Raw genomic sequence first — 72089 nt, forward strand, 5'->3', positions numbered from 1 at the left:
TGACATTTTCAATTGACACCCAGCCTCAACAGCTTTTTGAGAAGAGTTCCATATTTTCACTACCCTTTATGTGAAGAAGTGCTTTCTCATATCACCCCTGAACTGCCTTGCTCTAATGCCCCTTTGTTCTAGACTCACCCACCAGAGGAAATAGATTCTCTATATCTACCCTACTAAATCCTTTAATATCTTGATGAGATAAATACTGATGAGGCAAGCCATTTAACTCATCCATTGAGAAGGACCTTACTGTACGCCTTTCCCCATCACAGCATCCTACATGATCAGAAATCTTCCCAGAGTTTTTAATTTCATTATTCTGAAGCTCAATCCCTGTGCTCATCATCAGTATTGTGGAGAAGAACTTCCTCACATTGGTCCTAATAAAAGGCCATCAACCTGAAACGTTAACTCTGATTCTCTCTCCATAGATGCTGCCTGGCTAGCTGAGGATTTCCAGCACCCACAGTTTTTTGCTTTTGTCCTAAATTTGCCTTTTCCTAGCTTCTACCTGTATTCCTTCTCCTATTGTTAGTTTCAAGTAATGTTCTAGATTTACCTTTCCTATTCCCATTCAGTCAACTCTAGAGAGGCTGAGGAGCACAGTTTTCTCAAGTCTTTCCATGTTCCTCTGTCCTCGTAAAGTAGGGATCAGCCTTGTGGCTCTTTTCTGCTTCACCCCACCTACCCCGCTCCCCCCCCCCGAGAACTTCAGTGACCAGAAGTGGACACCATCTTTGAGGTTCGTTCTGTCCACAGCACTGTACAGTCTGGTCATGACTTCCTCCTACTTGTATTTTACTGTTTTGGCTGTGTGCTTCTGTATTCTTATTGCTGCTCCATGGTGATGGGATTCCAGAACACTTATTCAAAGAATTAGAGTCAAAACTATTTGCCTCTGAATGTCAAAACAAAATCAAAGAAGTTTATTTCAGTCTACCAGTCAGGGTTTTTAAATAATCTACTAAATGTTGACATTTCCACTTTTCCCTGTACAATTTCCCACGGGATTGGTTACTGTGATCATAATAAACTGTTACTTTGATCACTGCACCCTTCCCTCTTTGTAATATTATGTTGTAGGAATGTCTAGTTCCTATCCAAAAGACTGAGGACCACTCAGGCGATCAAATAAACGAGGTTTAATGAAAAGTAACAGAGTTTAACAGATAACTACAGGAGAACATCGAATATAGGTCTAGTCAGTTCGGAGACTCCACGAGGACTGCTCGGGCGGTCCCGTGGCTGACGTCATCACGTCATCACGTTTTTCCCGCCGGTGGGGGATCACGTGATGAACGGCGTGATGTCATTGCGTTTACCGGCGCTATTAAAGTGACCGCGCTCTGTACATGTAAACAGTGAAAACGAAGATACAGACTCAGGCTGTAGCCAACATATTATTTAAGGGAATTATATACAATTGACTGGAGTCCCTTAGTGGCTCCGCCACAACGTCAGGTTTCCAGAATGAACCATCTGCTGCACCATCCTTGGTTCAGCAGATGCCTCTCATCTATAATCAGAACCCTTGTCAAACAGTCTCTGAAGGATTTTCTTAGGAGGATTTATTCAATGATCTTTTACAAGTAGCCGCCGACTGAAGATGTGTGATACTGGGGGTAGTTTTCACCAAGCCTGCCCACCGGGAAGCTGATGGGATCGGGTGCAATGCTGGTTATACACTTGCCCATTGAAGTCAATGGGGAGGAATATTGAGCCGGGTGTAAATTCGGCATTCTAACCAATCCCATAGGTTTACTGCCCGGCGGGTTAGGTTAAAATTAACCTCATTGCTTCTACGGCTAAGTTTCCAGTGTGTAGTCTACCATGGGTGGCTGTCGTACGAGTGGAGCAAATGTTCGTCTGAGGCGCAATGCATTCAGAAACTGAGGCTGCTTCAAACTGGCGTTAAAATCTGACCAATTATTTGAAATTGTACACGCCAGAAAGTAGGATTAACCATAGCTTCGATAAAGACGTTTTAGGGAAAAGGGTTAAAAAGTGGCAAATGAAGTTTAATGTCAGTAAATGTTAGGTGGGAATGATATTTTGGTAAAATAAAATAACAGCTATAAGTATACTCTGAACTGAAGTAGGATCGATGCAGAGGAATTTGGGGGTACAGGTGCACAAGACATCTTAGGTTGATAAAACAAATGGAATTTAAAGTTTTATCTTAAGAGGCATGAAGCAATGATGAGGCTATATAAAACCGTAATAAGACTTCAATTGCAGTACTGTTGTCTCCAAACTATAGGAAGGATATTGAGGCCTCAGAGAGGGTACAACACAGAATTACAAGGATGCTGCCTAATGTGAGGCAATAAAGATACAAAGAAAGATTTGGAAAATTGGGGATGTTCTTGTTAAAACAATGCAGATTACGAGGTGCTATGATAGAAGTGGACTTGGGTATTCAGGGCATAATTTCAAAGTTTGCAAATGACATAAAACTTGGAAATGTAGTAAACAACGAGGAGGATAGCAACAGACTTCAGGAGGACATAGACTGGCTGGTGAAATGGGCAGTCACATGGCAGATGAAGCTTAACGCAGAGAAGTGTGAAGTGATTCATTTTGGTAGGAAGAATGATGAGAGGCAATGTAAACGAAATAGTACAATTTTAAAGGGGTTGTAGGAACAGAGAGACCTGGGGGTGTATGGCCACAAATCTTTGAAGGTGGCAGGATAAGTTAATAAAGCTGTTAAAAAATCATACGGGATCCTAGGCTTTATAAATAGAGGCATAGGGCTGGGTTTTATCAGCAGTGTCGGGATGGTGGCTGGAGAGCTGGTTGCCGGGTTCCGGTCCTGCTCCCAGCTACAGCTGCTCTGTCAAAGGGATTTTCCCTTGATTGGCCTTGTTAAACTTGCCCTGCGGGCTTCCTGGCCTATTAACAGGAAGCGGGTCTGATGACATCATTTGATGACACGTCATCAGCCGGTTTCCTTAAAGGGATCACTGATTTTGACAGTTGTTCTGTCAGTGTTTGACAACATTGAGGGGCTGCTAACACTGGCAAGCACTGCACAAAGGTGGACGGTTGCACCCAGGATCTCCATGATTCCCTCCATACGCTTATGGAGGGAGTCACAGCATGCAGGGAGGTTCTCTTCCCTTCCAAGGGCGGAAGAGACCTCCCCAGGACACCAACGCAGCCTGGTTGTACATTGTACAGGAGGGAAAAAGCAGGGATGTTGTCAGGGGTCCCTGGCTGCAGTGGCGCCAACCTTTCAATGATCTCAGTGGATCACGAAATGTTACTGCAAAACCACACTCAAACTCAACCTGCTGTGCCACTCATCGTATCCCCATCACTCTGCCCCATGTCCAATGTTTTTATAACTAATAAACAAAAGTGTTCAAAGAAAGTTGAAAAAAAACACCTTTTTTTTCATGCCCTATGATTCTTCTCCTGGATTGCTCAAAGCTATGTCCTGAAGATTAATCTTTAATCCCTGGAGACACCAGGGCAATCCTAGCAAGCTGGCAACCCCAGCCTCAGAGAGGGTACAACACAGAATTACGAGGATGCTGCCTAATGTAATGCCTGGCTGCTCATTATCACATGCAGCGAGGGAGTTTAGGCGGGTTCTATATTTTAGCCTGCAGTTAGAAAAGCTAGCACTGAAAATGGCACTTCACTAGTTAGAGAACTGTTGAGAAGATTTTTTTCAAGCACTAACCCAAATGATCTGGAGAATATGGTTTTACAGATATTAGCAATGAAAATGTAATATCATTTGATATATAAGGTGTCACTAGTATGGTCTTAGTACAAAGAAGTTTCTGCTCTGGGCAATGTTTGACCTAACAAAAACAGGGTCCATTTAACTGGAAGGATTTCAGTGATGAGAGAGGTAATTTTCTTCGAGAATCATCACTGAACTTAGTGAACAACAACAACAAAAACAACAACTTGTATTTAAGTAGCACCTTTAACATAGTAAAACGTCCCAAGGCGCTTCACAGGAGCGTTATAAGACAAAAATTTGACAGCTGTATAAAACTTTACAAGGCAACTCTAGAGGAGAACATAACATTCTGAGATACTGAGAGGTTGTTTCCCCTGGCTGGAGAGTCTAGAACTAGAGTTATAGTCAGAGGATAAGGGGTCGTCCATTTAGGACAGAGATGAGGAGGAATTTCTTCACTCAGAGGGTTGTGAATCTTTGGAATTCTCTATCCCAGAGGGCTATGGATGATCAGTCATCTCAAGACAGGGATCGATAGATTTTTGGGCGCTAAGGGAATCAAGGGATATGGGGAAAGGGCGTGAAAGTGGATTTGAGGTCAAAGATCAGCCATGATCTTATTGAATGGCGGAGCAGGCTCGAGGGGCCAAATGGCCGACTCCTGTTCCTATTTCTTATGCTCTTATTCAGTAAATAAACCACAGGTTAACTGTATTTAGTCTTCACCAACCAGTATATTCATACTTTAAAAAAAAATCTAAAGATGCTCCTGCCCTCAATAATCAGAACTGGAACATGTTAGAGATTTAACAGTTTTTAAGCAAGCAGTGAGCCAGAGAAAAAGCGGGGTGGCGGGAAAAAACAAAAGGCAAGGTCCGTGATAGGGTGGAAGGCAGCAGTGATTAAATGACAAAAGGGATGATCATAGAGTCATAGAGTCATAGAGTTTTACAGCACAGAAAGAGGCCCTTCGGCCCATCGTGTCCGCGCCGCCCATCCACCCCTGTCCTGTCTAATCCTATTTTCCAGCATTTGGTCCATAGCCTTGTATGCAATGGCATTTCAAGTGCTCATCCAAATGCTTCTTGAATGTTGTGAGGGTTCCTGCCTCTACCACCCTTTCAGGCAGTGAGTTCCAGATTCCAACCACCCTCTGGGTGAAAAAGTTCCTCCTCAAATCCCCTCTAAATCTCCTGCCCCTTACCCTGAATCTATGCCCCCTTGTTATTGACCCCCCTACTAAGGGGAAAAGTTCCTCTTTATCTACCCTATCTATGCCCCTCATCATTTTGTACACCTCAATCAGGTCCCCCCTCAGCCTTCTTTGCTCTAAGGAAAACAACCCCAGCCTGTTTAGTCTTTCTTCATAGCTGAGGCGCTCCATCCCAGGTAACATCCTGGTGAATCTTCTCTGCACCCTCTCCAAAGCAATCACATCCTTCCTATAGTGAGGCGACCAGAACTGCACACAGTACTCCAGCTGTGGCCTCACCAGCGTTTTGTACAGCTCCATCATAACCTCCCTGCTCTTATATTCTATGCCTCGGCTAATGAAGGCAAGTATCCCATATGCCTTTTTAACCACCTTATCTACCTGTTCCGCTGCCTTCAGAGATCTATGTACATGTACACCAAGGTCCCTCTGACCCTCTGTACTTCCTAGGGTCCTACCACTCATTGTGTATTCCCTTGCCTTATTTGTCCGTCCAAAATGCATCACCTCGCACTTTTCAGGGTTAAATTCCATTTGCCACTTTTCCGCCCATCTGACCAACCCGTTTATATCGTCCTGTAGCCTGAGGCTTTCCTCCTCGCAATTTACCACCCCACCAATTTTCGTGTCATCTGCGAACTTACTGTTCATACCTTTTACATTCTCATCCATGATGGTGCAAAGTAAAAGAGGGTGGTAATAGGACAAGTAAAGAAACAGAAAATGGGTCCAAAGGAGGTGTAAATGGAAACAGCAGAATCATTACCATCACCTGCTGTCCAAGAAAATGGGAGCAGTGGTTAAGATCTAAAGGTGTTAAACTCAAAGGTAATGCCGGAAGGGTGTAAAATGCTTAATAAAAAGATGATGTGCTGTTACTCAAGATTGCATTGAGCTTTATTAGAACAGTGTAGGAGGCCGAGGACAAGAGGTCAGAGTGGGAGTGGGTTAGAGTTCCAGTTCTGATAAAAGGCCATCGACCTGAGACATTGGCCGTGATTTACCCTACCTCAGAGGGTCCATGGTGGGCGATATCGGTGGGGGGTCCATGGTGGGTGATATCGGTGGCGGGTCCATGGTGGGTGATATCAGTGGCGGGTCCATGGTGGGCGATATCGGTGGCGGGTCCATGGTGGGTGATATCGGTGGCGGGTCCAAGGTGGGCGATATCGGTGGGGGGTCCATGGCGGGCGATATCGATGGCGGGTCCATGGTGGGCGATATCGGTGGAGGGTCCATGGTGGGCAATATCGGTGCGCGGTTCATGGTGGGCGATATCGGTGGCGGGTCCATGGTGGGCGATATCGGTGGAGGGTCCATGGTGGGCAATATCGGTGCGCGGTTCATGGTGGGCGATATCGGTGGCGGGTCCATGGTGGGCGATATCGGTGGCGGGCCCATGGTGGGCGATATCGGTGGGGGGTCGATGGTGGGCGATATCGGTGGGGGGTCCATGGTGGGCGATATCGGTGGCGGGTCCATGGTGGGCGATATTGGTGGGGGGTCAAAGGTGGGTGATATCGGTGGGGGGTCCATGGTGGGCGATATCGGTGGAGGGTCCATGGTGGGCGATATCGGTGAGGGGTCCATGGTGGGCAATATCGGTGAGGGGTCCATGGTGGGCGATACTGGTGGGGGGTCCATGGTGGGCGATATCGGTGGGGGGTCCATGGTGGGCGATATCGGTGGAGGGTCCATGGTGGGCGATATCGGTGGCGGGTCCCTGGTGGGCGATATCGGTGGAGGGTCCATGGTGGGCGATATCGGTGAGGGGTCCATGGTGGGCGATACTGGTGGGGGGTCCATGGTGGGCGATATCGGTGGGGGGTCCATGGTGGGCGATATCGATGGCGGGTCCATGGTGGGCGATATCGGTGGAGGGTCCATGGTGGGTGATATCGGTGGCGGGTCCATGGTGGGCGATATCGGTGGAGGGTCCATGGTGGGCGATATAGGTGGCGGGTCCATGGTGGGCGATATTGGTGGAGGGTCCATGGTGGGCCATATAGGTGGCGGGTCCATGGTGGGCGATATTGGTGGAGGGTCCATGGTGGGGGATATCGGTAGCAGGTCCATGGTGGGTGATATCGGTGGAGGGTCCATGGTGGGCGATATCGGTGGCGGGTCCATGGTGGGCGATATCGATGGGGGGTCCATGGTGGGCGATATCGGTGGCGGGTCCATGGTGGGCGATATCGGTGGGGGGTCCATGGTGGGCGATATCAGAGGCGGGTCCATGGTGGGCGATATCGGTGGAGGGTCCATGGTGGGCGATATCAGAGGCGGGTCCATGGTGGGCAATATTGGTGGAGGGTCCATGGTGGACGATATCGGTGGCGGGTCCATGGTGGGCGATATCGATGGGGGGTCCATGGTGGGCGATATCGGTGGGGGGTCCATGGTGGGCGATATCGGTGGTGGGTCCATGGTGGGCGATATCGGTGGCGGGTCCATGGTGGGCGATATCGGTGGGGGGTCCATGGTGGGCGATATCGGTGGAGGGTCCATGGTGGGCGATATCGGTGGGGGGGTCCATGGTGGGCGATATCGGTGGGGGGTCCATTGTGGGCGATATCGGTGGGGGGTCCATGGTGGGCGATATCGGTGGAGGGTCCATGGTGGGCGATATCGGTGGGGGGTCCATGGTGGGCGATATCGGTGGGGGGTCCATGGTGGGCGATATCGGTGGAGGGTCCATGGTGGGCGATATCGGTGGCGGGTCCATGGTGGGCGATATCGGTGGAGGGTCCATGGTGGGCGATAGCGGTGGATGGTCCATAGTGGGCGATGTCGGTGGCGGGTCCTGGCCCTGCTGCTGGCTCCTTCCCGGCCTCCAAAATGACTTTCTGATGATTGGGCTTGTTAAGCCCACCCAGCGGCCAATTGAAGGAAGTGGGTCCGATGACATAGAAACATAGAAGGTAGGAGCAGGAGTAGACCATTCGGCCCCTCGAGCCCGCTCCGCCATTTAATGAGATCATGGCTGATCATTCAGATTCAGAACTATGTCACTGCTTTTTCCCCATATCCCTTGATCCCTTTAGCCTCAAGAAATATATCCCACTCCTTCTTGAATATATTTAATGAATTGGCCTCAACTGCCTTCTGTGGTAGATAATTCCACAGGTTCAACACACTCTGGGTGAAGAAATTCCTCCTCATCTCAGTCCTAAATGGTTTACCCCTTATCCTTAGACTGTGACCCCTGGTTCTGGACACTCCCGCCATCGGGAACATCCTTTCTGCATCTAGTCTGTCTAGTCCTGTTAGAATTATATAAGGTTCAATGCGATCCCCTCTCATTCTTCTAAACTCTAGCGAATATAAGCCTAATCGACCCAATCTCTCCTCATACGTCATTCCTGCCATCCCAGGTATCAGTCTGGTGAATCTTCGCTGCAATCTCTCCATGGCAAGAACATCCTTCCTCAGATAAAACTGACCAAAACTGCACACAATACTCAAGGTGTGGTCTCACCAAGGCCCTGTACAACTGCAGCAAGACATCCTTGCTCCTGTACTCGAATCCTCTCGCTATGAAGGCCAGCATACCATTTGCCTTCTTAACCGTCTGCTGCACCTGCATGCTTACCTTCAGCGACTGGTGCACAAGGACACCCAGGTCACGTTGCACTTCCCCTTTTCCCCAATCTATTGCCGTTCAGATAATAATCTGTCTTCCTGTTTTTGCCACCGAAGTGGATAACCTTGCATTTATCCACATTATACTGCATTTGCCATACATCTGCCCAATCACCCAACCTGTCCAAATCATACTGGATTTTCTCTGCATCCTCCTCACAGCACACACACCCACCCAGCTTTGTATCATCTGCAAACTTGGCGATATTACATCTAGTTCCCTTTTGTAGATCATTTATATATTATTGTGAACAGCTGGGGCCCCAGCACCGATCCCTGCGGTACCCCACTAGTCACTGCCTGCCACTCGGAAAAAGACCCGTTTATTCCAACTCTTTGCTTCCTGTCTGCCAACCAGTTCTCTATCCAAGACAGTACCTTACCCCCAATCCCATGTGCTTTAACTTTGCACGCTAATCTCTTATGTGGGACCTTATCGAAAGTCTTCTGAAAGTCCAAATACACCACATCCACTGGTTCTCCCTTATCTATTCTACCAGTTACATCCTCAAAAAATTCCAGTAGAGTAGTCAAGCATGATTTACCTTTTGTAAATCCATGGTGACTTTGTCCGATCCTGTCACTGTTTTCCAAGTGCTCTGCTATTACATCTTTTTTAATGGACTCTAGCATTTTCCCCACTACCGATGTCAGGCTTACCGGTCTATAATTCTGCATTTTTGCTCTACCACCCTTTTTAAATAGTGGGGTTACATTAGCTATCCTCCAATCCATGGGAACTGTTCCAGAGACATCATTTATGACACGCCACCAGCTGGTTTCCTCAAAGGGACCACGGCCAACTTTAGTTTGACATTTGTGCTGTCAGTGTTGTACAGCATTGAGGTGCTGAAAACACTGACAATGATGCACAGAGGTGCAGGTTTGCACCCAGTTTCTCCTATGACTCCCGCCATATGTTTATGGAGGGAGTCACAGCATGCAGGGAGGTTCTCTTCTCTTCCCATGGGTGGAAGAGACCTCCCCAGAACACTAACGCAGCCTGGTTGCACATTGCACAGGTGGGCACAGTAGTGGTGTCGTCAGGAGGACCAGGCTGCAGTGGCGCAAACCTTTCAATGATCTCAGTAGATCACGAAACATTACTGCAAAGCCACACTCAACCTCATCCTGCTGTGCCATTTAACACATCCCCATCACTCTGCCTTCCCTACCCTACTCCTGCACATCTTTACTCACACCAACTAACCTTGCACCGCCACCCACCTCTCTCTATCTACATTATCACTTCCCCATCTCACGAGCCACCCCTGACACTCAACCTCATCCTCACCCTATTGCAATCATACCAACTAAGAACACACAAGGGTAGGCACTTGGGTGTTTTAGCCAATGTTCATGTGAAGTTTCTGTTAATGTGCTGTCAAACATTGAAATCTTTATTTTCAACACTTTACGTTCTTGGACAGATTTGTATGCATCTTTGGAAGTGTCTTAGTGAGTTGCAGTGAATGGTGAGACATAACGGTACCCCCCGTAATGGTCATGAGTGTGAAAGGAATGGCTTGGGCATTGCAGGGATGCTTTATGTTGTTGGTGTGAGGTGGTGTCAAGCTGATGCATCATGTGGCAGCCAGGGTGTACAGCATCAAGTGAAGTAAATGTGGCCATGATGAGGACATCCCTGGCCTCCCGGGCAGCAATGTTGTTGGGTGCCCTGTGCCCTGTGCAGCATCAGGTGATTGCAGAGAAGTTTGGTGTTGTTGTTGGTGCTGCTGGAGTGCCTTTTTTAAAATTTGTTTATGGGATGTGAACGTCGCTGGCAAGGCTGGTATTGGGGCTGATCATGGTGGGAATCTGAGGACCAAAGTGAGAGAGCTTCAAGGGCGCCCATGCTGATGGAATAGATGGCAGGTGAAGTAGAGATGACAGAAGTGATCTGTCAATAGTGGGAGAGGTCAGACTGGATGGAGACTTGTGTAAAAACTTGCAGCGTCCTGAATCTGTCATGGAAATGCAGTTTAGGAAAGCTGGTGGTTCAGGGAACATGTCTTAATCAGCTGGGAGCTTTGACTTGACATTTGAAGCTGTCAACTCATCAGCTGATTCAATGGCCACTGACCTCCCGCCTCAGCTTCACAGACGAGGTCTGGGCACAGCAGGAAACCGGTGGACGACGTGTCAAATCCAAAAACCTGGGGAAAACCATTGATAAGTGGCTGTAAACAAGCCACTAATGATTTTAATTGCCTCCCCGCCACTGTCTGTTGGGTCTGCTCAACGTTGGCAGACCCGACATCGGTAAAGTCCAGTGTGCACGTTTTGAAAGAGGGTTCCAGGCCCACTGTCAATCATTTAAAATTTAACAGCTGACCCGCCACCAATCCCGTCCACTGAGTGCCGGCAAAATTCTGGCCGTTAACTCCTTTGCTTTAGTTCCTATGATCCTAGACGCATGCTTCCAACAGGTGTGCTTCACGTGCAGCTCGAGCCCGTCGCTCTACCTCTGCTTGCTCTTCTTTGTACAACGCCGTCTGTAGCCAATCCGCGTGTCCCAAGGAGAGGAGGAGCTCTCCCCGAAATAATGGGACACGCACGCCATAACTGGGTGTTTAGAACAGGCTCGTGGGGCTCCGCAGGTGGAAGGCGAGAACAATCAAAAAAATTCTGTTACGTGTTCGCAGGGTCAAAAAATAATAATGTTTTCACATTAAAACCTAACCAATTTTAGGTTTCATGAGCTGCCTTCTCTCTTCGGTCGAATGGTATTGATTGTATGTGTAAAGAGGTCGGAACTGAGCAAGGGATTTTCCCTGTGAGTTTAGAGCACATTCAAATGAGACCCTGCGATGCATCTGAAATCTACGCAACTCATGCAATATCCGTGAGAGTTGACATGTCTTCTAATTGGGTTAAAGCACAGGACCTCCAACTAGGCAAGTCTCAATTAAGTTAATATTCAAATGCCCAGTCTGGGTCACAATGGGCTTTTTATCCACCTTAGCTCCTCAGAGTAAGTATAATATCTTAATGGGTGGATGGCTAACTAACTTATTACCAGGTGCAGCTATCACACGCTGACAGTGTCTGATTGGGCCTCGTCTGAGCCAGGATGGTTATCACTATTTTCTCTCTCCATGTTTTATTTTATCAAAGTGTTCGAACCTCCATCACCAGCAGGGAGACTTTTTTAAAAATTTGTTTTCATGGGATGTGGGCGTCGCTGGCAAGGCCAGCATTTATTGCCCATCCCTAATTACCCTTGAGAAGGTAGTGGTGAGCTGTCTTCTTGAACCGTGTGGTGAAGGTACTCCCGCAGTGCTGTTAGGTAGGGAGTTCCAGGATTTTGACCCAGCGACGATGAAGGATCGGCGATATACTTCTAAATCCGGATGGTGTGTGACTTGGAGGGGAACTTGGAGGTGATGGTGTTCCCATGCGCCTGCTGCCCTTGTCCTTCTAGGTGAAAGAGGTCATGGATTTGGGAGGTGCTGCTGAAGAAGCCTTGGTGAGTTGCTGCAGTGCATCTTATGGATGGTACACACTGCAGCCACGGTACGCCGGTGGTGGAGGGAGTGAATGTTTAATGTGGTGGATGGGGTGCCAATCAAGCGGGCTGCTTTGTCCTGGATGGTGTCGAGCTTCTTGAGTGTTGTTGGAGCTGCACTCATCCAGGCAAGTGGAGAGTATTCCATTACATTCCTGACGTGTGCCTTGTAGATGGTGGAAAAGCTTTGGGGAGTGAGGAGGTGAGACACTCGTCACAGAATACCTAGCCTCTGACCTGTTCTTGTTGGCACAGTATTTATGTGGCTGGTCTATTTAAGTTTCTGGTCAATGTTGACACCCAGGATGTTGATAGTGGGGGATTTGTTGATGGTAATGCCTTTGAATGTCAAGGGGAGGTGGTTAGACTCTCGCTTGTTGGAGATAGTCATTGCCTGGCACTTCTGTGGCGCGGATGTTACCTGCCATTTATCAGCCCAAGCCTGAACGTCGTCCAGGTCTTGGTGCACGTGGGCATGGACTGCTTCATTATCTGAGGAGTTGTGAATGGCGCTGAGCACTGTGCAGTCATCAGCGAACATCCCCATTTCTGACCTTATGTTGGAGGGAAGATTATTGATGAAGCAGCTGAAGATGGTTGGGCCTAGGACACTGCCCTGAGGTACTCCTGCAGTGATGTCCTGGGGCTGTGATGATTGACCTTCAACCACCACAACCATCTTCCTTTGTGCGAGGTATGGCTCGAGCCAGTGAAGTGTTTTCCCCCCCGATTCCCATTGACTTCAGTTTTACTAGGGCTCCTTGATGCCACACTCGGTCAAATGCTGCTTTGATGTCAAGGGCAGTCACTCTCACCTCACCTCTGGAATTCAGCTTGTTTGTCCTTGTTTGGACCAAGGCTGTAAGGAGGTCGGGCGCCGAGTGGTCTCGGCAGAACCCAAACTGGGCATCAGTGAGCAGGTTATTGGTGATTAGTTGCACTAATCCATACAAGTCAACATCATGATCTAGAACTCACACCAAAAGAGGATCATGGAGTTAGGGGTTAGTGGGGCCAACCATTTCGCCATCAGGGGTCAAGCAGAGATTTGACTAACTATGGCCAAGAAACCATTAAAAGGGACATAGTCCATTTATTGCGAGTTTGCTAAGTACCTGTAGATCTCTTTTAACTTTGCCCTTAGCAGCTTCAACATCATTCATGGATTACTAATGCCCCCATTTTTTAATCCTATGTGCAGTACAGGCGGTGGTGTGGTCTGGCTCTGTGATGTGAGTTATGTGATTACTGAAGTTTCAGGTGAACAATATCACAGTGCTAGCACCGTGTGGCTCCAAAAGCTCTTGCTGGCTGAATTCTGAAAAGTGACTGATTGTAATGAACAGAAAACCACAGTTTCCTTTTCTCTGCTTCACACTGACTCATTTCTAAAGCTTTGAGAGTGGCATCAGAAATGGGTTAGAAACCATTGGTTGTGGAATATTTAAAAAGGATATAAAAAAAAGAGAAAAAGGATAAAAACAGTTCGTCACTCTTGCAAACAGTGGCAAAAACTATTGAGGTAAGCTCTTAAATAACATTGAAGGTTGTGCTACTGAACTAATAATATTTGGAATAGATTTCAAATTAACAAATTCCTAAAGCCATCTCCTAGACAACTCAAATTACAGGAAGTCTGATGCCCCTAATAAGAAGTCTAGCTTTGGATAGTGTTGCCAACCCTGCCTGGAGTCTCCAGGAATTAAAGATGAATGTCCTGGACACTGCTGCAAGCAAACTGGGAGAAGAATAGGGGCATTATAAAAAATAGTTTTTTTTTCTCATTTTCTTTGAATGCTTTTGTTTATAAGTTACTAGCTGGGGGGGCCGGCGTTGCCAAGGCTTTTTTGTAAAATGGCAGTTTTCAGGGCCGCGCGGTTGACGGCCGGCCGCTGCCGCTCCCCCGCTCTGTGTCTCGGGCCGAGCGGTTGTCAGGCCCGGCCCGAGTGACCCCAACTCACCTCCCGCTCCGGCGGGCCGCCGCAGCTGCCCTGCTCGCTGTTGAGTAAAAGCAGTGAAAAAAATGGCGGCCACGTTTCGGGAGGCTGCAACATTAGGCCCCGCCCACACACGGAATGAAACGCCCCCCGTGATGCACCGATTGGTCAACCATCAGGTCACTGAACTGTAGGATTGGTCAACCATCACGTCACTCAAAGCTAATGAGCGGTAGGGTTGGTCAACCGCTAATGAGCGGATTTTTGAAAGTTTTTTGTATACTGTCCGAACAATTTTTGTCTGACCAAAAAGTAAATATGCCTATGAGACTCCGCTAATCATAAGCTTTCTTTTGATATAACATATGTGTAGGTAGGCTCTATAGCTTTTGAGTGTATAGCGGACAGACAGACATACAGACAGACATACAGACATACAGACAGACAGACATACAGATGGATGGATCCTTTTATATATATCGATAAAAATATAGTCAATGGGTAAAAGGCAGTTTTGCATGGCCGTGCAGTTGTAGGCAGGAAGTATTCATAGAATCATAGAATGGTTACAGCACAGAAGGAGGCCATAGAAACATAGAAACATAGAAGATAGGAGCAGGAGTTTGCCATTTGGCCCTTCAAGCCTGCTCCGCCATTCAATGAGATCATGGCTGATCATCCAAATTCAGTACCCTGTCCCTGCTTTCTCCTCATATCCCTTGATCCCTTTAGCCATAAGAACTATATTTAACTCCTTCTTGAATATATTTAATGATTTGGCCTCAACTGCCTTGTGTGGTAGAGAATTCCACAGGTTCACCACTCTCTGGGTGAAGAAATTCCTCCTCATCTCTGTCCTAAATGGCTTACCCCTTATCCTTAGACTGTGACCCCTGGTTCTGGACTCCCCCGTCATTGGGAACATTCTTCCTGCATCTAGTCTGTCTAGTCCTGTTAGAATTTTATAAGTTTCAATGAGGTCCCCTCTCATTCTTCTAAACTCTAGCGTATATAAGCCTAATTGACCCGATCTCTCTTCATACATCATCCCTGCCATCCCAGGTATCAGCCTGGTGAATCTTCGCTGCACTCCCTCCATGGCAAGAACATCCTTCCTCAGATAAGGCGACCAAAACTGCACACAATACTCAAGGTGTGGTCTCACCAAGGCCCTGTACAACTGCAGCAAGACATCCCTGCTCCTATGCGCGAATCTACTCACTATGAAGGTCAACATACCATTTGTCTTCTTAACCGCCTGCTGCACCTGCATGCTTACCTTAGCGACTGGTACACAAGGACACCCAGGTCTTGTTGCACCTCCCCTTTTCCCAATCTATTGCCATTCAGATAATAATCTGCCTTCCTTTTTTTGCCACCAAAGTGGATAACCTCATATTTATCCACATTATACTGCATCTACCATGCATTTGCCCACTCACCCAACCTGTCCAGATCATACTGGAGTTTCTCTGCATCTTCCTCATAGCACACGCGCCCACCCAGCTTTGTGTCATCTGCAAACTTGGAGATATTACATCTAGCTACCTCGTCTAAATCATGAATATATATTGTGAATAGCTGTGGTCCTAGCACCGATCCCTGCGGTACCCCACTAGTCACTGCCTGCCACTCGGAAAAAGACCCGTTTATTCCAACTCTTTACATCCTGTCTGCCAACCAGTTCTCTATCAAATCAGTACCTTACCCCCAATCCCATGTGCTTTAACTTTGCATGCTAATCTCTTATGCGGGACCTAGTTGAAAGCCTTCTGAAAGTCCAAATACACCACATCCACTGGTTCTCCCTTATCAATTCTACCAGTTACATCCTCAAAAAATTCCAGCAGATTAGTCAAGCATGATTTACCTTTTGTAAATCCATGTTGACTTTGTCTGATCCTGTCACTGTTTTCCAAGTGCTCTGCTATTACATCTTTTATAATAGACTAGCATTTCCCCCACTACCGATGTCAGGCTAACTGGCCTATAATTCCCCGTTTTCTCTCTACCACCATTTTTAAATAGTGGGGTTACATTAGCTACCCTCCAACCCATGGGAACTGTTCCAGAGTCTATAAAATTTTGGAAGATGACCAGCAATGCATCTACTATTTCAAGGGCCACTTCCTAAAGTACACTGGGATTTAGATTATCAGGCCCTGGGGATTTATCGGCCTTGAATCCCGTCAATTTCCCTAACACCATTTCCCTACAAATACTGATTTCATTCAGTTCTTCCCTCTCATTAGACCCTATGTTCCCCGACCTCTCTGGTAGGCTATTTGTGTGCTCCTTTGTGAAGACAGAACCAAAGTATGTATTTAATTGGTCTGCCATTTCTTTGTTCCCCATTATAAATTCCGCTGATTCGGCCCGTCGAGCCCGTGCCGGCTCTCTGCAAGAACACTTCAGCTAGTCTCACTCTCCCGCCCTTTTCCTGTAGCCCTGCAATTTTTTTTTCCTTTCAGGTACTTATCCAACTCCTTTTTGAAAGCCACGATTGAGTCTCCCTCCACCACCGTCTCAGGCAGTGCATTCCAGATCCTAACCACTCGCTGCGTAAAAAGGTATTTCCTCCTGTTGCCTTTGGTTCTTCTGCCAATCACCTTAAATCCGTGTCCTCTGGTTCTCGACCCTTCTGCCAATGGGAACAGTTTCTCCCTATCTACTCTGTCCAGACCCCTCATGATTTTGAACACTTCTATCAAATCTTCTCTGCTCTAAGGAGAACAACCCCAGCTTCTCCAGTCTATCCATGTAACTGAAGTCACTCATCCCTGGAACCATTCTTGTAAATCTTTTCTGTACCCTCTCTATGGCCTTCACATCCTTTCTAAAGTGCGGTGTCTAGAATTGGACAAAATACTCCAGTTGAGGCCGAAGCAGTGTTTTATAAAGGTTCATCATAACTTCCTTGCTTTTGTACCCTATGTCTCTATTTATGAAGCCCAGGATCCGGTATGCTTTTTTAACTAGTTTCTCAACCTGCCCTGCCACCTTCAACGATTTATACACATATACCCCCAGGTCTCTCTGTTCCTGCACACTCTTTAGGATTGTACCCTTTAGTTTATATTGCCTCTCCTCATTCTTCCTACCAAAATGAATCACTTCGTACTTTTCTGCGTTAAATTTCATCTGCCACGTGTCCATCGATTCCAACATTCTGTCTATGTCATCTTGAAGTCTATCACTATCCTCCTCACTGTTCACCATACTTCCAAGTTTTGTGTCATCTGCAAATTTTGAAAGTGTGCCCTGTACACCCACATCCAAGTCATTAATATATATACAGAAAAGCAGTGTTCCTAGTACTGACCTCTGGGGAACACCATTGTATACCTTCCTCCTGTGCGAAAAACAACCATTCACCACTACCAATGTGGTGAAACCTCCAGGTATATGTTCAACAGAGTTGGAAACCCTACCTTTGGAATTCATCTTTGGAGTTTATCTCCAGAAATTAGACATGACTTTCCTCAACTGTGTGAAGAGGAAGATTCACTCCCAGTTGTAAGCCTAGAGTCTATTCCATTCCTTGGCAAGGTCTGATGATGGTCTAATGCCTGTAAAGTCACATCCTGCCCTTTCTTGTTGCAGGAGCTGACTGGCCTACTGGGCATTTGCACCACTTCTCCATATTTATTTTAGAATTTTTGCATTTTTTGCTTTTATATTCTACTTTAGCTCCATCATTGGCGGCCGTGTCTTCAGCTGCCTAAGCCCTAAGCTCTGAAATTCTCTCCCAGAATGGTGACATAATGGTTATGTTACTGGACTAGTAATCCAGAGGCCTGGACTAATGATCCAGAGATATGAGTTCAAAATCCCACCATGACAGCTGCGGAATTTAAATTCAGCTAATTAAATAAATAAAAAATCTGGAATAAAAAGCTAGTTACCATGAAACTACAGGATTGTCATAAAAACCCATCTAGTTCACTAATGTCCTTTAGGGAAGGAAATCTGCCGTCCTTACCTGGTCTGGCCTATATGTGACTCCAGACCCACAGCAATGTGGTTGACTCTTAACTGCCCTCTGAGCTGTACCAAACCGCTACAGAGAAGTATCACCACACGGACTGCAACAGTTCAAGAAGATGGCTCACCTCCACCTTTTCAAGGGCAATTAGGGACGGGCAATAAATGCTGGCCTTGCCAGCGACGCCCACATCCTGTGCATGAATAATAAAAATAAAAGATAGTCACCAATAAATCCCTAAACCTCTGCACCTCTCTACCATTCTCTCCTCCTTTAAGACACTCCTACCTCTGTGACCAATATCCTGATATCTCCTTCTGTGGCTCGGTATCAAATTTTGTCTGATAACGCTCCTGTGAAACGCCTTGGGACATTTTACTATGGTAAAGGCGCTAGGTAAAGGCGCTAGGTAAATGCAAGTTGTTGTTTAGTGCGTCTGGTGGTCCTCTCCAGACATGGCTTGCTGAGCATAGATGCGATTCAAGAAATAAGGTTGTCAACTAATCAGGTCTTGCAGTTGTGCAACTGAAAGGTCATCAGCTGCAGTACAAGCTCAGCCACGCTGGATGTGAGTTGCAGTGGATGCCGAGGAGATCTGGTCCAGCCACAAGCCAGTTAATCATTCAAAAGGCAGGCTTATCATTAGCAACATCTGGACTCACATGGGCAATGGCTGAAGAGATGTGTTAATTTGAAATCTATCACACTTTTAGCAGACTTGCTTTTTGCTGTTATTTATAAGCTTGACTCAGTAGTTATTATTACTTCTGTAGGTTCCCTGTGTAAAGATCTATGAGCCATCAAGTTTTACCTTTGTATCTTGAGTTTATTTTATCTTGTTTTGCCCTTATTGTGTATTCTCTTATCGTGTAAGTGGTTTAACCCATTTTTAAGGTCTCTCTTTCACAGTAATCCTTGCCGAGCAACTTATAATGCGTGCACTTGTATGATGCTTTTTCATGCTGAAATGGTAATCTACTCCACACAATAAATTATGTTTGAAATGCAAAGCTTGTTCTTATGAAGGGAAATGACATTATGAAATCACCTTTGCAGAGCTATTTTATGACTTGCACAATGCCAGAGTTAATTACAGTACTAACATGTTATTTTTCCCCACTGCAATCCCACCCCCTCCCACGGCTCCCATACAGTCATGGTAAATACTTACAATACAACCATGAGACTGAACAGCAAAGGCCAGAAGTTAGGAATACTCTATTCCTTCCTGGACTGAGTGAGAATAAGGAACCAGATTCTGATAGGGAAGGGCGATGATGTGAGTGAAGTAGAGGGAAGCAGAGAGGGTTATGTAGGCTCTGTTAAGGTAAGGAGACTGGGTGAGTAACTGAGCATCACAAATGTAACCATTATTGGCATCCAAGATTCGATAAATGACCTCTCTGTTCTAGCTGCTCACAATAATTTTATGCTCCCCTCAGCCAGGTCTAATAATTTCTAGAAGTCGACTTCTCAAAGCATTCACCAGGAATTTGGGGAATTGGAGAACAGGCATAACCCTCATATGGAGTTCATTAAAAAACACCTATCTCAGATTGGTGAGCATTCTCTGGTGGAGGTCATAAGTCAAACTGGCAATGCTATTAAATGAGTTGATAAACATCCATACCCCATTAGTACCCACATCTTCTGCACCTTCTCAATTTTTTACCAATATGTGCTACGTTCCCTGCAGAAAGTGACACCTGAAGACCTCAACGCTCCAGCCACTGTATCGCTGCAGGCAGCTGATCAGACAAGGCGATTACTGTACATCTGCGGGCAATTGTGGGAACTCCTGTCTCTGCTGTATATCCACGCAGCCTGGACATCACTTCTTTATGAAAGAACCCCTATTTAAGCTGTCCAAGAAGGGTTTAATAAAAGATTCAATGATGCATTGGACCGGACTGTGACAGAAATTATGACAGAGAATTGCAGTATCAACTTATTGGATGGTAAGGTTCCTCCAGGGCTCATGACTGAGACCATATGGAAATATTATTGAGGTTGTGTAAGTTAACTGAACACAAGAAGATTACTGAGTGTATAAGGTAGAAACAGGAGAATTGTACCACCAACTGTGGTCAAATGTCATTGCCCGAGAGGATTCTGCATCACATTGATGACAGTAGTTTTATAATAACCCAAACTGAGGGACTAGGGGAAAGACATGTGAGGGCAGCCGCGAGAAACATAAATCACCTGTGCACGGCCCACCAAAAGATATCAATCTAGAACCAATACACAATCTAGAAAAGGTCAGGAAAGTGTCGTTAAGAATAGTTAATTGCTGAAGGAAAGAACAAAAGGGAAGGTCGCAATAGAGTGGAAGGCAGGAGAGATTAAATGCAATCTCTCCTGAACGGTGAAACTGCTTCCATACAGGCTTCGGGCTGCACCCTCACCTCCACGGATGGAGCAGCTGATCCAAATGAGCCAGCAATGTCGTTACAAAAGCAAAATACTGCAGATGCCGGAAATCTGAAACACAGTTCTGACGAAGTGTCATCGACCTGAAACGTTGGCCTCAATTTTAACTGAGCCGTGGAGGCGGGCTTGGAGGCGTGCGGGGGGGGGGTTAAAATTGCAAAAACTGGCGGGTGGGACCCCGGGACCCCCCCCCGCCTGGTTCCTGACTCCGAGCCATTTTTACTCAGGCGTGTCCGATGGTCCCGAATCCGTCCCGCGTCCAACAGGTGGGGCTGGTCTTTAAGGCCCTTAATCACCACTAAATGGCCTCTATAATGCCATTTTAACAGTCCCTTGCACTTTTAACCCTTTTCCCACGTAAAACACAACTGGTGGGAATCACGACTGTGAAACCTGGCGGGGGCACTATTGGCTTGCTGACTATCAGCTGCAGATCAACCATTAAAGAGGAGATTTGATCAGCCATCATTTGCAGGTGGCAGGATTTTTTGTCTCAGGCCTGGGGCAACTTTTACCAGGCCTAACCACACCTGTGGAAGGTTGGAGCCTCACACACATCTCCAGTGTGAACTCCTGGGAAACCCCTCTCGCCACCTTCACTCAGCGCTTCCTCAACGGAGGCATATGCCAGAAGCATGGGAGCCATTTATTTCCTTCCCTTCTAGGCATTAGAGGAGCTCGAGCACCAGGCGCGGCAGCAGCAGAACCAGGAACAACAGCAGCACCAGCAACAGCAGCAGCAACAGGAGCGACAGGCTGCTGCTCACCCACCTGAAGCAGCACAGGCCAGAAGGGGCCAGCGCCTGGAAGCCCATCGGCACAGGAGATATCCCCCAAACAGGGTCTACAGATGCAGGGTCAGATACCTCAACATGTCTGAGCAGCAGTGCCAAAGGCAGCTCCGACTTTCGAGAGAGGTAGTGACTGACATCTGCGCAATGCTACAGCAAGACCTGCTGCCCAGAGGACCAGGTGGACACTCCTTACCAGTGGCCATCAAAGTCACCACCGCACTCAATTTTTTTGCCTCAGGCTCATTCCAGGGATCATCAGCAGACATCAGCGGCATCTCCCAGGCAGGTAACCGATGCCCTCTTTACCCTCACGCACAATCACATCCATTTCACCAAGGATCGCACAAGTGTGATGGCGTGAGTGGTTGGATTAGCTCATCTGGCAGACTTTCCAAGGGTGCAGGGCGTCGTTGACTGCACACATGTGGCTTTAGGGCACCCCATCACAATCCAGGTATTTTTGTCAACCACAAGGGCTTCCACTCCCTTAACGTTCAGCTGCTGTGTGACCACAAGAAGGAGATTTTGCATGTTTGTGCCATGTACCCTGGCAGTTGTCATGACTCCTTCATACTGTGCCAGTCTAGTGTGCCTCCGCTATTCAGGCCGCCAGACCAACTTCACGGACGGCTACTTGGAGACAAGGGATATCCCCTGAGGACTTGGCTAATGACGCCGTTGAGGAGGCCAGCCAACGAAGCTGAGGAGCGCTACAACTCCAGCCACATTTACACCAGATCCATTATCGAGCAAACCATCGGTTTGCTGAAGATGCGCTTCAGATGCCTGGATAGATCAGGAGCCCTACAGTACTGAGCAGCCAGGGTCTCCAGAATTGTCGTGGTTTGCTGTGCACTTCACAACATGGCACAGCGTCGTGGCTTTCAGATTCATGAGGACCAAGTGGCTCCTCACATACCCTCCTCAGATGATGATGATGATGAAGAGGAGGAGGAGGAGGAGGAGGGTGAAAACGACCATCCTGCAGAGGACCAACAACCAGCGGCAGCATTACGCCAGAACATTGCTGCCCGGGATGCAAGGAACGCACTCATCCTGGCCAGATTTGCTTAGCCTAGTCAATCAAGCACTTTTGCCTCGCAGCTTCTTACCTGAGCATCGACAATGGCCTAGCTATTTGTCCAGCATACTGACAATTGCAAGTAATCCTAAGTCCTCAATGTGAAAGTCCCATTCGTGAAATGACACACACCACAAATACAGCAGTAGCCATCAGACTTTTTATTGACAGAATTCATCTGATGGCTTTTTTTAACAATACATAACATTTCACCCAAGTGACTACCCTTGGCGGAAGTCACACCCCCATCCACATCCATGGGGCTGTGGTGGAAAGGGTCGACAGCTTTAAGTTCCTCGGAGTCCACATCACGGAAGACCTCTCCTGGTCCCTCAATACCTCCTCTTTGGTGGAGAAGGCCCAGTAGCGCCTATATTTCCTAAGGAGGCTGAAGGGATGTAACTTGTCACCCCTGATCCTCTCTAACTTTTACCGCTGCACAATAGAGAGCATCCTGATGAACTGTATCACAGTATGGTATGGCAGCTGTAGCTCCTATGACCGGAAAGCCCTGCAGCGGGTAGTTAAAACTGCCCAACGCATTACCGGCACCCGGCTACCGACCATAGAGAACATCTACAAGAAACGCTGTTTACGGAGGTCACTGACCATCATTAAAGACCCTACCCACCCCAGCCACAGTCTGTTTGCCCCCCTGCCATCTGGGAGACGCTACAGATGCATTCGCACCCGTATGACCAGATTTAGGAACAGCTTCTTTCCCAGGGCTGTCCTACTGAACTCCACAAATAAACTCTAAAGCCTGCACATCTGCCAATGCACTTTATTATGTTTATGTTAATGTATTACAAGCCAAATGAATGTTGAATGTTTAAATGTCTTAATCTAAATGTACACTCTCGGGAGCCGCAAGCCTACATTTCATTGTACTGCACTTGTGCACTAACAATGACAATAAAAGTTGATTATTATTATTATTATTACTTGTGCTTTATTTTCTTCTTACGCGTGTTCCTACGTCGTGGTTCCCCTGTGGCTTCAGCAGATGTGGAGGCCCCTTGCTCACTTTCCTGCTGCTCCTGTCTCGACACCTTTGGCGGGCGTCCTCTGGGGTGGTGAGCCTGTGAGGGCTCGTCAACAGTCTGCTGCTCCTGCGGCTGTGCAGGCGTTGAGACGTCTATCTCACTTGGGTGTGGACTCCGGTGGGGCTCTGACCGAGGGCTCTGCAGTGGCATGGAATTGTGAGCACCTGGAAAGGAGCCCCCACTTCCTTGAGGCCTGCCACCAACCTCCCTGTCATGGGTCAGCTCCCCCTCCGCACCTGTAAGTGGCTGGAGAGCACCTTGCTGCACATCAGGGGGGCCATGGGGACCCGTATCTGCAATGGCAGTCCTACTCAGAAGGACTTCCATGAAGGTCTGGTTTCTATGTTCAATAGATGCCCATTGCTCCTCAAGAGATGTCATTCTATTCTGAACACTCACCATGTTTTCCATACCCTGGCGACTAACACCCTCCACGGCCGTAGCCCTCCTCTCCTCTACTGTAGCCAGCCTTAACACGGAGGCAGCAATCATTTCCACGTAGGTAGCCATCCTTTCCGTGTTGATGCGTTCATGCGCCAATGACTCCACAAAGGCTCTGCTCATGTTCGCTATGGACTCCTCCATTCGCTCCACACTCGCAGCGACCCTAGAGACAAAACCTGCCAGAGACTCCTACATCTGTGCATGGAGTTCCATCACCTCTGATCTTATGGATGGACCCAGAGGCAGAGGGTTGACATGCAGCTGAACCGAGCTGGCAGAGTCCTGCGCCCTCTGACGAGGACTCTCCACTGCTGTCCCTGTCTCCACAATCTGCTGATGCTCACTTGTGAGCTGTGATACACCAGGTGACAACATTACTCTATGTCCCGAAAATCCCACCGAGGTGTGAGTGTCTGCGCTGGTGCTGGGTGTGCTTATTTCTGCTGACCCTGCGCCCTCAGAAGTTGCAGCTTCCTCTGAGGAGTCTGGAAGCTCAGGCTCTTCCTCCTGGACAGTGGGGACGATGCCTCTCGATGGTCCTGTGGGGGAGTAAAGGAAAGAGTTAGAGATGTGAGGTCAAGGTTACATGCACATTGCATATTGCAGATGATCATAGGTCCATCTGTTATAGCTTCAGAATCATTATCAGCGACTCATGTAATGTCAATGAGAGAGATGGAAACTATTCTGTCACCAGCTTGCTGTGATGCACCCGTCTGTCCATCCCCAACGTGCGCATCTTTTTCAACCCTGACCATTTCCAGGACGGCTTCCTCCCAGAGGGTGAGCTGGGCTACTGAGGGTGGCCCTCCTCCTGTCCTCGCTCTTTCCCTTTTATTGTGAGCTCTCTTTTCCTGCAATGAGGGAGACAAGTGGAGGTTGAGTGAGAATTAAGGAGTGAGTGTAGAGATTGCATAGCATAGATACTTTGAAGGAGACAAAGATGGAGTGAGGTTGCAAGACCAAGGACCCTCCCTGTGTGTTGTCAGTTGTGATCAAAGCATCAGAGTGATAGGGAGCGTGAGGGCTGCATGGTGGAATAGTTATGTGATTGTGAGCATAGAGAGGGAATGGGTAAGGGTGCATGGATGTGAGTATCAAGTGGGATGTGGAGGAAGAGATTGCTAAAGCTGAGTGCTGATGAGGAAAGGCAATGGGGATCAGTTTGAGGGTGATGGGAACTTCATACTTACTTTTCCAGTGCGTTGAAGGTCATGGAATCTTTTCCTGCACTGCATCCAGGTGTGCCGTGTGACCCCCAAGGACTTAACCTCCCCAGCCACCTGTATCCACACAGCCTTGGTCTGACTGAGAGGCCTCTTCCCCCCTGATGAAGGGAACAGGACCTCCCTGTGGGCCCTAGCCCCATCCACCAATACCTGTAGTGCTGCCTCATCAAACTTAGGAGTTGCTCTTGGCCTCCCGCTGGCCATTGTTCCTGCAGGTTCCTGTGCCATCAAATGGAGAAAGCTTGGCAGTCTGCAGAAGAAGCAAGGCTTGCTGTGGACCTTAAATGCAGCAGCAATGATGACTTAATCGGAGGGGACTTTCAGTCATGAATAACCGATTTGCAAAGGCTTCCCACACGTTGGAAATCAATTGGCCAATTGAGTTAAAATTGCATCAATCTCCCACATCCATTTAGATTCATGTGGGAAACACGAAATTTGGGGAACATGCCAAAAGCCCACAGCTGAGTTAAAATCGAAGCCGTTAACTCTGTTTCCCTCTCCACAGACGCTGCCTGACCTGCTGAGTGTTTGCAGCATTTTCTGTTTTTATTTCAGTACTGTTGTTGCTGTGAGGTCTGTCGGCCCACAGATCAGCAGGTCATGGTGTCACAGGGTACGGGAGCAGGGGCAGATTGAACATTGCCATGGAGTATGATGTCATTTCTCACCATGACATCACAGCAACACCAGTGTGCCACTGTTTTCTGATGACTTCATGGGTGCTAGAAGGTAGACAAGGCCAGGTTAGTCCGCATGCCCGATACGAGATTTCCAAAACAAGCGCTCTACTCGGAGCTCCGACGCAGCAAAGAGCCCAGGTGGGCAGAGGAAACACTTCAAGGACACCCTCAAAGCATCCTTGATAAAGTGCAACATCCCCACCGACACCTGGGAATCCCTGGCCCAAGACCGTACAAAGTGGAGGAGAAGCATCCGGGAAGGCACCGAACAACTCGAGTCTCTTCGCCGGGAGCAAGCGGAAGCCAAGCGCAAACAGCGGAAGGAGCGCACGTCAACCCAAGGACCCCACCCACCCGCCCCTTCAACCACTGTCTGCCCCACCTGTGACAGAGACTGTAGGTCCCGCATTGGTCTCATCAATCACCTGAGAACTCATTTTTAATGTGGAAGCAAGTCATCCTCGGTTCCAAGGAACTGCCTAAGAGAAGGAAGGAGGATGATGTAATTTCTCACCATGGCAACACAGCAACACCAGTGTGCCACTGTCCCCTGATGACTTCATGGGTGCTAGAATGTAGACAAGGCCAGGTTAGTGCATCCCCCCGGGCCCCCTCAGTGGAAGAGCAGCAGCCTGAAGCAGGCCCACCTCAGGGCCAGGCTTACACAAGCTGTGAGCTATCTCGACCCCAGGAGCCTCTCCCAGATGAACAGCTGACAGGTTTCTCACAGGCTGCAGCCATGTCGATTGCACTAAAAAGAAGCACCTAGTTAAGCTGTCAGGCAAAACACACACCCACTGATAGGAAGAAGAATCTCCATGGTAGGTAACCCATGCTGTACTGAGCCGAGCTATGCGGACGCACCTTTTCCTTAAATCTAACCTGTGTTGTACCTAAAATAAAAACAGAAAATGCTGGTCAGGCAGCATCTGTGGAGAGAGAAACAGAGTTAACGGCTGGAATTTCCTGGGGTGGTAGTGGGCGTGATTGATGGCGGGTCGGGTGGGAAAGTTGTTATTTTTGACAGCGGGTCAGGAACCCGCCATCATCCCACTCCCACGCACCTTTCCCCCAGGCGTGTCTGTCATCGCGGAGCCAACATGACTGGCAGCAGCGGGTAACCCAATTGAAATTAACAGAAGCTTTACAGGGGATCTCATTAAAACTTATAAAATTCTAACAGGACTAGACAGACGAGATGCAGGAAGGATGTTCCTGAAGGCGGGGGAGTCCAGAACCAGGGGTCACAGGCTAAGGATAAGGGGTAAGCCATTTAAGACTGATATGAGGAGGAATTTCTTCACCCAGAGAGTGGTGAACCTGTGGAATTCTCTACCACAGAAGGTAGTTGAGGCCAATTCATTAAATATATTCAAGAAGGAGTTAAATATATTTCTTAAGGCTAAAGGGATCAAGGGATATGGGGAGAAGGCAGGGACAGGGTACTGAATTTGGATGATCAGCCATGATCTCATTAAATGGCGGAGCAGGCTCGAGGGGCCAAATGGCCTACTCCTGCTCCTATCTTCTATGTTTCTATGAACATTGGATAAAACACCTATAGTAATCTGGGATGTAATGTTTAAGTTATCCACCAGATGGAGCCAAATATTAAGGGTTGACATTCACCAGTTTTTAAGGTAATGGGTCATGTATTCAATGTCCTGGTACACCAGTTAATACGTTAATGTGGCATTGCATTATGGGTATGACTCAGAGGTTGTTCCTCCATCTTGGCTCGTACAGTAAGAAATGTGCCTGGCTTCCAGCTTGTAAGAGCTATGTCTCTCTGCTACACCATGTAATAAACAGTTGAGTTTTGTTCCTAATATCTCGCTTCTCTCAGTTTCTGACCTTACCACTTGGATATCACATATTGGCGATGAGGATAAACAGATCACATCTTGAAGAAGAAACAAAAAAGAGCACTGACTAGAGGATCATGGCTGCTACGGTAGGAAAGATCTCTGCTTTTGATGTTCAGATGCAGACCTGGGATGAATACTGCGAGGTGTTGATGCATTTCTTTGAAGCAAATGATATAATTGATGTCGGAAAAAGGAGAGCTATTTTGCTCACTTCCGTGGGAAGTCAGACGTATAGTTTAATGAGAAACTTATGCAGTCCTGAAAAGCCTGGAGACAGATCATTTGCTAACTTAGTGGCCTTGCTGATGGGCCATTTCAATCCCAGACCGAGTGAGATTGTACAGCGTTTCAAATTTAATTCACGGAACAGAAAACCGGGAGAGACTGTATTGGATTATGTAGCGGTGTTGAGGAAATTGGCACACGATTGCAATTACGGCAACAACCTGAAAGACATGCTGAGAGATAGGCTAGTTTGCGGGATAATGGATGATCGAATGCAGCGGAGATTATTGTCCGAGACTGGGCTTACGTATGAAAAAGCATTGGATCTTGCTCAAGCCATAGAGACAGTGAACTGAGATGTAAAAGAAATACAAGGTTCAGACTGGGCTACCACAAAGCAAGTTGGAGGTCAGGTTATGGTGCACAAGTTAAACATGCGTCAGAAACCACAACGTGAGCATGTAAAGGCATGTTATAGATGCAATGGCGATCACCTGGCGAGGGAATGCAGGTTTCTGGAGGAAAAGTGCCACAAGTGTGGGAAAAAAGGACATATAAAACGTGCATGCAGGGCAAAAGCAACCGTGGAGGAATACAAACCAAAAGGGGGAGGAAGGCAAAACCTAGGAAGAGAAGTGAAAAAACAGGGAGCACATCACATCAGCGGAGAAGCTGAGAAAGAAGACGATATGTTCATAATGCATAGTATGGTAGAGAACATTCCAAAAGTGGATCCTATCACTTTGCAACTGACAGTAAATGACTCTAAGGTCAACTTTGAAGTGGATACAGGATGCGGGGCAACCATAATGAACAGGGAGGAGTACTCAAAACTGTGGAACCATGCAAAAGTTCCAGAGTTAAAGTCTTGCTCTATGCAGCTTAAAACATATACCGGTGAACGAGTGGCGACATTGGGTACAGCTACTGTAACTGTGCAACACAGGGACACCGTGGAACAGCTACAAGTAGTTGTAGTATCGGCTTCCGGACCAAACCTGTTAGGTCGGGGCTGGATACAAGAACTTAAATTAGATTGGGGAGCAATAAATCAAATGGAGGGAGGCAAACAGTTGTCTTTGCAAGAAGTGTTGATTGAACATGAGAACGTGTTCAAGGATGAACTTGGCACATTTAATGGCCCCCAGCTAAGATTTATGTAGAAAAGGAGGCCATGAAACTGAAGGTAGAGGCTAAGCTTGATCGTCTTTTGAGAGAGAACATACTGGAACCCATGAAATGTTCAGAATGGGCAGCTCCCATTGTACCTGTTTTAAAACTGGATAATTCGGTAAGACTCTGTGGAGATTATAAATTGACAGTAAATAGGGTGTCTAAACTAGAACAGTATCCTATTCCCAAAACAGAGGATCTCTTTGCGAACCTGGCTGGAGGGAAGAAATTCACGAAGCTGGATATGAGTCATGCATACTTGCAGATTACACTAGATGAGGAATCCAAGAAGTATGTAACCATAAATACACACAAGGGTTTGTTTACCTATAACCGCTTACCATTCGGTGTCTCATCTAGTCCAGCTATTTTCCAGAGGACTATCGAGGGTGTACTGCAAGGGATCCCACATGTTTCAATCTATCTGGATGACATTCTGGTGATGGGAAGAACCGACCAGGAGCATCTGAGCACTCTGAGAGAGGTACTACAAAGATTGGATAAGGCTGGGTTACGGCTCAAGAGGAGTAAGTGCACTTTCCTGGGGAATGAGGCCGTGTTCCTGGGACACAGAGTGGACGCCACCGGGCTCCATCCAATCAAGGAGAAGGTACAATCACTGCAGGAGGCCCCAGCTCCTACCAATGTGACGGAGTTAAAAGCTTACCTGGGACTGCTAAACTATTATAACAGGTTTTTACCAAACTTGTCAACAGTGTTAGCACCTCTTCACAAACTTCTGCGCAAGGAGACACAGTGGCAGTGGGAAGAGGAACAGAGGGTTTCATTTGAACAGTCCAAGAAACTGATGCTGTTCTCGGATGTGCTGGTTCACTACAATGCAGAGAAAGACATCATTCTCTCTTGTGATGCTTCACCTTACGGGGTGGGGGCGGTTCTTTCACACAGCTTGGAAGATGGAACAGAAAGACCAATAGGGTTTATGTCTCGAGCTCTGACACCGGCGGAAAAAAACTATTCCCAGTTAGATAAAGAGGGGTTAGCAGTAATGTTTGGGTTACAGAGGTTTCACAAGTACATATATGGCAGGAAATTCACCATATGCACCGATCATAAACCTCTTCTATCTCTTTTTAATGAAATGAAAGCAGTACCACAGATGGTGTCACCCCAGATCCAGAGGTGGGCAGTGACGTTGAGGGCATATGAGTATGTCATCGTTTACAAGGTGGGCAAGTATCATGGGAACGCAGATGCCTTGAGCCGTTTTCCACTGCCAGGTACACCTATCCGTGCAGCTACAGAGGACAGAGTTTTGATGTTGGAGGACAGGGACATGGCAAATGTGACCGCAGAACAAGTAAGGACATGGACAGGTAAAGATCCAGTACTGTCTAGAGTCCGAGAATATGTGATGAGGGGTTGGCCAGAGCATCCGTAAGGGACTGATTTCACACCTTACAGTGTCAGGAACACAGAGCTGAGTGTGCAGGATGGTTGTGTGTTGTGGGGAGCGCGAGTGATTATTCCACAGCCAGCACGACAGCCTATCCTAGGGCAACTACATCAGTGTCATCCTGGAGTTTCGCGTATGAAAGCCTTGGCAAGGAGTTACTTGTGGTGGCCAAAGCTAGATGAGGAGATAAAAAATCTAGTCAAGACATGCAGCACTTGTCAAGTACACAGGAAGGCACCAGCAGCGGCTCCTCTCCACCCCTGGGAGTGGCCGGATAAATCATGGAGAAGATTACATGTAGATTATGCAGGTCCATTCATGGGAAAGATGTTCCTCATAATCATTGATGCCCATTCCAAATGGATGGATGTTTATCCTGTAAATTCTGCTTCATCTACTGTTACTATAGGCTGCCTGCGTAGGAGTTTTAGTAATCAAGGGCTACCGGAGATCGTAGTAAGTGACAATGCCACGTGTTTTGTGAGTACAGAAACAAAAGAGTTCATGAGATACAATGGCATAGTGCACGTGACCTCCGCTATGGGACTCCGCACGCCCGTGTGCTGACGTCCCACCTCATCCCTTTTCCAGCATCCTGCCACTGCCTTTGGAAAAAGATGGAGACGCCTGTGGGGCAGGCACGTTCTGAACCCCACATACAGATGTAAATCCCCTCATCTGGTTCCCACCATTTTGTTAAGTCTGGGTGTTATATTGAGAATTAATACACAGACCACAAGAGTAAAATTTAACAGGTCTTTACTAGTCGAAGGTCAGGGCGGAACTGCCCAATAAATCATTACACAGCACTTATATACCGGTGTGGTCACCACCGGTATTACAGTATACAGCAGCCAAGATAAAGTAGTGCAACCCTTAAAATAGTTCTCTTAAAGGTGGAACGGTTACATACACTACAATCCTCCCTTTTTAGCTTAACAGTATACATATTCCCCATTAAACATAACATCATCATCATAACATATATATACAACTTCATGTAAAAACAGTTTACAGATTCAGTCTCTCTGGAGGCTTCCTGACTCGGTCCGGATAACGCCTCGGTGGTGTAGTAGTTTTCGGTGGTGTAGTAGGTTCTTTTGGCAAGGTCGATTCGGCTTGAATGCCAGTGTCGGGTTCATCTGATTCCAGTATTACTGGATCGGAGGTAGATACTATGGGTATCTCTACTTCATCATTAGGCATATAGAGTTGTGGAGTAGGTTGGCTCTTTTCGGATGACTCTATGATCTGGTCAACATGACGCTTTATTATGCTTTCACCAATGTCCACGGTATACATCAGCGGTCCTAGTCGTGTACAAATAGTTCCCGGCTGCCATTTCTCGGTACGGTAGCCCCGGGCCAAAACTTGTTGACCTATCTGGAAGGTTCTAGTTGGCCTTTCATTCATGCCTTGAAATTGCCGGTTCTCTATGTCCCTTCTGATGTTTGGCTTGATCAAATCCAGCCGGCATCTTAGTCTTCTATTGAAAAACATCATGGCGGGAATTTGGTTTGTGACCGCATGTGTTGCATTCCTGTACGCCAACAAGAAGTTATCTACCTTGTGTTGTAGATTTATGTCTTCATTACCCATGGCCTTTATGGCCTTCTTGAAGGTCTGGACAACCCTTTCAGCTAATCCATTGGTGGCGGGATGGTATGGGGCGGACGTGTAGTGTTTAACCCCATTGTTTTTTAAGAACTTCCTGAATTCTTCGGACACAAATTGCGGTCCATTATCAGAACAGATCTGTTCCGGCAGCCCATTCCTGGCAAATATGGTCCTTAATACTGTGATGGTTTTTTCCGTGGTGGTGAAGGACATCTTTATTACCTCCAGCCACTTGGAGTGTGCATCCACCGCGATTAAGAACATTGAGTCCATAAATGGACCAGCAAAGTCGATATGTACCCTTTGCCATGGAGATGAGGGCCACTCCCATGGATGTAGAGGAGCTTGTGGTGGGGCGTTTTGGACCTTCTGGCATCCCAGACAGCTCTTGGTCATTTCTTCGATGTCTCCATCGATACCTGGCCACCACACAAATGCTCTGGCTAGGTTCTTCATTTTCACTCCACCCAGATGCCCCTCGTGAAGCTCCTTTAGCACTTTATGCTGGAGTTTGGGTGGAATCACCACTCTGGATCCACACATCAAAGTTCCTCGGCACACTGACAGCTGTTCTCTTCTTTGCGAAAATGCTGGCAACAGTGGTTCGCCATGTGCTGGCCATCCCTTCACCGTTAAATCGTAGACTCGTGAGAGAGTCGGGTCATTTCTTGTTTCCTTTTCAATCGTAGAATTTGTTACTGGTAGACATTCCACTATGGTTGAGTGGAACATCTCCACTGGGTCCACTGTAGGCGCCCCTTCTACCGTTGGCAACGGTAAGCGCGATAAACCGTCAGCATTCCCATGCTGTTTTGATCCTTTGTATTCTATGTCATATTGGTGTGCCCCTAGGAAAAGGGACCACCTCTGTAGCCTTTGCGCTGTCATAATGGAAACGCCCTTTTTAGGGTTGAATATGGATACCAATGGCTGGTGGTCTGTCAGCAGTGTAAACTTCTTGCCCTGCAGGTAATGATTGAATTTCTTTACTCCCCACACAAGGCTGAGAGCCTCCCTATCTATCTGAGCATAGTTGCGCTCAGCGGAGGTCAATGATCTGGATGCAAATGTGACTGGCCTTTCCGAGCCATTTGGCAACTTGTGTGAGAGTACTGCTCCAATACCATAAGGGGAAGCATCACAAGCTAGACGAATAGGTAGCGTTGGGTTGAAGTGAGCCAACACTTCCTCTGAGGTGATCAATGCCTTGCTTTTGCGAAAGGCCTTCTTACAGTCCTCGCTCCACTTCCATGGTACTTCTTTCTGCAACAGAGCATTCAGCGGGTGCAGCACCGTGGATAGATTTGGCAGAAACTTATGGTAATAGTTAATCAACCCTAGGAACGACCTCAACTGGGATACATTTTCCGGAGCGGGGGCCTTCACAACAGCTTCGATCTTGTCAGGTGACTTGTGCAGCCCCTCCTGGTCAATGACATGACCACAGTACGAGATCCGTTTCTGAAAGAACTCACATTTCTGGCGATTAACTCGAAGGCCATATTCCTTCAACCTGGTGAGCACCAGTTTCAAATTTGCGAGCTGTTCCTCCTCGTCCTCTCCTGTAATCAGGATATCGTCCAAGTAACACTGAGTGCTTGGAATTCCCTGTAAGACCTGCTCCATGGCCCTCTGCCAAATTGCGGGAGCCGAAGCCACTCCAAAAACCAGTCTATTATATCGATACAAGCCTCTGTGCGTGTTGATTGTGAGATACTGGCGCGACTCTTCCTCAACTTCCATCTGTAAGTACGCTTGCGCCAGGTCTATCTTGGTGAAGTGTTTCCCGCCAGACAATGAAGCAAAGATATCCTCAATCCGCGGAAGTGGATATTGCACCGTGTGAAGCACCGGATTAACTGTGATCTTGAAGTCTCCACAGATGCGGACCTTCCCCGGTTCCACTGGCTTGTTACTCGATGAACGCTTCATGACGGGAACAATGGGCGTGGCCCATTCACTCCAGTCCACCTTAGACAGTACTCCTGAATGTTCAAGCCCTTCCAGTTCAGCTTCCACAGCAGGTCGTATCGCATAAGGTACCGGTCTGGCTTTGAAAAATTTTGGGTTTGCATGTTCTGCAATCTTGATTTTTGCCTTAATTCCTCTCAGTGTTCCCAGTCCCTGTTGGAACACCTCTTTAGCCTCATCCAATATTCTGGACAATCGTTCAGTTTTGACATCTTTCTTTCCGGAATCTACCGTTATTGCGTTTAGGGAGTGCCAGTCCATATTTATTTTCCTGATCCACTCCCGTCCCAGAAGTGGTGGACCTCCCTCAGGCAGTACATATAAGTCCATTCCTTGGTGTTCTTTGCCCTTGTGTATCACCTTGACTTTTATCTTTCCGATGGGGTATACTTTTTGCCCCGTGTATGTCTGCAATACTATCTCCGTATCCCGTAGGGGAATATGTTTGAATAACTTTTTGTAATCTTGCTTATTCATGACCGTCAACGCTGATCCGGTGTCCAATTCCATCTTCACTTGGACTTCTGCAATCTGCAGTGTGACCCAGATAGTTTGTCGGTCAGCTTCCTTACTCACATTGTGAATTCTCAGACTACCCAGTTCCTTGCTGTTGGAGTCTGGATCCGAATTCTGTTCATCCGAACTCTTCTCAGCCACCTTATGTACCTTTCTGCACTTTTTCTGCGGTGACTTTTTGTTGTTGGTCTTCTTTCCTGACCGGCATACTTTAGCTATGTGACCAAGCTTGCCACATTTTCTACATTCCTGGTTTTTAAACCAGCATTGGTTCTGGTCGTGTGTCGTCTTACCACAACGATAACATTTCGTTGTACCCAAAACCATTTGATCTACGCTGAGTACTGCTGCCTTCAGCTGCATTTCCGCAGTGCCTCTCGCTGCGGCTTCGTGCGATGCTGCAATAGTGACAGCCTTATCAAGTGTAAGATCATTCTCTTCAAGCAGCCGCTTTTGTGTTCCTTCTTTCGACAATCCGCACACGAATTTGTCTCTCAGTGCCTCTGTCAGACTTTCCCCAAACTGACAGTATTTCGCTAGCTTACGCAATTCAATTAAGTACTCCGCATTGCTTTCCTCTTTCAGTTGCGTTCTCGCATAAAATTTAAATCGTTCCGCTAACATCAGCGGTGTGGGGTTCAAATGATCCTTCAGGACAGCAACAATATTAGCGAAAGTCTGATCCGCCGGTTTAGCTGGTGATAGAAGATGCTTCAATAGCCCGTATGTCTTTGCACCCATTGAGTTTAGTAAGGTTAGTACTTTATCTTCATTTGATATTTTATTTGCCTTACAATATATCTCTATGCATTCTACATACGTGGCCCAATCTTCAACATCGGGGTCGAAATCGTTGATGTTACCACGCTTAGGCATCTTCGCAATCTCCTTGAGAAAACAAAAATAAATTTTTCTTTAACTTTTATTTTTAAAACGGCGGTTTCCCGCGCTTGTCTTCTTCCCCGCCTACTTTCAAAATGGCGGTTTCCCGCGCTTGTCTTCTTCCCCGCCTCTGAAAATGGCGGCTGCCCGCGTTTGCCTTTCTCCCCCGCTGGCTGTCTCTTGTCACTCCCGCTCGCTCGGTCTCGTTCCCCCTCGCTCGCTCGGTCTCGTTCTCCCTCGCTCGGGCTCTGTCTCTCCCGCTGGCTGTAACGGCGATTGCCGTATTGCTGCGTTCGCCCTCCCCAGCGGTTTTCAATCGTGCCTCCCAGCCCCTCTTGCAGTCCGGTCCTTTCCCCCCCGGCTGCGGCTGAGTTCTCCGCGGTTTTAAAAAAAAAAAAATTATTTTCTCCCGCGCAAGCGGTTCTCGGTCGCTGCGCCTCGCGGCCTCGGTAGCTGCCCGGCCTTTTTTTACCGGTCGCGGTCGAGCTTGCTCTCGACGCTGTTGCGTCTCCCAGCCCGCTTGCAGCCCGGTCTCTCACACCGGCTGCGTTTGCCTTCACCGCGGCTTCCGTGCCTTACGCTGCCCCAGTCTCAGCGCCTCTGGCCCCGACTTCTGTCCGGCTCTTTTCCCCGGCCGTGGTCGAGTTCTCCGCCCTTATATCCTCCGTTTTTCCCTCCCCTACTTCACAGTCAACGTGGCCGACTCGCTGTTCATCGCTGATCGGCTTACCCACCACCGTGATAGAAGGGATGATCCTGACTGTTGCTGATGGAAGGCTTCGTGTTAGAATTCTTCCGTTGCTCTGCAGACCCGAGTCTTCTCTCAGCAGAATGATGAGGGCGGATACCTCCTCTCGACGCCCGTTAAACTGCCTTGGATAGTCTCTGCCGCAGGGTAAGATCGTACTCGTCGCCACTGTTAAGTCTGTGTGTTATATTGAGAATTAATACACAGACCACAAGAGTAAAATTTAACAGGTCTTTACTAGTCGAAGGTCAGGGCGGAACTGCCCAATAAATCATTACACAGCACTTATATACCGGTGTGGTCACCACCGGTATTACAGTATACAGCAGCCAAGATAAAGTAGTGCAACCCTTAAAATAGTTCTCTTAAAGGTGGAACGGTTACATACACTACACATTTGTCCCAACAGACACTCAATCCCCCATGAGTCCCCATAATAGTCCGATGGGTATTGTTACCCAGTCTGTCCCACTCGACCGTGGAGTTCTTCATGGTTTTGCTCAACTTGCGCAACCACCACCATCGGTTCAAAGGAACACGTCCCGTACATTGCAAACAAATCCTTTTCCCGACGGTAACGCTGACTCTGGGCACGATGATCCTCACTCGGGGACACATTAGAGAAGTCTCTCTGTACTTAAACCCAAACTGGCTGGAGTATTCCGTAGAGTTCGACCCCAGCCATCCTGGCCACCTCCCTTCATGGAAATAGGTGGCTATCTCCTCAACGTCACGCGCACCCGACCCATCGGTCGCGATGGGGGCTGTGTCTCCAGAGCACCCGTAAATTGTGGAGCCCTTGGTGCGGCCCCGATAGGCCCAGCTACACCCGATCACCGTGAACGCGATGAGAATTCCTCTCATTATCTCTTTGGTTCCTGTAACAAATTAAACGATACAGCCAGGCTCCCGAGAGATTCTGGCCTAGGTGAAGGCATGATCGGGTCTTTCAACCTCGATCCCAAACAACACACATGCTGGGCAGATTCCAAAACTACTTATAACACTAATCACTTTAATATTTACACACCTTAAACTTAATTAAACTTAAACTTAACTTATGTACAGCGCCGCCCGTCCCCGGACGGCTTGCCTAATCCCTGTTTGGACTGCAGCTCGCCGCTCCTTGTGGCGGGGCTGCACTGACCTGTGGCTTGGGTCCCCCGCAGCCTTTTGCTGTCAATTGGAAACTACGTTTTTCTAGGAATCTCCCAAGTCGGTGTCGGCTGGGGTAAGGGGAATCTGGCCAGAGTTTCCTTGGCTGAGGCGTCCGAGCCGATCTGCGAGGGGGTACCTTTGGTGAGGCTCCCTTAGTGAGTGGACCTTTGGGCGGGAATTTAGCCCTCACAGCCCGTGGCTCCTCCACGACTGCGGGCTTCGGCTCCCTTTCCTCAGGCTCCACCCCTTTGGGATTTGGGTCTGTGGCAGACAACTTCTCCCTACCTGTCCCTACAGGTGGAGAATCTCCGCCCCCAAATTCTACCTCGCCCAAACTTGAGTCGAGGGCGGGATCTCCGTCCTCCGACTCCACCTCCTCCAGAATCGTGTCAGTGGCGGGGCCTAGCTGTTTGGGCTCCCCCCCGATGGCGTTCGGATCAGGAGGAGGGCCTTGGTCTTCGGGCTCCTCCTTGTCCGAGTCCCAGGCCAATGGGGAAACCTCCCAGGTGGGCGGGACAGTTTCTCCCTTCAAGCAGGCTGCGGTTCCAGCCTGTGTGGTCTGTTGCTTATTGCACGCCTCAGGCTGAGGATCTTTACCCTCAGACCTGGCCTCGGTTGTTGGCTCTTTTGCACCCAGCTTAAACAGTTTGCACTGATTGATGTGAAACCATTTAGTGCGTCGGGGCAACTTCACCGCACTGGTGGCGGGGACCGGTGGGTCTTGCACCGACTCCCGTCTAGCCTCTTCTATGGCTCTCTCCCCAGCGCGGATGGTCAGACCTAAGAATTTTATTTCCCGCCGACCAACCCGTGCCTTCCTTGGTTTCACCTTGAAACCCTCTTTTCCTTTCTCTCCCGCACTCGCTCCGCAGAGACAATGGTTTCTTAGATCCACGAGGATCCCATGCGCTACCAAGAAATCAGACCCAAGGACCCCCTTTCCACCCCCCGTCTCCCACTTCATCAGGGTACACTTCCACGTGGTGCGGAGTGATCCTAGATGAATGGAGAGGGGAATGGAAAATGCGCCAGCCTGTTCATCGCCTGTGAAGCCCGATAGCATATATGGAACCCCGGTGGACAGAGGTGAGGTGGTAGGGTTATCTGAGTGGATCACGGTGCACGATGCCCCCGTATCCAATAGATAGGCCCATTGCACCTCCTCCACCTCCATCTCCACAATGGGTCTTTTCCATACATCATATCGCAGCGCGCACAGGTAGATGGGCTGCGCCGGCTCTAGTCATTTGGGTTCAGCGGTCGGGGCTGCGGGAACGACGGGACCGGTGGCGACAGCTATCCTCCCCTGCTCTATCATAAGAGACCGCATTGTCTCTATAATTGATTCTATCGCAGCGGGGTCCATAGCTGCACCGGCTCCTTTTGCTGGGACAGGAGCTGCGGCTTGTGCTTGGGCGGTGGTCTGGGCTTGGGCTTGGGCTGCGGGAGATTTTCCCTTATTATCCTTCCACGGATTTTTGCAGTCCTTGCGCCAATGTCCATCCTTCCCACACCCGTAGCAATTGAGCTTGGCTTGGGGAGGGCGATTCCCCTCCTGACGCCACTCCTTACTTGGGGTTGCGGTTTTGCCTCATGCACCTTTCCCTTAGAGGGAGGTACCTCCTGACTTCTACAATTCTTGTATGCAATGGTGAGCTGGCGGAGCAGCGTTTCCTCTGTGACACCGGGACCTTGGGGGTCAAACCAAGGTTTGACTAGGGCCTGTATCGGTGGCAAGCTGTTAGCAACCAGACAACGGAGCCAATGAACCCGCTGTTCGGCGCTAATTGCGGCCCATTCAGGCATGCCCGGACAACTGCGCCGATACACTGGCCACAGCCTTTCTGCGAAAACCCGTGGGGGTTCTCCAGTTAGCTGCACAGTCCCTTCCACCCGCTGGAACGGATTACCGTCGTCCACTCCCATAACTTCCAAGACCTCCTCCCTGAGATCCACATACCCTTTCCGCCCCCTCTTACTCTCGTCTGAGAGGCACTGAAGGATTGTGCTACCCAGGGAGAAGAGCAGCATCTTCGCCCGTTCAAGATCATCACAATCATTAATGGCGGCTGTCTCCTCTATCTCCCTGAAATGAACTGAGGGATCTCCCTTTACTGTGAGTCTTGGGAGGTGGCTCACCATGGATCTTAGTTGTTGGGCACTGTAGGGCACCACGAGCTGGTTCAGGTGGGGTCCGTCCGTGCCATCGTCGGCGTTGGGACCGAACCTCTGGTGCCGAGTAGGACACATTGGTGCCGGCTCCGGCTTTACTACCAGGGGCTGTTCTTCCTCCCGTTCCACCTCGGCTACCTCCTCTTCTACCACCCCCCTTTTTCGGGCCAAACCTCGCTATAGCTCGGCGGTGCTGAGGGCTCAATGGCTGGTGCCACAACTACTTCGTATGGAATCGTTTTTTTTGATTCCTTTAAAAAGTCCATGTGACTGGCTTTTGGGCTTACGAGGCATACCATGCCTTTTGCCTTAACCAAAGCCATTCTCAGGTCTTCTATGGTCTTTTGGCAGGGGCCATGGTCTGTGCTCTCAAACCCGTGCTCGAGGGCCAGCTTGTAAGCTGCCTTAACTTCCACTGCTCTCTCCTCCTGCGCTCTTAGCTGTTGTGCGAGGCGGGCATTTTTCTCCCGTATTCTCGCTTCATGGATCTTTGCCTCAGTAACCTGGCATTCCAGGTACTCTATCCTAGCCTGGTGTTGGCTGGCTACAACTTGGCGTTCCTGATTCAGCGCGTGAAGCGCTGTGATGAGTTTTTCCCCACCCATGGCCTTCTCCTCTATTTCTGTTTCCTGGGCAGTGATCTTGGCTGCCTGTGCTGCAACGACTCTGTCCAAAATCTGGACTTGTTTCTTGTAGCACATCAGCCACACTGCCTTTTCCACTGACTTTTTATGTTCTTTGCTCTCTGTCCACCTGATAGCTGCGTCTACCGGACGCCCATCCAGTAAGAGATTGGAAATCCACTGCTTAGTGAGATTTACCTTACCAAAAACATAATCCGCTATCCTCTCATCCATAACATTTCGGCCATTCAAACCTGGGTTTAATACATTGCAATCCTGCTGCCAGTGTCCTGCCGCAGTCGCCATTTTCTGTAAGGGGTTCTCCTCTTTGGATCGCAGAGGTTTCTCTCTCTAGAGGCCTCTCTCTCCCTCTTGCACAGTAAAACCTTGAGTGGTTCGACCCACTCACCCCTTAGGTTCTAGACACTGGTCTTAGATGCAGGAACTACAATGCAGAGAATACTCTTATAGACCAAGTTTAATGAAACAAAATGAAATTTTATTGCATAAGGAAAAAACAAATCAAATGCAAGCAAATAAGAGGGTACATGGGAGGGAAAACCAAATCAAAATACAGTACTAACTAAAATAGATACAGGCATATTATACTTTACAAACGTCATCATGAAATGGGGAAACACACGGAACATCGATGGACAACAACTCATATTAATTATACCCAAAATGCCCACCCCCTTAAACCTATCTAGACCCGATTATGAAGGGCCAGAAACATGCTCACCAATCCAGTTGGAAAAATATAGAGTTTTGAAACACGTCTGTGTTTTGATCCCCTCAGGCGTCCTGTTTCCGCGTGGTCAGTGGAGCCACAGCGAGCTGCGCCACACTTCTCTCCCTCTCTCTCTCTCTCTCTCTCTCGAGGTGAAGGTCATGGGCAGGCTAGACACTGGCAGGCCTGGACGTCGGCGGGGACGGAGACCATCTATTTGACCACGGTTGGAGAGGTCTCTAGCTGGTTACCATTTTCATATGGGTTTCTTCTGTAGGGCTGTTGCCCTTTTGTCTCGTCAGCGGCCCAGGGTTTGTCGACGATCTCCCGATGGTTACCCTGGGGCGGGACGCAGACTCGAATCACCTTCTTGATGGCTGCCTCGTTCTTCTTCTTCTTCAATCCTTCCGAGCTGGTGATCTGTGAAGGAGGATGATGAGCCTACTGATAGCCCCCGATGGCTACCCCGGGACTCCAGTTATACTTCTCAAAGAAGCCTTTATCTCCCGCCAAATCAAGGTTAGTCTTTGTTTAACTTTTGGCGGGCTTGTATCACAACGGGGTAGTTTTATATTTAAACTGCTTTCGGGATGGCCGGTGATGGCCATCTCTGGTCTGGAATGACCCTGCATTGTTTTGAATGTCTTCTTGATGTCTTTAATGGGTTTTTGATGCTCCCCTCATGAATATAAAACCATTTCCCTTTGTCTGGGTAAACATTTCGATGGCCTTTATCTGCAGGCCAATCTGACTGGATCTGCATCCAATCCATATGTATGTGTTTGTGTTTGGTTTCGTTTACTCAGAAACAGCTTCCAGAACTTACTGTGGGTTGAATCCACAAAGGCTGTCTGGGGACTGCAGGAACCATTTTAAAGTGTCCAAAAAGCTAGTCACGGGGTCTGGCGGCCATTTTATATGCCCCTTTTTCCTGGGCTTCTTTTTAAAACAGCCCTTAAAACAAGGCCTCTTCTGCCAATAGACCCTTATAATACAATATTAATTTTGCAAATCTTACATAATTGATCAGGATAGAGAAGTGACGGATCTCACTCTGTATACTGTTCGTTCATGCATTTTATGTAAAATAAACTAATTTATTGGTTTGAAATTGTGCCTTGTATCACAAGTGTTCATTTTAGTCTGTCGTCTGTAAGGGCAGGAGAATGCACATAGCGACATGTGGGATAATACAGTTGCTGGTGTATGCAGCAAGTGTTCCCTTTTATGGTCCCAGGGTCACATTATTGTTTAATTAGACATTGGGCAGAAAAGGGGCCACTCCAGGTCATATGGGACATGAGGTGCACTTATTGAAATGACCAATGACATGTACCCGAGGTAATATCTAGCACAAGACTCAAAGGCCTCGATTTTCATTGGGCCGTGAGGCGGGCTTTTAGGTGTGCGGGGGATTAAAATCGCAAAACCTAGGGGTCGTGACCCCCCCGGCCTGGTTCCCGCCTCCACGCCATTTTAACCTAGGTGTGTCTGATTGACCCGAATCAGTCCCGCCTGCAACAGGCGGGACTGGTCTTTAGGGCCCTTAAACAGCACTGATTGGCCTTTATAATCCCATTTTAACAGGCCCTTGCCTGTTTAACCCTTTTCCCACGCAAAACGCACCTGGTGGGGATGACGCCTGTGAAACCTGACGTGAACACTATTGGCTTGCTGACTATCAGCTGCAGGGCCAACATTAAAGAAGATATTTGATCAGTCATCATTTGCAGGTGGCAGGACTTTGTTGTCTCAGGTCTGGGGCAACTTTTAGAAGGCATAACCACAGCTGTGGAAGTTTGGAGCCTCACACACATCTCCAGTGTGACCTCCTGCGAGAGCCCTCTCGCCACCCTCACTCAGCGCTTCCTCAACTGAGGCACCTACCAGAAGCATGGGAGGCCTTTTTTTCCTTCCCATCTTGGCATTAGAGGACCTCCAGCCCCATTCGCGAAATGACACATGCCACAACTGCAGAAGTTGCCATCAGAAATTTTATTTACAATAACCAACTGATGGCATTTTTTAAATAAACACAACATTTCACCCAAGTGACTACCCTTGTGACTATTAGTGCTTTATTTTCTTCTTACGCGTGCTCCTACGTAGTGGTTCCCCTGTGGCTTCAGCAGATGTGGAGGCCTCTTGCTCACTTTCCTGCTGCTCCTGTCTCGACAACTTTGACGGCGTCCTCTGGGGTGGCGAGCCTGTGAGGGCTTGGCATCAGTCTACTGCTCCTGCGCTGTGCATGGGCTGAGACCTCTATCTCCGTTGGGTGTATACTCTGGCGGAGCTCTGACCGATGGTTCTGCTGTGGCATGGAAGTGTGAGCGCTTGGAGAGGAGCCCCCACTTCCTTGAGGGCTGCCACCAACCTCCCTCTCATGGGTCAGGTCCCCCACAGTGCCTGCAAGTGGCTTGAGAGCACCTTGCTGCACATCAGGGGGGCCATGGGGACCCGTATCTGCAATGGCAGTCCTACTCAGAAGGACTTCCATGAAGGTCTGGTTTCTCTGTTCAATAGATGCCAATCGCTCCTCAAGAGATCTCATCCTATTCTGAACACTCACCATGTTTTCCATACCCTGGTGACTTCTCTCCTCCATGGAGGTTGCCATCCTTTCCATGGTGATGCGTTCATGCGCCAATGACTCCACAAAGGCTCTGCTCATGTTCGCTATGGACTCCTCCATTCGCTGCACACTCACATCGATCCTGGAGACAAAACCTGCCAGAGACTCCTGCATCTATCCTTGGAGTTCCAGCCCCGCTGATCTTATGGATGGACCCAGAGACAAAGGGTCGACATGCAGCTGAGCTGAGCTGGCAGAGTCCTGTGCCCTCCAACTAGCACTCTCCACTGCTGTCTCTGTCTCCACAATTTGCTGATGCTCACTTGTGAGCTGTGATACACCAGGTGACAACACTACTCTATGTCCCGAAGGTTCCACCGAGGTGTGAGTGTCTGCGCTGGTGCTGAGTGCGTTGAATTCTGCTGATGCTGCGCCCTCAGAGATTACAGGTTCCTCTGAGGAGTCTGGAAGCTCAGGCTCTTCCTCCTGGACAGTGGGGACGGGGGCTCTCGATGGTCCTGTGGGAAAGAGTTAGAGATGTGAGGTCAAGGTTACATGCACATTGCATATTGCAGATGATCATAGGTCCATCTGTTATAGCTACAGCATCATTATCAGTGACTCATGCAATGTCAATGAAAGAGATGGAAAACTATTCTGTCACCAGCTTGCTGTGATGCACCCGTCTGCCCATCCCCCACTTGCGCCTCATCCTCCAGTCCTACGATCTCCAGGACCGCCTCCTCCCAGGGGGTGAGGTGGGCTACTGATGGTGGCCCTCCTCCTGTCCTCGCTCGTTCTCTTTTATTGTGTGCTCTCTTTTCCTGCAATGAGGGAGACAAGTGGAGTTTGAGTGAAAATGAAGGAGTGAGTGTAGAGAATCCATAGCATAGATGCTTAGAAGGAGACAAAGATGGAGTGAGTTGGCAAGACCAAGGGCCCTCCCTGTGTGTTGTCAGTTGTTTTCATAGCATCAGAGTGATAGGGAGTGTTAGGGCTGCATAGTCGAATAGTTAGGTGAATGTGAGCATAGAGAGGGAATGGGTAAGGGTGCATGGATGTCAGTGTCAAGTGGGATGTGGAGGAAGAGATTGCTAAAGCTGAGTGTTGGTGAGGAGAGGCAATGGAGATCAGATTCAGGGTGATGAGAACTTCATACTTACTTTTCCAGTGTGCTGAAGGTCATGAAATCTCTTCCAGCACTGTATCCAGGTTCTGCGGGTAGCCGATAAGGAGCTGACCTCCTGGGCCACTTGCAGTCATGCAGCCTTTGTCTGGTGAAGGGAAGAGCACCTCCTTGTGAGCTCTTGCTCCCTCCACTAAAGCCTGCAGTGCAATGTCGTCAAAACGGGGTGCAGACCTCAGTCTTTCTCTTGCCATTCTGCTTCCAGCTCAGTGAATCAGCAAATGCCAAAAGGTTGGCAGCCTGCAGAAGAAGCAAGGCTTGTTGCAGACCCTAAATGCAGCAGCAATAATGACATCATATTATGCGACTTTCTGACTGGAAATAATCATTTGCCAAGGGTTCCCACACATTGGAAATCAATTGGCCAATTGAGTTAAAATTGCATCAATCTCACACATCCATTTAGATTCGTGTGGGAAACACTAAATTCAGGGAACCCGACAATTCCCCGCACCTGAGTTAAAATCGAGCCCAAAGTGTCTTGGGTTAAAATCACAAATGGACATCCTGCTTAACCAGATTTGTGTTTCGCTGGAGTCTACTGATGGTCTTGCTGTGAAGTACCAGACTGAGATCCTTCGCTGTTTCAGAGTTCTGGCCCCTGCTTATGCAGACAAAATGGTGGAATTTCTCCTATCTCAGTTAGAGAATGCTGACCAACAAATGAGAGTAGGAACACTGACTGTGTTGTGTATGTAACCTGTTCCACCTTAAGGGAGCTTAAGCCTGTTCCACCTTAAGAGATGTACTACTTTCTCAGGCTGCTGTAGACGTAATACCGGGGGTGAACACACCGGTATATAAGCACTGTGCAGTAATCTTGTATTCAGTATAGTCCCTACCTCCAACCAGTAAAGACCTGTTTTTATTGTTACTCATTAGTCTGTGTCTTAATTAACTAAATAATTCACAGACTTAACACTGGCGACGAGTCAGGTTCTTACCCTGCGGCAGTTATTCCATGGCGGTTGAAGAGAGGTTTCAAACCACACCACCCCACTGGAAGCGACAGGCATTAGGACCCTGAAGCCTCCATCAGCTTGTGAACCGGAGTAGAAGACAGGGCTGGGGAAGACAGGTACAGGGCGATAGCGATCGGCAGATAAGGGCCGGGCCGCTTTGAAGTGAGGGGCGCAGCCGGGCCATCGATCGCAACCACCGATAAGGGCCGCACTCGGGCTGAAAGGGCAGCGGCTGCAGAAATTGAAGGCGCGAGAGCCGTGGTGCACAGCGCGGGCCATCGATCGCGATCGGGAGATAAGGGCTTTGGAGTGCGAGGCGCAGCCGGGCCATCGGTCGCAAGCACTGATAAGGGCCGGGCCGCTTTCAAGTGCGAGGTGCAGCCAGGCCATCGATCGCATCTGCTGATAAGGGCCGCACTCGGGCGATCGCGGCGAAGATAAGGGCCGCACTCGGGGGCTGAAGGGAGATGGCGTCGGGGGACGGGTGAAGACCGCCAAGCGCGGGAAAACCGCCATTTTGTGGGCGGAGGACGACGGCAAGAGCGGGAAGCCGCCATCTTTGATAACAAGTAAAGAAAATAAAATCTGAGAAATTGCAAATCTACAATGCCTAAACACGGGAATATTAGCACCTTTGATAGTGACCTCGAAGATTGGGCCATATATGTTGAAAGAGTAAAAAATTATTGTAAGGCCAATAAAATTCGTGACCAAGATAAAGCTCTAACATTATTAAATTTAATGGGTGCGAAAACATACGGGCAATTGAAACACCTGTTATCACCAGATGAACCGGCGGATAAGACGTTCGATGAGATTGTTACTGTCCTGAAAGATCATCTAAACCCCACGCCGCTGATGCTAGCGGAACGATTTAAATTTTACGACAGAAGGCAGCTACAGCATGAAAGCAATGCTGAATATTTGCTAGAATTGCGTAAATTAGCGAAATATTGCCAGTTTGGAACGGGACTGACAGATGCACTACGAGACAAATTTGTGTGTGGTTTATTTAAACAGGATGCACAAAAGCGACTGCTCGAGGAGAATGAGCTGACGCTTGAGAAGGCGGTCACTATGGCAGCAGCACACGAAGCCGCCGCGAGAGGCACGGCAGTAATGCAGCTACGGTCACCGGAGCTCAGTGCACACAAATTGGGTGTGAGTTCTGGCAAATGTTATCGTTGTGGAAAGACAACGCATGATCAGAACCAGTGTTGGTTTAAAAACCAAGAATGTAGAACTTGTGGTAGGCTTGGACACATAGCTAGAGTATGCAGGTCAGGGAAGAAGACCAGCAACAAGAAGTCACCGCAAGGAAAATACGCAAAGGTACACAAGGTGACCGAACAGGAGTCCGATTCAGACGCAAGCTGTAATGAACTGGCTAGCTTAAGAGTACTCAACGCTGGTAAGGGTGCAGACCTCCAGACAATTTGGGTCACTCTTCAGATAGAAGGAGTCCAAGTAAAACTGGAATTGGACACTGGATCGGCATTGACGGTCATAAATAAGAAAGATTACGGAAAGTTATTCCAACATATTCCCCTACAGGATACGGGGATTATATTGAAAACATACACGGGGCAAAGAGTGTACCCCATCGGGAAAATAGTGGTTGCAGTGGTCCACAAGGGCGAAGACAGTCAAATAATGGACTTATATGTGATATCTGAAGGAGGTCCTCCACTACTAGGACGGGAGTGGATTAGGAAAATGAATATGGACTGGCATTTCCTACAAACAATAACGAGTGAGAACTCGGTGAAGATAGTCGGCCCAGACTCTGGAACGGATGATGGTAAGCCCAACTCAGGTGCAAAAGACAAAGTTTCAGCACAGAATTCCACTGAGCAACAACAACATAGTTTAACTGTGGATTCTGAGTCTGGCAAGTCTACTGATGTGCCCATTTCTGAGGGACACCGGGCTCGAACTCAACTCCATTTCAAACTACAACAGCAATTAGAACAAATGCTTCGCCGTTTTGAGCAAGAGTTGAATGCAACGAAAGAGTTCTTTGATATAGAGTTGGAGAATCTGGAAAGACAACAGAAGCAGCTGATGGAGAAAATGGAACAGGAGCACACAAAACGTCTGATGTCAGAGGAGTTAACGGTCAGCCAACTCCTGCATATGCTGAAGGACAGGACTCTGAAATGGGAAAAACTTGAACACGAACTTCAATATTCAAACGAAAGGGGTTCGGAGCTCTCAAAGGTTATTGGAAGAGCTGAGGTGGCAACACAGACTGAGATGACTGCAACAGAGCAGCCCTTGGATGCCAAAAGTACGCTGACTCACGTCAACGTAGAACAACAGACCGCTGAAACAGCTGCTCCGGTAGAGGGATTGAATAGTCCGATCAATCAATCTCCAAAAGAAGTTGAAGTAGTAAAATCTCAAATGAGGTCATTAGTAAACGACTTGCTGAAAGCCCAGAAAAAGCTGGATGAAGAGGTACGCATGAAGAAGTCTCATCAGGAAAGATGTCTGGACTTGGAACAAAAGCTGGCTAACGCCCAGCTGGGTATGGAGGAAATAGAAGACCCTCTCACTGGCCTAGATCAGGACGACACCGAATATTACCATGACCTATTGAGTGACACTGAATATTATAGTGACCTGGTCTGCCCAGCTTGTGATGAAAACTCCCAAAGTGCAGAAACCATGATGAATCACAAAAAGTCTAAGAAACACCGGGAGATGGTGGCGCTACTACTGAAAAAGGAGGAAGAGAAGGAGAAACTTTGCATGCAGCTGGCAGCTGACAGTGGAGCCCAGAGAGGATCCAAGAAGCAGAAAAGGAAAAGTCGAAACAGAAGATGACCCATCTGAACCATTATCACCTCTACCAGATCACACACGTGGTCCCTCCGAACGGAGCCAAATCAGTTCGGAAGTTCAAGCTGTTAAATCCATGAAAGGACTATTGAATGAGTAACGTGAACCGACTACGCCACAGAGATTGAATCTGTGAACTGTTTTCCGCAGAGACTGAATCTGTGATCTGTTTTGACATGAAGTTATATATGTATATATGTTATTATGTTACGTTAAACATGAAGTTATATATGTATATCTGTTATTACGTTAGGTTAAATGGGGGGATGACTATAAAGCTAAGAAGGGAGGAGTGTTGTGTATGTAACCTGTTCCACCTTAAGAGAGCTTAAGCCTGTTCCACCTTAAGAGATGTACTACTTTCTCAGGCTGCTGTAGACGTAATACCGGGGGTGAACACACCAGTATATAAGCACTGTGCAGTAATCTTGTATTCAGTATAGTCCCTACCTCCAACCAGTAAAGACCTGTTTTTATTGTTACTCATTAGTCTGTGTCTTAATTAACTAAATAATTCACAGACTTAACAGACTGTATTAAGGCACCTCATCACATCGGTCTCATCGCACTTGGAGAGGAAGGAGGCTCAGATTGTGGCTGCAATAAAACCAGTACTTCTAGACAGGAGCAGCAATCAGGAGAAGAAGCTCATTGCCCAGGTAATATGTGTCATGGCCCAGCAAGGTTACCTTGAGCCCAAGGGAGGAAAGGCAATGGTACAATTCCTCATCCAACAGTGTGCAGAACCCGTTGTTTCAGGGACCCTGGTACTACCCAATCATCAGCCAGACCCAGTAACAGATGAAGAATTAGTCACACTCTGTGAAAGAGTGATGTGTTTAATCACAACTGCAGTGAAAATGGAGGATGCCCTTTGGCCATCCTTACTGGAGTTTGTCACTATGACCCAGTACACCAAGGCTTTAACAATAATCTGCAGTTGTTCAGCACATATTGGGAAAAAGAAACTGCGAGCTGGTAGTGAAAGCTTTTCCCTTACTTACAATGAAGATGCCAAACTCCCTAAAGCCCAGGCACTGCTGACCCGGCTCCTCGTTGTGTCTTGTTGCCCATATCAGGGAGGAGGCCGAGGAGCTGCGGCACTGATTCTACTGAAAGTCCTGATTCTCAATGTTCACTCACAATCAGTGAGGTGATGAGAAGACGAGCTGGCACCATTAGTTGGCCATTTACTGGAAAATTCTGAGGAGCCTCTGTCCCAATCGGAATGGGAGAATAAATTATTGGCGGTCTTGTGCCTAGCTTTAAATACGATTGATGACGAGGAATGGACATGTCAGCTCGATGATGAAATATCAAAACAACTCAACACCAACCAACATTCCCCACAAGAGAAGGGCTTTCTATATAAATCTCTTGTGTCAGTGCTCCGCCAGACACGCATTAAGAATGTAAGGGAGGAACTTCACCAAATGCTACTGAGTGTGCAGCACAGTGAGAGTGTGGAGAGAGAGGGAGCAGCCCTCGCCATTGGTTTCTGTGCCAAGGCACATTTTGATGATACGCACAGTAACCTGGAGGAGTTTACTAACTCCAGCAGATTTCGGGTCAAGGCTGAAGAATCGGATAAAGTCAAGAGCACACTGGTTCTGTGCTATGGGAACATGGCAGTCTGCACACCTGAGGAATGGCAGTTCACAATCGAGAGCCACATTCTGCCAGCTCTGAGTCATTTAATGACAAGTGGGCCGGGGATAAAGGCTGAATCCAGGGATCTCACACTAAAGCTCAGCCTAATACAGACCGTGACTCAGATAGCCAGATCCTTATATATAAATCGCTGGAGTCTTCCCACCAACTTTATTAGAAATAGGGTGCTGCTGACATACATGCAGGATCTTATCGAGGCCGAGCCTCCAGAGCTGCTGTAGAGCCCTGTTCGACAGTTAGCCATGGACGCCTGCAAGCATCTCGTGAAACTACACAGTGAATCAATCCAAGCTGACACCTGCCAATTAATTCAAAGCTGCCTGATCAGTACTTTCGGCCTGGTACTTCCAGACCTGAACAATGACGAGGACACAAATGATAATACAAAGGAGACTTTATACCCGAACCACAGAGTCTCTGCAAAATCTGCTGAAACAAGTATTAATTCAGGACCTGTCCCCTCAAGGACTTGAGGCCATTTTCAAACATGTAGAAGCCTGGATCAGATCAACAAAAGACTATGAACGAGAGAGAGAGCCATGGAAATGACCTTGGAGCTTCTGAACCTTTACTGGAGGAAGCTCAATGTTAGTAATGTAGTGCCTGGAAATAACACTTCCCGTTCGACGGATGGCCCTGGACTCTTTGTACATAACCCTGGCCATTTATTTGTCACGTGAAGACACCAATCTAGTTCAGCAAATGGAGCAGTTAGAGGGACTGAAAAGAGTCAGAGACCAGCTCATTAACCCCGACAACTCAGTCCTCTTTAACTCATGCTCTCAAATCACAGAGGTCATTTCCAAATGTTTGCCCCATGACCAGCTGGGCAACTTACTCTTCATGGTCTTCAAAGGACTGTCCGACCAACACCCCAGCTGTTCCAATGCAGCCGCTATTCTCATACAAACCACGATTAAATTACGAGGCAGTGAACTTGGGGACCAGGTCCCAGAGATCATTGACGTGCTGAGACTTGAATTGCAATCAATTCCTCACGAGCAGGTGAACCTTTCAGCTCTGTGTACTGTAGCCATTCTGGCCTTACACAACACAGCAACAGTTGTGTCCTGTCTCCTCACCTATCCCGTCCCTATGGACAAGTACGTCAGTGACATGTGGCGATCACTGGCTGAGGACACAGAATGTGCCATGAGAACAATGGGAGAGCTGCTGGACACACTGAAAAAGCAGTTGTCCTTAGCGATGAGCAGAACCTGTCCCGGCAGTGAGAACGCGCCAGTGTATTCAACCCTTGAATCCCTGGCTGCCGTCTGTGGGCTGCGACAGATGATCACTAAGCTCGAGTCGGTAAAGGCGGTGACTGCATTATTCCCGCAGTTATTCAGCGCCCTCTCATTCATTGCAACTCTTCCATTCATGTTTCTCTGCTCAATAGTTTTGCTCCTGGTGATAAATTCAACCAGAGACAATTCTCAGCTGTGTTTGAAACATCTAAATGTAGAGATCTGTGTGTGAACTGTATGAGGACACTAAAGGACCTGCTAGCTCGGACAAACAATAGAGAAGTAGCTACTTACATGGTGAACAGTGGAGGATAGGACCAGATGAAGAACCTCCGCATATTTGACAAGAGGTTTGTCTTACTGGCAATTTGCTGGCATCAGCCTGCCTGGCATTGTGGAAGAGCTGGCAGCTCAGATCCATACCATCCAAGAGTGTCAGGCAGTCACCGTGGCTTCCTTCTTTGCAGAGCTCTTAAAAATCTCCACTGGTTTCATAGCTGCAGCTCACAGACATTCTGGTGAGCACATTGCTAAGGTGTTTGCATGATGCTGTAAGGGATGGTGTGTGTGGTCAGCTTTGCCTCTGACTCCCTGAACGGTTCGAATCGCTCCCACTCCCTTGGTTCGAGACCGGGACTTATTTGTGGGTTATAATGAAATTGCAGCAAACAACTGAATTTGATACAAGAACTTTGGTTTTTATTTGAGACAAGAAAATATACACAACACAATAATCTTATCACTCTGAAAGGGGGAACACTTCGGAATATACGAGGGAGAATAACAATAGACAAAATACTTCACCCCTCCCAATCCCACTACACTAACTAGGTTGGATTCCAGAGGACCAGGGAAATGCTCACCAAACGCAGGAATAGTTTGTAGAGTGGGAAAAACTTGCAGATCTTCGGTTTCTTCCAGGTTGGTTTCTTGTTGGTCGCGGTGGCCCAATATTACCTAGTTGTTGGTAATATTATTGGTTGTTTGTTTCTTGGGGCCCTTGGTTGCCGCGATTCCTTCTGTTCTCCTCCTGTTGTCCTTCCGTCGATTGATGGTCCCGAGGTTGATGTGTCTTTCAAATGAGCTGTGCCTCTGTCTGTATGAACTGTACCCTCAAGTTCACACACCGTCCGAATAGCCTTCACTGACTGTCCTTTTGACTCTCTGATTGTTTCTGTGTAAAAGCAGGCCTCAATTATACTGTTTTGAGGCCTTGCTCATCTGCCCACCAAATCTTCTCTGGCCCATTGTTAATTTTGGTGGGTTTGTTAACTTTAATAGTTTTAAATTCTTTAATGGGTTCCTGGCTGGTCCCATCTACTTTCATTGACTTTTAACTAGTTTCGGGATTGCTTCAAAATCAGTTTAAGTGTGTGAAGTGGTTTTGGATGTCTCTGTGAGTAGTTTAAACTGTTGTTCAATTGTCTTCTCCTGCTGGGGTCAGGGTCTCTTTTGTTGATATTCTTGATGGCCCTGTAGGCCTATTGTCTTTATGTAGAATGACTGAGACAGTCCAGAACATTCCCAGACAATCTGGCCCATTCCCAATACTCAAACTGTTTGTTTTACAGTGCCCCATCCCAACTCCTTTTGTTGCAGCCTTCCACAGGCCTGGACGTGCCTTTTAAAATAGCCAAAATCCTGGGGTTTTGACTTTAAGCCCCTTTTGGCCCAATATTCTTTTTAAACAGTCCAAAATCTCTTCTCTTCTTGGTTTGGGGGAATCTGTAGAATTTTGCGAGCCTTACAATGCTTGTCCAGTTGCCCAGTTGCTGTGTGTCAGGGGCCTGGGCAACATTACAACTGGAGCCTATTACTGGTCTCATCAAGTGATGGGCACAATGCTGAGTCTGCTGAGGACCAAGGAGAACTAGGAGGAAGTGTTAACATTTGAGGTCCTGTCTTGCCTCTCCAAGAACATAACTAAATTGAGGGGGAGCGCCATCCACCCTCTGCAAAGAAAATCCTCACCAGCATTCAACCACTCTGACCTCGAGTGTGATCTAGTGTGGGCTGAAGCGATCAGCATGTTGGGGAACTTGACCAAATGTGGAACCGGAGGCTCCAGATCCTTCAACTACCGACAGATCCATTCCAACCTTGTGTGTTTGTTGCTGCACCTGGACAGAAAGAGTGAGGAGGTCACCAGGTCTTGCAGTTCGACACTGCAACTGGTTGTCCCCCTCATTGGATCGTCCAAGGCTTCCTCATTAATCAAGAACTATCTAGGGGAGCCTAACGGGAACTACATGGATCTCCTAAGGAACCTTTCACGACAGTTGGTTGAGATTTCCCCAACAGGATCATTTCCTACGCAATGGATTGCCAGTCCTTCCTCCACAACCCCCAGGAGCAGCTCCGAGCACATGCAGCGGCCTTTTCAACTTGACTTCTCCAGCACTCAGAACGTGTCTGATCCACCCGGAAGCTCACCTGGTGGAACAGCTGCCTAAGGAACTACTGCTTCACCATCAGAATGAAGCCTGAACACACAGGCCTCGATCATCCTCCACCTCCTCATCTTTGCATCAAACTGATCAATTTTCCAACATGAATTGTAAATATGTAAATTCATGAATTCTAAATGAATAGATATCCTATTGTTGCAACTCTCAGTCGATCTTCAAACAGTGCAGGTTCCGCGGCTGTGTGAATGGAAGAGTGTAAACATACTCACACACACCCTCACACACACACACTCACCCACACACACTCACCCACACACACTCACACATCCTCACACACACACCCTCACACACACACACACACACTCACCCTCACACGCCCTCACACACACACACACACACACTCACCCTCACACACACACACACACACACACACACACACACTCACACATCCTCACACACACACCCTCACCCACACACACTCACACACCCTCACACACACACGCACACACCCTCACACGCCCTCGCACACCCTCACCCACACACACACACACACCCTCACACACATACACTTACCCTCACACACAAACACTCACCCTCACACACACACACACGCCCACACACCCTCACTCTCACACACACACACACTCACCCTCACACACACGTACTGAAACTGCTCGTAGCAAAATCACAAATGACATCTTATGTGACTGTGACAAAGGTTTCTATAGATGCTGGAAGGATGTTCCCGATGGTGGGGGAGTCCAGAATCAGGGGTCACAGTCTAAGGATAAGGGGTAAGCCATTTTGGACAGAGATGAGGAGGAATTGCTTCACCCAGAGAGTGGTGAACCTGTGGGATTCTCTACCACAGAAGGCAGTTGAGGCCAATTCATTAAATATATTCAAGAAGGAGTTAGATATATTTCTTAAGGCTAAAGGGATCAAGGGATATGGGGAGAAAGCAGGGACAGGGTACTGAATTTGGATGATCAGCCATGATCTCATTAAATGGCGGAGCAGGCTCGAGAGGCCAAATGGCCTACTCCTGCTCCTATCTTCTATGTTTCTAAACTATCCCTCCTCGTCCTTCTCGACCTGTCTGCAGCCTTTGACATGAATGACCACACCATCCTCCTCCAACGCCTGTAAGGGGTTCTTAGGTCGCAAAGGTTTCTCTCTCCAGAGGCCTCTCTCTCTTGCACAGTAAACTTTCGAGTGATTCGACCCACTCACCCCTTAGGTTCTATACACTGGACTTTGACGCAGGAACTGCAATGCAGAGAATGCTCTTATAGACCAAGTTTAATGAAAATGAAATGAAATGTTATTGCAAAAGGAACAAATCCACTGCAAGCAAATAAGAGGGTACGTGGGAGGGAAAACAAATCATAATACAGTACTAACTAAGCTATATACAGGCATATTGTACTTTACAAAGGTCATCACGAAATGGGGAAACACACGGAACATCGAGGGACAACAATTCATTGTTAAATTATACCCAAAATGCCCACCCCCTAAACCTAGCTAGATTAGATTATGAGGGGCCAGAAACATGCTCACTAATCTCAGTTAGAAACATAGAGGTTTTGAGGTCTGCATTTTGATCCTCTCAGGCGTCCTGTCTCCACGTGGTCAGTAGGCGCAGCGGGCTGCCCAGGCTGATGGTGTCTCGACCACCTTAAGTCAGTAAGACTCGCCGTCCATCGTTTCGCCCACCGGCTGTCTTCTCGGTGCTCCTGCAGATGACGATGGTGGCCACCGCCTTGATTTTTCCGTGTTCCTGCGCTTGACGCTGGCTACCCGATCGGTAGGGCGTTTCGTCTCCTCTTCTCATCAACGGCCCGGGGTCTTTGTCGATGATCTCCCGATGACTACCCCGAGTCTCGTCTTCTTCTTCTTCGAACCACCTTCTCCAATTGTCAAACCTTCCCAAGGCTAAGAGGCGTACCGAAAGCTGCAAACGCTGCGAAAGCTCCCAAAAAGCTCAAAGCTCAAAAAGCTGCAAAAGGCTCCTGATGACTACCCCGGGACTCCAGCTATACTTTTTCATGGAGGCCCTTATCTCCCGCCAAATCAAGGTTAGTCTTTGTTTAACTTTTGGCGGGCTTTAGCACAGCGGGGTAATCTTTGTTTTTAAAGTATCTTCGGGATGGCCGGTAACTGCCATCTCTGGTCTGGAATGACCTTGTTTTGTCTTTAATGTCCTCTTGATATCTCTAACAGGTCTTGATGTTCCCCCTATGAATTTGAAACTGTTTCCCTTTGTCTGGGTAAACATATAGATGGCCTTTATCTACAGGCCAATCTGATCGGATCTGCATCCAATCTATATGTATGGGGCTCTGTCTGGTTTTGTTTTCCCTGAAACTGCCTTCCAGAACCTACTGTGGGCTGAATCCACAAAAGCTGTCTGGGGACTGCAGGAACCATTTTAAAGTGTCCCAAAAAGCTGGTCACGGGGTCTGGCGGCCATTTTGTGTGTCCCTTTTTCTGGGCTTCTTTTAAAACAGTCTTTAAAAGTTAAGGCCTTTTCTGCCCATAGACCCTTATAGGACAATGTTCAAATTTTGCAAATCTTACACGCCTCTCCATAGTTGTCCAGCTGGGTAGGACTGCACTCACCTGGTTCCATTCTTATCTATCTAATCATAGCCAGAGAATCACCAACAATGGCTTTTCTTCCTGCTCCCGCATCGTTACCTCTGGTGTCCCCCAAGGATCTATCCTTGGCCCCTCCTATTCCTCATCTACATGTTGCCCCTTGGCAACATCAGCTGAAAACACAGCTTCAGTTTCCACATGTACGCTGATGACTCCCAGCTCTACCTCACCACCTCTTCTCACGACCCTCCACTGGCTTTAAATTGTCAGACTGCTTGTCTGACATCCAGTACTGGATGAGCAGAAATTTCCTCCAACTAAATATTGGGAAGACCGAAGCCATTTGGCTGGATTTCATGGGGGGTCAGTGGGCACGATTGGTGGCGGGTCAGGTGGGAAAGCGTTTTTTTCCCCAGTGGGTCGGGACTCCACTGTGAACCCGCCGCCATGCGCCTTTCCCCGACGTCGGACCTGTTAGCGCTGAGCAGACCCACCACGCAGTAGCGGGTTCACAGCGGGGGACCCAATTCAAGAATTAGTGGCTTGTTTAGAGCCACTTCAGAATGAATTTCAGCTCAGCTTCTGCATTAGACAGCTCACTCATGGGGTCCACGCTGATCGTCCACCACATCTGCCAAGCTGAGGCGGGAGTTCAGTGGCCATTGAAACAGCTGTTGAGTTGACAGCTTCAAATGTACAGTAAAAGCTCCCACCTTACAGCGTTATCTTCCCTCAGCCACAAGCTCTTCCTCACTGCATTTCCGCAACACATTCAGCATGCTTCAAGTCTTTACACAAGTCTCCATCCAGTCTGCCCTCATTACCAATATTCCTCTCATTTTTATTTGTACTGAGCGGGCCACAAACTCCTCCCAGCGACTTCTTTTGTCCCTGCGCAAATTTTACAACAAGAACAACTTTCATTCACCTGAGCCAAATGGACAACCAAGGGATGGAGTCTGGGATTGTTTAAACTGTGTCCTAGCTAACATGCGCACCCTGAGCAAGCTTGTGACTGCTAGGGAAGGATTCAAAGACATTGACAGACATTGCTGCACACTGCCGCTCTGCTTTGATACAACTGCCAGCCGAGTCTTTGGCTCAATTCTCTCTGAACTGCACCACAAAGCAACGTTTTGAATCACATAGAACAGTACAGCACAGAAGGAGGCCATTCGGCCCATCGAGACTGCACCAGCTCTCTCGAAGAGTAATCTACAGGAAACTTTGTTATATCCGGCACCGACGGGACCGAGCTGTTGCCGATCTATCAAAACTGCCGGACATACAAAGTTAATGTTGAAGCATACAGAGGTTTTCATCTCCGTAACTGACAACAAACACTGGTTGCTTAGCAACAGCTTGTACACAGTCAGCCCGTACCTTGGAAGCGTCTCTGTAGCTTAGCAGCAGCTTCAGAGAGACTTTCCAGAGCCCGACTGTTGGAAACAAAGCCACAAGAAGAAAAAAAACCTAACAAAACGGCTCCTGATTTCTGCCAGTAGATCGAGGTTTCCGGACATACAACCTCCGGATAAACCAAAGTTTCCTGTAGTTAGTCCCACTCCCTCGCTCTTTCCCCAGATCCCTGCAATTTTTTCTCCTGCAAATATTTACCCAATTCCCTTTTGAATTCCCTCTAGCAGTGCATTCCAAATCCTAACCACTCCTTGCGTAAAAAAGTTTTTCCTCCTGTTGCCTCTGGTTCTTTTGCCAATCGCCTTAAACCTGTGGCCTCTGGTTATCGAGCCTCCAGACATTGGAAATAGTTTCTCTTTATTTACTCCATCTAAATCCTTCATGATTTGAAACACCTTTATCAAATCTCCTCTTGGCCTTCTCTGCTCTAAGGAGAACAACCCCAGCTTCTCTAGTATATCCGTGTCTATCCCCTTATTATTCTGCATGCAACTTAACTATAATATTTGTGATTAGTCTTGTCAATGCCCTGTTAATTTTTCTCCTTTAATATGTAATGTTCACTCACTCTTTTTAGGTTTGTTGAGTGGAAAGACCCTTTCAGTCCAGCTGGCCAGCCCTGAAGTTCAAAAAATACAATCCTGTCCTGTTAAGTCCTGATGTTTCAAGCCTCAGGATTTCTAACAACCAATTTTTGGTCAGGGTGGAGAGGAAGGAGAAGGCTGCATTGAGTCATCCCAAAGACTGGGGATGGAAAACCATGCCATAGTGGGGCAGAGGTGTTCCCTGACAGGGGTAAGGAAGTATAAGAAAGGCGGAGGGTGTTGTTTTCAATAAGGATTTGGGAAATGTTATCTTCAGACTGTTTGCCACAAGATCCTAAGGTAGAGAAGCTCTGCTGGAAATTACATCCCAAAATGAGCAGTCAAATGAGTTGACAAACTCTCCCATGCTACCTGCAAGTGTTCAGTGGTGCAATCCGTGCTTGTCAGTTAACATTATACTCAAAAGCAGTTTCTAAAACTCATAGGGAACACCACGGTCATGGCAAATACTTTACACAGGCCACGCAAAGCCTTGCAGCATTAACATCGATTTTACGCCATTAATAGAAAACTGTAAGCTGCACATTTATAAAATGACTTGTGGACAACACAACGCATCTCTTGTTAACATAAGAGAATGAGAGAGGGGGAGACAGAGAGAGAGAAAGAGGGAGAGAGAGAGAGAGAGAGAGAGCGAGGGAGAGAGGGAGAGAGAGAAAGAGAGAGAGGTAGAGAGAGAGAGAGAGAGAGAAAGAGAGAGAGAGAGAGGTAGAGAGAGGGACAGAGAGGGACAGAGACAGAGAGAGAAAGGGAGAGAGAGAGAGAGCAAGAGAGAGAGGGAGGGACAGTGAGAGAGAGGGAGAGAGAGAGAGATAGAGAGAGAGGGGGACAGTAAAAGAGAGAGAGAGGGAGGGAGAGAGAGAGAGGGAGGGACAGAGAGAGAAAGAGGGGGAGAGAAAGAGAGGAAGAGAGAGAAAGGGAGAGGGCGGGGAAGAGAGAGAGATGGGGGAGAATGAGAGAGGGAGCGAGAGAGCGAGAGAGAGAGACTGGTGTCAACAGAGATCACCACCCTGCCTGCTCACCTCCTCCAATCCACACACACTGACTCCTGCCCTGCCATTGGCCCAGAGTGTGTTCACCTCCTCCAACCCACAGACACTGACTCCTGCCCTGCCATTGGCCCAGAGCCTGCTCACCCCCTCCAATCCACACACACTGACTCCTACCCTGCCATTGGCCCAGAGCCTGCTCACCTCCTCCAATCCACAGACACTGACTCCTGCCCTGCCATTGGCCCAGAACCTGCTCACCTCCTCCAATCCACACACACTGACTCCTGCCCTGCAATTGGCCCAGAGCCTGCTCACCTCCTCCAATCCACACACACTGACTCCTACCCTGCCATTAATGGCCCAGAACCTGATCACCTCCTCCAATCCACAGACACTGGGGGAAAGATTGGGTTGGTTATCGCCTCCCGTTAGTGCCTCTGGGGGGCGCTAATGGGGCATTAGCAACTTAGTGCCTGAGCGTGGCGGTTTTAGCGCCGCACACGAAATTGACCTGGCGTTTTGCGGTGGCGCTAAACACTACCGCCACGATCTCCTGCGCCCGGAGATCGTGACATCATGCAAGCGTGCAACGCCCCGGTCGCGCCCTGGACCAGAAATTGATTCTCACCCGCTGACTTAGCACCTGCCGCTAGGAACGACCGGTAGAGGAGACCATTTTGAAGTCAGGAAGGGGCTGGGGGAGCGTTATTTAAAGGTGTGCACTGCTTTTTCTTGTCGGCAAAATTTTTGGCACACACAGGTTGAGAGCTGTCCTAAGGAGTTTTGGCCCTGAGCAACACTTTTCAGGTTCTTACTTCTCTGAGCTTCATATTTACCACATTTACAAGATTAAATGGGAGCTGTACTAACTTGGGGCATCGTCCTCCAGCTTCACCTTTGGAGGCAGCAGAGACGCAGAGAGAGAGAGTGGCAAACGTGGCCACAGGGAGGAGGGCCATCAGGCCTCTGCACAGGAGACTTTACCCTCTCAGGGTATTCCAGGAGCAATTCTCCTACATTAATTTGTCTGAGGAGCAGTGTTTGCGCAGGTTGCGCTTCAGCAAGGAGGTGGTCACTGAGCTCTGCCATCTCCTGCAGCCAGATCTGCAGCCTAAGCTCAGGACCAGGACGTCTCTGTCAGTGTCAGGGAAGGTTACGGTGGCACTGAATTTCTATGCCAGCGGCTCCTTCCAGGCTTCAACTAGGGACATAGCAAATATCTCCCAGTTGGCTGCCTATTGCTGCATCCAGGATTCACAAATGGTCTGTACAAAAGGAGAAGGGAGTACATCTCTTTCCCCATGACCCGGGACAAACAGCGTGAAAATGCAGAGGTGTTCCAAAACCGCAACGGCTTCCACTCTCTAAACCTCCAGTTGGTGGGTGACCACAGGCAGTGCATCCTCGCCGTCAATGCCCGCTATCCTGGCAGCAGCCACGATGCTTTCATCCTGCGCAAGACTGGTGTCCCAGATCTCTAACAAACACCGCATCACCCAAGTGGATGGCTCCTCGGGGACAAGGGTTATCTACTCTGCACCTGGCTGATGACACCGCTCCATAACCCAACATTCCTGCTGAGCTTGCATACAATGAGAGCCATGGTGCCACCAGGAACCTCATTGAGCAGACGATCAGCATCTTGAGGCAACGGTTCTGGTGTCTTGACCACGCTGGAGGAGCCCTGCAGTGCTCTCCCGAGTGAGTCTCGCTTTTCATTGTTGTGTGCTGCATGCTTCACAACCTTGCAACAGCCATTGCCACCAGGGATTGGTGCACCACCTCAGGAGGAGGAAGAGGGAGAGGAGGAGGAGGCGGAGGAGGAGGATGAAGAGGAGAATCAGCACCACCAACATGGGAGGGAGGCGCACAATGTTGCCTCTGCAAGGGCCGCCCGTGAAGGCTTGATAGAGAAGATGGCGTCTGGGATGAAGAAGCACATCATCGCAAGCATCCCGCAGCCCCTATTGCCGGGCAAAGCTCCAATGAGTCAAATGAGCAAAGTCGTAAAGTTCCAATAAAATTTTTTATTTATATGACAAACTGTCTTTTTTATTCAGGACAAACAATTAGAAACAAACACAACAATTCATAAACTAACCAAACTCGTTCTTACCACATCGAGATAAGCGTCAACACAGTAAACAAATATATTAAAATGAACATCAAACTTTCCCACAAACATGCCCCCCATTTATTGCATAATTTTTACTTTTCGGCCTGCGAGGGTGATCACCATCCCCTGCGCACTTCCCCCTTCCCATTCTACTGCTCCTCCGTAATGGGGCCCCAGTGGCTGCAGCAAGGCTGGTGGAAGGCTGCTGAATGTTGGATCCAGAGGCTGCAGATGACCTTGAGGGTGCCCTCGACCAGCTCTGGGACTGGAGGCCCCGGCTGCAGACTGCACCAACTCTGCATGGGCGGCAGCAGTCTGGGCTGGTTGGGTTACAGGCTGCGACAAGTGCAATGGCAGAGTGCCAGTGATGGGAGCAGGAATGCTGTCATCCTGAGAGATGACAGCACCTCCCTGCTCGACCGACACACTGCCACTCCCCCGGGGCAGAACCTCAGCATCCAGAGCAATCTGCTCGAGCACAGATTGCTGGCCTGCTGCGGCACTGTGAGATCCCCGGTGGACAGTGGGTGACCCAACGACAATGGCAGCAGTCAGCGCTTGCGTGGCATCAATCTGAGGCTGCATCAGAGCAGTCTGAGACTGGATGGCACCAGCCAATGACTCGCTTCCAGCACTAAGCCGTTGCATTGCGTCGGCCTGTGCTGCAATAGATACTGCCACCTCACCCATTACACGCAACATGGGCTCTGGGTCCCCACAGTCTCCCTGCAATTCAACCATCCTCTGCAACGAGGCAAGGATGGGTTCACAGGTTTGTGCACAGATGATGGCTGTGCTGGCGGGGGTCTCCTCCAATCTCCTAGCCGGTGCATCCATGCTGTCGGGCATCCTTGCCATTGCACCCATGAGCTCCGTGTGCATGCTCATCATCTGCGTATTCAAGGCCGCTACATCGAGGCCCTCATCCGAGTCCTGTGCAGCAGAACTCATGCGCGAACTCACCCTCCGGGGAGATGGCCCCCGAGCTTCCCTTCCCCCATGGCATTGCTGCAGCCCACTGGGTCCCGGAGCTTCACCCACATCAGGTGCAAACTCCCTGCTCCCCTCCAGGGAACGCATGGCCCCAGTGTCGGAAGTGTCACCCTCGGGAGACACAGGTGGTGAGGGACAGGCTGGTCAGCTGGTGGCTCACTATCTGAAAGCAGGAAGGTACAAGAGTGGTTTTAACATGAGGGCAGGGGGCAGGAAGGGAGCAAGGACTGGAGACAGTAAGTTAGATTGAAAGTGTAAAAGGCTGGTGTTGTGAGGGGGAAGTGGTATGAGAGAGGAGAGAAAGCTGATGAACTTACCATTGTTATCCCCAAGGGGGTCGACCTCTCCACTGGCCACGACGCCTACTACCTGGCTGGCAATGAGTCTGTGGACTCTGTCCTCCAATTCAGTGAGGGGGTGTAGGTCAGCCTGTCCTCCATCGTCCGCTGGGTCTCTCGGCGGTTATGTGGAAGCTTGGCCTGCAAGAAAAAGGACAGCGTGTGAGTGAGTGTGCAGCCACGTGTTTGGCAGATGTGCTTACCATAGTTGAATAGCCGTTAATGTCTGCAAGGTGTGGGATGCGCTTGTGAGTTTTATGAGATGGCCATAGTTGTTGGATGAGTGTTGGGTATTTGGGGATTTACATCATCTGGGCACAGAGTGAGGTTGAGATGGTGGGATATAGAGGTATTGAAAAGCAGGTACTCACCCTGACCACCCGAGTGAGGTCGTTGAACTTTTTACGACAGTGTGTGTGTGTCCTCTGCACCAGGCTCCACGATGACACATGCTGGGCCACCTCCCTCCAGACTCCTGTAAACTCGCGGGGCAATGGCCCCCTGCCACTCTCTGGGAAGACCACTGCCCGTCGCCATTCAACAGCGCCAACTACAGCCACCAAAGCCTGGTCGCTAAAGTAGTATCAGCGCCCCAAAATGGGCGATACCCAATTTTCCCCCTAGAGCTCATTCTTGCCAGCAGCAGTGGAGCGACCTTTAGCGAGCAAAGGGTTCCTCGCGATTGGTGAATACCGTGTCCAATTCCTATGCACCTTTCTGCGGAGCAGGCTGGTTTAACATTCAGCGTGCTGTCAAGTTGAACTTATTTTCCGGTTGGGGAAGTTTCAGCCGAGGCTTGCTGCACATCTGACTTCAGTAACATTTCAGTCAGTCTTTTCACGGTCACCGTTTCACAGCTCAGATGCCTCTCTGACAGGAACCTCCCCAGTCTAAAGGTAGAGAGTAGCCATGCAGAGCGTTACAACGGCCAACATCTGCTGGGCACAGATTACGGCACTGCACTGGGATGTCGACCGGGGGGTAGGGGGGCAGATGCAACATTCACCGATACACCTGATGGCATTTCCACTCCAATGAAGGTGCAGAGTAAGCATCACCCAAATTGCAAACCAACTTCTGGAGCTACAGTTTAAAGAATCGTTTGGCCCACAGCCACATGATAGAGAGGAGTTTGCTTATTACCTTATTGAGAGTGAGTGAACACTTTGGGGAGGGAGTTGGTAACTGTGGGTCACCGGCTGAGGAAGTGCTTTCTTGTTTCAGTGATGTTACAGTGAACGTGAGATCTGAACACACCGGAGACAAGGATAAAGGACAAGGAAGGAAGTCTTACAAAGCAACTTATACAAAATAGTTTTATGTTACCTACGCTGAATAAAAGCTTGCTATGCTATTGAGGATTCTTTGTGTAAATCTGCAACTCCTGCACCCAGCCCTTCCTCAGCAGGGACTGAGCCACAGCAGCTGCTTCCTTGCTGATTCAGTACTGCCAGCAACATCCCTTTAAATCAGCAAATGATTGACAGGAACATACATTTACAGGAAAGGGCTGTAGACTACAAAGAATTACAGAGAATGTGCAGCACAGAAACAGGCCATTCATAGGAACAGGAGTGGGCCATTCAGCCCCTCGAGCCTATTCCGCTATTCCATCAGATCATGGTTGATCTGTACCTCAACTCTATTTACCCGCCTTTACACCATATCCCTTGATACTTTACCCAACAAAACTCTATCGAGCTCAGTCTTGAAACCTCCAATTGTCCCAGCATCCACAACCTTTTGGGGGAGTGAGTTCCAGATTTCCACTACCCTTTGCCAGTGTTTATGTTCCACATGAGCTTCCTCCCATCCTACTTCATCTAACCTTATAACCTTCTGTTCCTTTATCCCTCGTGTACTTATCTAGCTTCCCCTTAAATGCATTGATGTCCCCTTAAATGATTTCTTCTCAGCATGTATTTAAACCAGCCCTGACAGACTTTGTTTGCCAATACTGCCTTTGTTTCCCACCTCCTCACCACCACCCCTCCCCCAACCCTCTGGTGTGTACGGTGAACATCTTGGAGGATTTCCTAGTGGCTCTGCTCCCAGTTGGAGCAAAATCTGTTGTACACGGCCCCAGTATGCACAGAGTCTCTGGGCAGGGTGCCGTGGGTTTCTGCCCATGTGCCCAGCGGAACCATGGCATGAACATCACTCAATGTGGTTTCAAACTGCTTCCCTATTTTTAATGCACCTTGCTCTTAGAAATAACCACATTTCTGCATGTTTAGCTCTGGGGTGGGCATCCTGCTTCAAATTCAAATTTTGTTTGTGAATTTGCACATGAAAAAGGGAAATTAACAATGCAACGTTTCATATTTAAAATGGGCATTTCCTGGACTTTGTTCTGGAGTGGAAGTCTTGCTGAGCAGGAGCGCAAGATTTCTAGCTGGTGCCGAATTTTAAAACGCTGTCAATAAAATAACCCTCTACAATCTAGTCCATATGTTCAGCAACAGGTGTAGTATCATAGGAACAGGAGTGGGCCATTCAGCTGCTCGAGCCTGTTCCGCCATTCCATCAGATTATGGTTGCTCTGCATCTCAACTCCATATACCCGCCTTTACAGCATATCCCTTGATACCTTTACCGAACAAAACTCTATCGAGCTCAGTCTTGAAACCTCCAAATGTCCAAACATCCACAACCTTTTGAGGGAGAGAGTTACAGATTTCCACTACCCTTTGTGTGAAGAAGTATCAGTCTGGAATAGTTTTATTTTGTGCTGTGGGGTTTTATTAAGAAAGTCACTGATCCAGGCACAAACCAGACAGAGGAAGAAATCTTGACAAAGAAGTCTTGACAAAGGGTTTTCACCCGAAACGTTGACTCTATTTTCTCTCCACGGATGTTGCCTGGCCTGCTGAGTTTTTCCAGCATTTTCTGTTGTTATAGAGGAAGAAATAAATTGGGGTCATTTTAACTTTAGCCAGCAGTGAATGGAAAGATAAATTGGGCGAGGTGTGTGACGGGGGTTTGGTCCAATATCACCCGTTATATGCCACTGTTAAACGTTAAAATGACCCCCATTGATATCAAATGCAGATTTTGTTTATATTCAATGACTTCATTAACACAGGACAGGAAGGCAGGCCAGCAACAGAAATGCTTAAGCAACTGCGTTTCTTTTGAAACTGGTTAACACATGTGTAAAAATAGTCACGGGAATTTGGTGTGACTGTGTTAAACAGTCTGCACAAGCTAGCGCTCGGAGGTAACTCAAGCTGCTTGTGATTCATTGAAACTTCACTTGTATTATGAGTATACAGCAAGGCTGTCAGTCTGGATTTGTGACTGCACCAACTACATTCTTAATCAGCCACATTGATTGGTGTGGATCGCTGATTGGACCCCTGGTAGGTGTTCGTTAATGGTGCTCCTGCCAGACTGTTTGTGTGCTGATCCCACAGGAATCTGCAGGCTCAGTCCCATTAACATAGTGTGACTGAGCTCCCACCCCATGTTGGGACTGGCATTGGAACCTGGCCAGAGTGAGTAAAAAATCGCACATAAGTAGTCTTTAAAGAGCTGATGGGTGACTGTTGATGATTCTGTGCGCAGCAATTTTCTGATCTACCGTTGGGGGCTAGCACTAGGTGTTTTCCCTAAAAGAGGACAAGATGGGAAGTAAGAAGGGGAGTCACCCTCCCCTGTTCATGGCTGGTCCCATGGCTCCACCTGGTGGTCATTTACAAACTGCTATTGGCAGAGGTTCCTGGCCTGTCCTCGGACAGCCTGCAAGCCCAAACGAGAAGATAGCATTTTTATTTAATATATAAAAGGAATGTCACCTACAGGACTTCTTTGAGGACTTCAAAGAGGAGATGGTTTGGGCACAGATTAGACACATTCTCACCAGAGGGAAAGGAAGGGCATCCAAAGCTAGAGCTCCCTGAATGACTAAGGATAGAGAGATTAAAATGAAACCAAACAAGAAGGCTTATGATAAATGTTGGGTTCATAATTCAGTAGAGAACAAACTGAATACAGAAAGTACAGAGGAGAATTGAAAAAGGAAATAAGAGGGGCAAAGAGAGTGTATGAGAATAGATTAGTGGGTAACATGACAGGGAACTCAAAAGTCTTTCATAAACATATAAATAGTAAAAGGGTAGTCAAAGGAAGGGTGGGGCAGATTAGGGACCAAAAAGGAGATCTTCTTGTGGAGGCAGAGGACATGGCTGAGGTTCTAAATGAGTACTTTGCATCTGTCCTCATTGAAGGAGAGGATACTACCATTGTCACAGTAAAGAAGGAGGTAGTAGAGAAATTGGATAGAATTTAAATAGATAAAGAGGATGTTGTGTATGTAATATGTGTGCTACTTTGAACCTATGGACAGGACTGCACTACTTGTAGGGCGTAGTGATACGCAGTACCACTCCTGGCCATAGGGGTATAAATAGTACTGTGGGTACTGATCTCCCCTCAGTTCCCGCCTGTGGGCATGAAGTAAAGACCGACGTATAGTCCCTACCTCCAACCAGTAAAGACCTGTTTGAGTTATACGTTTAAGTCTTTGTGTTAATTGTTCAATACAATACACATACTTAACACTGGCGACGAGTCAGGTTCTTACCCTGCGGCAGTTGAAGAGAGGTTTCAAACATCACCACCCCACTAGAAGCGACAGGCTTTAGGACTCTGAAGCCTCCATCAGCGACTGAGCACTGGAGTGCAACAGCCATCCTGACAGCTTCCAGCGACTGACAGAAGTCTTTCTGCAGTTTCCTTGTTCAACCTAGGTGGTGGGGTAAGCCGTGCAGCGTTGGCTGCAAAGACAGGGCTGGGGAAGTTGGAGAAGATAAGGGCGATCGCAATCCCTAATAAGAGCCGCGGTGAAACGCGCGAGCGGGTAAGCCAGAGCCCGGGAGGGAGCGAGCAAGAGCCGCGCGAGCGGGTGAGCCAGAGGCCGGGAGCCGCTTCAAGTGCGAGGCGCAGTGCGGGCCAGCGATCGGGACCAAAGATAAGGGCCGCACTCGGACTGAAAGGCGCGGCGGCTGCAGAAGCTCAAGGTGCGAGAGCCGCGGTGCACAGCGCGGGCTATCGATCACGGCGAAGATAAGGGCCGCACTCGGGGGCTGAAGGGAGACGGCGTCGGGGGACGGGTGAAGACCGCCAAGTGCGGGAAAACCGCCATTTTGTGGGCGGAGGACGACGGCAAGAGCGGGAAGCCGCCATCTTTGATAACAAGTAAACAAAATAAAATCTGAGAAATTGCAAATCTACAATGCCTAAACACGGGAATATTAGCACCTTTGATAGTGACCTCGAAGATTGGGCCATATATGTTGAAAGAGTAAAAAATTATTGTAAGGCCAATAAAATTCGTGACCAAGATAAAGCTCTAACATTATTAAATTTAATGGGTGCGAAGACATACGGGCAATTGAAACACCTGTTATCACCAGATGAACCGGCGGATAAGACGTTCGATGAGATTGTTACTGTCCTGAAAGATCATCTAAACCCCACGCCGCTGATGCTAGCGGAACGATTTAAATTTTACGACAGAAGGCAGCTACAGCATGAAAGCAATGCTGAATATTTGCTGGAATTGCGTAAATTAGCGAAATATTGCCAGTTTGGAACGGGACTGACAGAGGCACTACGAGACAAATTTGTGTGTGGTTTATTTAAACAGGATACACAAAAGCGACTGCTCGAGGAGAATGAGCTGACGCTTGAGAAGGCGGTCACTATGGCAGCAGCACACGAAGCCGCAGCGAGAGGCACGGCAGTAATGCAGCTACGGTCACCGGAGCTCAGTGCACACAAATTGGGTGTGAGTTCTGGCAAATGTTATCATTGTGGAAAGACAACGCATGATCAGAACCAGTGTTGGTTTAAAAACCAAGAATGTAGAACTTGTGGTAGGCTTGGACATATAGCTAGAGTATGCAGGTCAGGGAAGAAGACCAGCAACAAGAAGTCACCGCAAGGAAAATACGCAAAGGTACACAAGGTGACCGAACAGGAGTCCGATTCAGACGCTAGCAGTAATGAACTGGTTAGCTTAAGCTGTAATGAACTGGCTAGCTTAAGAGTACTCAACGCTGGTAAGGGTGCAGACCTCCAGACAATTTGGGTCACTCTTCAGATAGAAGGAGTCCAAGTAAAACTGGAATTGGACACTGGATCGGCATTGACGGTCATAAATAAGAAAGATTACGGAAAGTTATTCCAACATATTCCCCTACAGGATACGGGGATTATATTGAAAACATACACGGGGCAAAGAGTGTACCCCATCGGGAAAATAGAGGTTGCAGTGGTCCACAAGGGCGAAGACAGTCAAATAATGGACTTATATGTGATATCTGAAGGAGGTTCTCCACTACTAGGACGGTAGTGGATTAGGAAAATGAATATGGACTGGCATTTCCTACAAACAATAACGAGTGAGAACTCGGTGAAGATAGTCGGCCCAGACTCTGGAACGGATGATGGTAAGCCCAACTCAGGTGCAAAAGACAAAGTTTCAGCACAGAATTCCACTGAGCAACAACAACATAGTTTAACTGTGGATTCTGAGTCTGGCAAGTCTACTGATGTGCCCATTTCTGAGGGACACCGGGCTCGAACTCAACTCCATTTCAAACTACAACAGCAATTAGAACAAATGCTTCGCCGTTTTGAGCAAGAGTTGAATGCAACGAAAGAGTTCTTTGATATAGAGTTGGAGAATCTGGAAAGACAACAGAAGCAGCTGATGGAGAAAATGGAGCAGGAGCACACAAAACGTCTGATGTCAGAGGAGTTAACGGTCAGCCAACTCCTGCATATGCTGAAGGACAGGACTCTGAAATGGGAAAAACTTGAACACGAACTTCAATATTCAAACGAAAGGGGTTCGGAGCTCTCAAAAGTTATTGGAAGAGCTGAGGTGGCAACACAGACTGAGATGACTGCAACAGAGCAGCCCTTGGATGACAAAAGTACGCTGACTCACGTCAACGTAGAACAACAGACCGCTGAAACAGCTGCTCCAGTAGAGGGATTGAATAGTCCGATCAATCAATCTCCAAAAGAAGTTGAAGTAGTAAAATCTCAAATGAGGTCATTAGTAAACGACTTGCTGAAAGCCCAGAAAAAGCTGGATGAAGAGGTACGCATGAAGAAGTCTCTTCAGGAAAGATGTCTGGACTTGGAACAAAAGCTGGCTAACGCCCAGCTGGGTATGGAGGAAATAGAAGACCCTCTCGCTGGCCTAGATCAGGACGACACCGAATATTACTATGTCCTGTCCTGCCCAACTTGTAACTTCGACTCCCACCATACAGAAATCATGGAGGAGCACCGAAAGTCTACGGAACATCGGGAGAAGGTGGCTCTACTACAGAAAAAGGAGGAAGAGAAGGAGGAACTGCGCATGCAGCTGGCAGCTGACAGTGGAGCCCAGAGAGTCTCCAAGAAGCAGAAAAGGAAAAGTCGAAACAGAAGATGACCCATCTGAACCATTATTACCTCTACCAGATCACACACGTGGTCCCTCCGAACGGAGCCAATTCAGTTCGGAAGTTCAAACTGTTAAATCCATGGAAGGACTATTGAATGAGTCACTCCAGCAATGTGAACCGACTACACCACAGAGATTGAATCTGTGAACTGTTTTCCGCAGAGACTGAATCTGTGATCTGTTTTGACATGAAGTTATCTATGTATCTATGTTATTCTGTTATGTAAACCTGAAGTTATATATGTATATATGTTATTACGTTATGTTAAATGGGGAGATGACTGTAAAGCTAGGAAGGGAGGAATGTTGTGTATGTAATATGTGTGCTACTTTGAACCTATGGACAGGACTGCACTACTTGTAGGGCGTAGTGATACGCAGTACCACTCCTGGCCATAGGGGTATAAATAGTACTGTGGGTACTGATCTCCCCTCAGTTCCCGCCTGTGGGCATGAAGTAAAGACCTACGTATAGTCCCTACCTCCAACCAGTAAAGACCTGTTTGAGTTATACGTTTAAGTCTTTGTGTTAATTGTTCAATACAATACACATACTTAACAGAGGAGAAAGAAAGAAAGACTTGCATTTATATAGTGATTTTCACGACCACCAGACGTCCCAAAGCGTTTTATAGCCAATGAAGTACTTTTTGAAGTGTAGTCACTGTTGTAATGTAGGAAACGTGGCACTCAAATAGAAAAGTCACCTGGTGCAAGACTGAGATTGATAGATTTTGTTGGGTTACGGTCTCTGGCCACATTCTTCCAATCCTCCTTAGATATGGGAGGGGTGCTAGTGGACTGAAGGATTGCAAACGGTACACTCCTGTTCAAACAAAGTGAGATGGATAAATTGAGAGAAAGGTAAGATTTTCATTGCACGCTCAGAGGGCATGGAGGAGATCAAGCTCAGTGCTTGGATGATTGCACCATGAAAGGAATGAAAACCATTTGCACTGAAAACCTGTACCTGCATGTGAAATCATCAGCAAAAGAATGGTCTGGAGATCACTGATATGAAGGAGATATCGAGTGGGAGGTGAGCCGAAAGACTTTCTTTGAACTGGAGCTGAGTCATCAGGGGTTTAAATGGCAGTTTATACATTTAGTTGTCAGTAACTATGTTTTCTGAAATTATGCCGTAGCAAAGTATTCCCAGACAGAAGTGTAGCTTATGGCTGCTGTGATGCATGAAATGAAGGTTCATGATTTCCCGAGATCAATGTGACCAAGTTATTTGTAATCTCATCAAGGTTGGCGAATTAAAACTTACTTCAAAAGAACATCAAAGGATACAAGGTTTTGCGGCTGGGCACTGTGGTGTATGTAACTTGTTCCACCTTAAGGGAACTTAAACCTGTTCCACCTTAAGAGATGTACTACTTTCTCTGGCTGCTGTATACGGTAATACCGGTGGTGACCACACCGGTATATAAGTGCTGTGTAGTAATTTGCTGTGTAGTTCAGCCCTGACCTTCGACTAGTAAAGACCTGTTAAAGTTATTCTTGTGGTCTGTGTGCAGTGATTCATATTAACCATAACTGGAACACACAGACTTAACAGTGGCGACGAGTACGATCTTACCTTGCAGCAGAGATACATCCAAGGCAGTTTAACGGGCGTCGAGAAGAGGCATCCGCCCTCATCATCCTGCTGAGAAAAGACTCGGGTCTGAAGAGCAAAGGAAGAATCCTGACACGAAGCCCTCCATCAGCGACAGGCAGTGATCATCCCTTCTACCACGGTGGTGGGTAAGCCGATCAGCGACGAGCAGCAAGTCGGCCACGTTGGCTGTGGAGTAGGGGAGGGAAAACGGAGGATATAAGGGGGGAGAACTCGACCACGGCCAGGGAAACAGATGTCAAACCTAA

The sequence above is a fragment of the Somniosus microcephalus genome, chromosome 15 (genome assembly GCF_052327205.1).
Source record: "Somniosus microcephalus isolate GS21.2 chromosome 15, FLI_Smic_1.0, whole genome shotgun sequence".
NCBI lineage: Eukaryota > Metazoa > Chordata > Chondrichthyes > Squaliformes > Somniosidae > Somniosus > Somniosus microcephalus.